We start from the raw sequence: 62166 nt of genomic DNA, 5'->3' as shown, positions 1-62166 counted from the left end.
TCAATGTGTAGAATCTAAGGAGTTTTAGGAGAAAATACAAACTAATATTTTTCTTACCCTGAAGTAAAATATTCAAACCCAGAAGCTATAAAGTAAAATATTGACAATATGACTATATTAAACATTTCAGACTATACAGTAATAGACATGTGAAAAAGTTAAAGGACAAGTAATGGAATAGGGAAGTATTTGCAATACATATAAAAAAGGTTAATAGTTGTTTTTTTAGGGAAAAAATTCTACAAACATTTAATCAAAAAATGGATAAGAATGCCAAAAAGTCATTTAAAGCTTTTTAAAAATAATAGAAATAGGCAGGAAATATACAAAAACAGGTTCAGTTTCAACGAATAATAAAGTAACAATTAAAACAGCACATCCTTGTCACAATCAGATTAATAAGTATTAAAAATATTGGTAATATCAAGTATTGGTGACTGTGAAAGGAACTGGGTATTCATAAACTCTTTTTCTTCATCTTCTTAAAGCAGTCCCTTTAGCATATTTTGCAGTGCTGGTTTGGTGGAGGTGTATTCTTTTAGCCTTCTCTTGTCTGGGAAACTCCTTATTTTGCCTTCCTTTTTAATTGAGAGCCTTGCTGGGTAGAGCAGTCTTGGTTGCAGGCCTTTGCTTTTCATGACTTGGAATATTTCTTGACATTCTCTTCTGGCTTGCAGTGTTTCTATTGAGAGGTCAGCTGCTACCTGTACTGGGGCTCCCTTATATGTTCTTACCTCTTTCTCCCTTGCTGCCTTTATGATTCTCTGTTTGTCTTTGATATTTGCCATTTTAATGATGATGTGTCTTGGAGTGGGCCTCACTGGGTTCCTCTTGAATGGGATACTCCGTGCTTCCTGGACTTGTGTGACTCTTTCTCTCCTCCAATTGAGGAAGTTTTCCATCATTACTTTTTCAAACAGGTTCTCTATCCCTTGCCCCTGTTCTTCTCCTTCTAGTATCCCTATTATGCGGATATTATTATGTTTCAGGTTGTCCTGCATTTCCCTAAATGCCTCTTCATTCTTTTTGAGTCTTTTTCCATTTTCTTGCTCTTTCTGGAAGCTTTTATCTACCATACCCTCCAGCTCGCTGATTTGATCCTCTGCTTCATCTAACTTGCTTTTGATTCCTTCTACTGTGTTCTTCAATTCAGAAATTGTATTCTTTGTTTGCTCTTGTCTCTCATTGATAGTGTCTATGTCCTTCATGTTGTTATAGTTTGCAGTAAGTTTCTCATAGTTTCCCTGTGGTTTTTTGTAATTCTCTCTGAGCTCACTGAGCTCATTGAACTTCCTTAGAACCATTGTTTGGAACACAATATCTGATAGTTTACTTGCCTCTATTTCATTTATTTCTCTTTCTGGGGATTCCTCCTTTCCCTTCAGCTGGGGGGTGTTTTTTGTCTTCCCATTATTTGTGAGACTTTTTTTTTTTTTTTTGCTTCTGCTTCTTAAATTGATCTGTCTTGATTTCATGACTTTGTGATGTGAACTTCCATGGTAGGAGACTGCTGTTTTTTGTTTTTGTTTTTCCTCTCTCTGGATCTGCCTCTGATGATGTCAGCTGTTGACCCTCTCTGACCTTGGGCAATCTGTTTGAGACTTCCAGGAATCTACTGTCTGTGGCTGTCTCCTTCAGCTGTTAATCTAGCCACTCTGCACTCAGCAGGCTGGCTTAGACATCACAGGGTGAGGCAGAGTCCCCTCTGTGGGTGGAGTTATTGGGTCCTCTCACGCTGTTGCCACTCAGGGGACTGGTCTGCCTGAGCAAGATGGCTGCTGCCATATGGGGGGATGAGCCAGCACTGGGATCCCAACAGCTACGCCCTCAGTTCTCTCCCCAAAGCCTCCTTCCCCAGTCTCTCCTCAGGCATCTCTAGCCCACTCTGCCCCCACCTTTGCTGGAGCCCAGGGTAAATGGCTACAAATAAAAATTTGTGCGTTGGCCCTATAAACAGCTCTTTGTGTCCCCAGCTGCCTGTCTCTGTCAGAGAGCAACCCTGTCCCTTTTCTCAGCTGGTTGTTATCTGTGTACTTTTCGGGCTCTCGTGTTGTAGGCTGGAGATCACCACTTATGATTTAAACCCTGCTCTTCTCAGGGGGATCCAACTGGCCATTTCAATATCCTTTTTGTGCTGCTGCCTGTGGGCACACTGCCCACCCTGTCAAGTTTCTACTGCACTCCTTACCAGTTTGGTTGTGCTAAAGCTGATTCTTCTATCTGTCTGAGGTTATAAGGCTCCTCTCTCGCTATTGTTCAGTTGTTTGTTCCAGGTGATTTCTCCACAATTTAGTTATAATTCCAGATTGATCCTGGGAGGAGGTCAGTGTGACTTCCACTCACTCTTCTGCCATCTTGATTCGCTATGTGAGCATCTTTTCATATATATATATAGCCATCTGTATATGTTCCTTGGTGAGCTGTCTGTTATGGTCTTTGGCTCGTTTTTAAATTGGCTTGTTTTTTTAATTGTTGAGTTTTAAGTTTTATTTGTATATTTTAGATAACAATCCTTTATCTGATGTGTCTTTTGAAAATATTTTCTCCCAATCTGTGGCTTGTCTTCTCATTCTTTTGATACTGCCTTTCATGGAGCAGAAGTTTTTAATTTTAATTAAGTCCATCTTATCAAAGATTTTTTTCCCTGGATTATGCCTTTGATGATATATCTAAAAAGTTATCACTCATGGTCATCTAGTTTTACTTTATTTTTTTCAAAGGAAATCAAATTTTTAATAATACTCCCTTATACAATCAGTCCTCAGGTTGTATCCCATTTGGCCAGAGTTTATGTGTACAGAGAGTGGGTATCGTTTACATGTCAGATTGAAATGGACAACTGTGATTGTCACAGAAAGTGATTAAAGATTGCCCAGTTGTCACTCTAGCAGTGGAAACAACTTTGGTCTCCAATAGCTTTTCTGACAGCAAAAAGAGCTTCTATAAAATAGATACCTCAATAAATTATAGCCTTGATAATTTTACCCAAGCTTTTCCTCCTGGTAACACTAATGATTAGAGCCTGAAAGCTTCCAAAGTGTATGCGTGCTTGTTTTAAAGAAAAGCTTTTGATGGGGTTTGTGACTATCTTAAAGAAGTTGAAAGAAGAATTGTGAGATGAAGCAGAATTTGTAGTTTAAGGTAGTATATTATTTTAGGTAAGATTCTAAATGTAATTTGTCCTCTGAATTTCTCTTAGAAGTGAGATTTTAAAAAATATGATACCTATGCAAAATTTTATGTGTTTGTGTATTTTTCTGGGGAGAGGGTCCAGTTTTTTCATGACCCACAATTTAAAAAAACACTGGCTTAGTATACAGAGGTTATGAATAAAAATCTACCAATTATTACTGTTGTTAACAAGGTTAAGGTCAGTGTGGTACAGAACTTTCAAGACAGAAAGGAATAATCTGTTTTAATTTTTACACAATTGCCACCATTTAACATTATAAAAACAGTGACCGTATTGATTAGGGGTTATAAAGCCAAAATTTTTAAGAAAGCCTTTTCATAAGGATAGAGCATACTCAGAGTTATTTTAACTGTGATTCTTGGTCTTTAAGCCAACTGTTATGAAACTAAACTTTGGACAGTTCTACCATGATTGCTTTTAGAATTTATAAGTTGTTCCAAATAGCAGGATGTTAGTTTGACTTATCCATAAAGTCCTCCTCTTACTTTGTATTTAACAGTTCTTTTCAACTTGGATTGCAAAGGACAGGAACTAAGTTTATAAAGCCACTTCCTATTCCAAGCATTTCCTTTATTCCCAGTGACCTGGGAATGCCAAGGTCTGGGTGTGCCTCTTTCTCTGTGACTGACTGCTACAGCCACAGTGAGAGCTTCTGGTGCCGAGCTCATTTTGACAGAAAGCGCTCAGTTTCTCCACCCCACAAATCTCATCCTGAATCTACCCAGCACTCCGTAGTAATCTCCTTTAAGTAATTGCATTTTTCTCTCAAAGAGCATGGTGCTCCTTATCTCATCTTATCTAATCATGAAGAACAGCTTTGTAGTCATTTGTATGAAATCTTTTTTTTTTTTTTTACCAGCCAGAAACGTGGGCTCTCTAAACTGGTAAATGCTACTTATTAGATAGGGAAATTCTGCCAAGAGGAGAACCTAACCCAGAGAGGTCTGATGCTGTTGGCTTTCAGACCTTAACTGAAATGAAAAAAATTATTTCCATATATATATTTTCACATATACATTGCCTCTTAACCATCATAGAGGTGAAACAATAGGATTTACTAATAGGGTAGTTCACTTCAATTGCTTAACTTTTAGCAGAACAAATATAATTTTGAGTTTCACTCTACCTATTGAGAATACCCAAACAGCACTTCAGGTTGGCAAAACTTAAAAAGCAGTTTAAATTCAGAACGTTGAAATTTCAGTGTGTATTAAAATCCATGGCCACTTCTGCTTCTGCTGAAGGTTTTCATTGGTTCAGCTTCAGTTCTCCTCTGTGTGAGCCTCGGGGACACAAAGGGCACGAGGCTAAACATATTCACCTCAATCATCCTGTTGGACCTACTTGCTCCAAAGGATTGAAGATACGGCCATGTATAGAAATAAAGAGTAGAGGAACCATTTCACAGCTTGTAAGTTAGTTGCTAGCCTGTATGTTTAATATAAGAGGAAATGTATAAACTTATTTCCCACAACATTGTATGCTTGTCTTCTCTAGTCTGCAAGGTAAAGTTTGGGCGAAAATCCAGAGTCGAAAGAAACCTTTCTCACCAAACCCATTCCTCCAACGAGGGCAAAGTAATGGTCAGGTTTGATATCAAGGAGGAGCTTTGAGCCCGTAGAGATCAATTCAGAAGCCTGGCCTCTCTGGGACAAAAGAGCTGCTTGTTTCAGTGAACAGTGCAGCAAATGCTGCCGTCACTTGGTGTCAGCCCTCCAGTAATAAGTAATAAAAGGTCAACAATCCACCAAGTCCCAAGTCCTCCAAGTGTCAGTAGCTCCCCTACTGCTGTGCCAGTGTGTCCCGTACAGAAGCGATCCACTCCAAAACATCACAGGAAGAAAGAGTGGAGGCGATTGGTTGTGGCATAGTGTTTGGTATACTTTATGTAAGGTTTATTCTCTCCTGGGAAGGTCCTAGGACTGGCATGATCAATTCCGTCCAGGGCCCGGCTCTGGGCTGACGTGTGTTCCACGTCACTGTGGGCCAGATCATGGAACTTGAGACAACCATAAACAAGTTCCTGGTGGGCAGTTGCGTTTCCAACATGATCCCCTGGGGCTTCACGAATTCATCAGGCTGGACAGCCACCCGGCCCCATCTTCCCACGCTCAGTGGCAGAGACCCAGCCTCCTCGACCACCAACCCCTGGGGTCACCTTAGGTTTTCTCATGTTATCGTCTAGGTGTTTTATAGTTTTGCATTTAATGTTTAGATTTGTAATACATTTTAAATTAATTTTTGTGAAGGATGTAAGGTCTTTGTCTAGATTCTTTTTATTTTTTTTTACATGTGAATATTCGGTTGTTCCAGAACCATTTGTTGAAAAGACTATCTTTGTTTCATTGTATTGCCTTTGCTTCTTTGTTAAAGATCATCGACCATATTTATGTGGGTTCATTTCTGGGCTCTGTGTCCTCTTTCATTAATATTTTTGTCCATTCTTTCTCCAATACAACAGTTTGATCACTAACTTTATAGCAAGTCTATTTTTTTTTAAATCCTTACCCGAGGACATGCTTATTTATTTTAGAGAGAAGGGAAAGGAGGGAGAGGGAGAGAAACATTGATGTGAGAGAGGAACATGTCTCCTAAGCGGGAGATCAACCTGCAACCTAGGCATGTGCCCTGACTAGAACTGAACCCGCAATCTGTTGGTTGACGTGATGATGCTCCAACCAACTGAGCCACACTGGCCAGGACTATAGTAAGTCTTGGAGTGGCATAGTGTCAACTTTTTTTTCTACTTCAACAGTGTGTTGACTCTTTTGAATCTTCTGCCTCATTCTATTTTTTAAATTAAATTTTTTTTAATATTTTATTTTTTAGAGAGAGGGAAAGGGAGGGAGAAAGAGAGGTTGCCCCTCACCTGCCCCCAACTGGGGACCTGGCCCACAGCTCAGGCATGTGCCCTGACCAGGAATCAAACCAGTGACCCTTCAGTTTGCAGGTCAGCACTCAAGCAACGTATACACATTAGAATCTGTTTATTGCTATCCAAAAATAACTTGCTGGGATTTTGATTGGGGTTACATTTAATCTGTAGGTCAAATTGGGAAAAACTGAGATCTTGAGTCTTTCTGTCTATTAACATAGGTGTGATATTGTGATTTTTAATATATTTGTACATGTGCATATATATGTGTATATTATATATATATATATATATAGAGAGAGAGAGAGAGAGAGAGAGAGAGAGAGAGAGAGAGAGTCTTCCTCCATTTCTGGCACAGAGCTCCTAAAACCTTTGGAATTTCCTAAGTGATAAGAGTGTAATGGTGTCTTGCTATTTATTACAAACCCCTTTCAACCAGACCTGAGTTTATGTAAATGAGGTGACCTTTGGAAAGCACCTAAGGTTGGGGCTTGTTGCCAGGGGAACCAACCAACCATCCTTTGGAGGGGGGTGATGAGCTGGATGTTGAATTCATCACTCATGACCAATGATTTAATAATTATGCCTGTGTAATGAAGCCGGCATAAAGACTCCAAAGCCTGGAGGTCAGAGAGCTCCCAGTTGGTGAAACATGGAGACTTGGGGAGAGAGGCACACCCAGGGGAGGCATGGAAGCTCCATGCTCTTTCCCATACACCTTGCTCTATGCATCTTTTCCATCTGGCTGTTCCTGAGTTATATCTTTTTGTAACAAACTGGTAATCTACTAAGTAAAATGTTTCTCTGAGTTCTGTGAGCTGCTCTAGCAAATTAATTGAACCAATGGAGGGGATTGTTGGAAGCTTTGATGCATAGCTAGTCTTTCAAAAGCACAGATGACAACCTAGACTTGATTTGTGTCTGAAGTGAAGTCTTGTAGGACTGAGGCCTTAACCTATGGGATCTGATATTATCTCCAGGTAGATAGTATCAGAATTGAGTTGAATTGTAGGCCACCCAGTTGGTATCAGTGAATTGCTTGGTGGTGTGGAAAAAAACACACACATCAGAATTGGGTCAGAATCATAGACCCTAAGTAGAGATTGAGTTTCACGACCACCTTCTCCCCTCCTATTGCCTCCGCCACCATGCCTATTCATAAGCATCTGTCGATATGCTTGAAAGTTCTTTTTAGAAGAAATTAAGAAGATATGGGAGATGAGGAGCATCCCAAAGGTAAAGGAAAGGATGGGCATCCCAAAGGTAAAGCCTGACTTCAATCAGAGAAAAGGAATTCAGGGAAAAGGCAAGAGAGATAATATTTTGAGGACTAAAGGACAAAGTTCTTCCCAGAGAAAAGAGCAATCTCTTGCCATTCTGCCTGAACATCAGGGCTGTGTCCAGAGGGAATGTGGGTCAGAACTGAAGCAGTAGGAGCAGGGCCCAACAGAGCATTAGGAAAGGGGCAGCTTCACCCAGTGATTCTGCACTGGGATTAATGCAAGGCTTCTTTTATAAATGGCTTGCAGGCAGCAGTCCCCCGAGAAAAGTTCAGAGTTCAGAAAAATATGAGAGGTGTGTGTTAAAGAAAATGAGAGACTCCCTCAGACATAACTAGATACATGTTGGTAAGGCTGGCACTGTGGTCCTGTGTCAGGCTAGTTGAAGGCTTTGATCCTGCAAACCTCTATATTAGTGTTATGTGACCTTTATTATTGTCAGGGATAATGATGTCTGAGGGACATTGAGTTACATATACAAGTGTTTTCTTCATCACAGATACTGAACTCATTCTAAGGTGGAGCTCTGTCCTAATCACTCCTGTTTCCCCCATAGGTAATGCTTTGCACATGGTGGAGGAAATTCTTAGTCCTCACTTTAAGATCCTGTCCAAAATTACCCTCATGTCAACGTCTGGAAGGCTTTCCCTAGGAAGAGTCTTCCCAGAGCCCCATGCATGTCCTTGTTCCTCAGGCTATAAATGAAGGGGTTCATCATGGGGGTGACCACAGCGTACATCACTGTGGCCACTGAGTCCTTCATGGAGTAGGTGTTGAGGGGCTTCAGGTACACCATACACAGTGTCCCATAGAAGAGGGTGACCACAGCCAAATGGGAGGCACAGGTGGAGAAGGCTTTGTACTTGCTAGAGGCTGATGGTATTCGGAGGATAGCACCGATGATCCAGATATAGGACATGATCATGAACCCAAAGGGGGTGAGGAAGATGAGGGATCCCGTGGCAATCAATGCTATATGATTGACTTGGATGTCAGAACATGCAAGCCTTAGCAGGACATACAGCTCACAGAAGATGTAGTGGATCTTCCGGGACCCACAGAAGGTCACCTTGGTCATGAGGAGGGTGTGGATGATGCCATAGAGGACTGAGAGCACCCAACATAAGGTAAGGAACAAAATACAGAGCCCAGGGCTCATGGCTGTGGTATAGTGGAGGGGGCGGCAGATGGCCACATAGCGGTCATATGCCATTGTGGCCAGAATAAGGTTGTCTAGGGCCACCAAGGAGATCAGGAAGTAGAGCTGTGTCAGACACCCTCCATAGGAGATGGCTTTGTTCTGGGACTGAAGATTCACCAGTGTGTTGGGGATTGTGTTGGTGACAAAGAAGACATCAGTGAAGGAGAGATTGGCCAGAAAAAAGTACATGGGAGTGTGCAGGCATGAGTCGGTGCCTATGGCCAGGATGATGAGTGAGTTTCCCACCACTGTGACCAGGTACATGGACAGGAACATCCAGAACAGGACCTGCTGGTCTTCAGGCCTCTCGGAGAGCCCCAGGAGAAGGAACTCAGAGACTCCACTCTGGTTGCCTCTAGCCATACTCCCACCTTTCTGCAATATGAGCACCAACAGACTTTTACTATATGACCTCAATAAAATAAGGACATTTAAATAATTAAAGCCAATTGTTTCTAAGCATTCAAAATATCTTAGGCTAGATTTTACCTTTTTTTGACATAAAAAAATGCGATTATAATAAACATAGAAACAGAACATGGATAATCTTTATGCAGCTTAGTAATTCCAGCCATAACTAATCTGGCATGCTCAATATTATAGAAATAACACCAACTGTATTATTTTAAATAATATCATCTTGCAATTCCCTTAGGAGTGCTTAAAGATTAGTATGTTATATTTTGATATTGTACACACTTACACAAAATTTAAAACAGATATATGCAGTACAAGAAATTGATGTTATACAATTGGACAAAGGGGAAAAGTAAAAACATTGAAAAGGAAATGGAAAAATTATCATCATTTGATGATAGGATGATCTACTGGGAAACATAAAACAATCAGCCGAAATGCCATTAGAAATAAAAAGAAATTTCAGAACACTTGAAAAGAAGTCTGGCACTTTCTAGCTGTGAAAACTTACATGGCAAGTTACATAAGTTCTTTGTCTCCATTTCTTAATGTGAAAAATGGGTTAGAGTGAGAATAAAATTAAGTAATAAAGTTACTCAGAGTAGCAGGAGGAGCTAACCTTCAGAGAGTACTCAAGAAATATTTATTATTATTATTATTATTATTGTAAGTAAACAATAATCAGGAATAATAAGATTAAAATATGATGTCCAACAATTACATCCACATTATCAACAAGCAAAACTATGTATTAAGATGTAACAAGAATCAGGCAGGGTCTTCAAGTTCTTTGGAGAGGCATAAAGTAAAATCTTAATAAATGGATAGACATACCAAGGTTCCAGACAGGAAGATGAACTATTATGCAAATGTACATATTCTACAAAATTAATGTAAAATTTAACCTATCCAAAAGCAAAATTCTAACAGGGTTTGTGAGAAAACAAAGTTCATCTAAATTTAATCTAAAAATAAGCATGAGGACTTCTGGTCAAGATCGCAGAGCAGGTAAACACTGTGTTCCCCTCCTCCTGCAACCACATCAAAATTACAGCTAAATTATAGAACAACTACACTTGAGAACCACCTGAAGACTAGCTGAACAGAACTTATATACTAAAGATATAAAAAGAAGCCACTTTGAGATGGGCAGGAAGGGTAGAGAGGTGAAATGGGCTGGTCCCACCTCCATGTGTAGTGGTTAAGACTTGGAAGAGATATCTTGGCTGCAGAGGTTCCCCCTGAGGAGCAAGGGGTCTCAGTCCCACATTAGTCTACCCAAGTCCAGAGCACCAGTGCTGGGCAGAGAAGTCTCCACAACATCTGGTTGTGAAAATCAGCAGGCACTCAGTCTGGGTGACACAAAGGGCTACTGAAAACCTAGGTACCCTCTTAAAGAACCTGACCACAGCCTCACTTGCCTTAAGTTCCAGAAAAAGGACAACTGCTTGAAAGCACCAGGGTCATATGGGGTGGAGCTGAATTGCCTGGCTTCAGGATGAGGGCTGGAGGGGCAGCTCTCTCTGGGACTAAATTGTCATCAGGTGCCATTGTTCCTTTGTTGAACATCTCCTGGACATAACCCCTAGAGGTAGACAGAAATGCTAGCACACACCACTGTTCCTTTTTTTTGGGTCCTTCCCCAACCCAGCCTGCAGCAGACACAGGCCAGCACCGAATCTGAGTCTCCATTCACTTGGCTAACACTGCTCTCCAGTTACTATGTTTATTCCCTGGGACCTCATCCCAGCCAATTCACCTGCCAGGCCTGACCCTCTTTCAGACAATAATCCACACAGGCAGCCAGCCTGTGCTCAAGCTGTGGACTATCCTAAAATCTCCCAAAGGTCCCCAAACAAGCAGCAGTTGGCCTCTGCATGCCCTGTGCCCAAGCCCAGCACTAGTGGCAGGTGGCCTCTATTCACAGCATAACCACTCCCAGGTGTCTCCAAGACCAGCTAACAACCACAGATCACTTTGTAGCTCCTACCATGACACAGGCAGTGGTAGACTTTGACCTGAACCCAGAGACCCCAGAACCAACACATCTGGGCTTCAGACCACACCAGAGCATAAGGATGGTCAAGAAACTGAGGGGAAGAATATATTGTCTCAATGAAAACTTCAACAAAGAGACAGGAAATATAAAAAAGGAGACAGAAACAAAAAAGAACCAGTCATAAATGAGGAGGAATAATAATTGAAATGAAGAATACAGTATATGGAATCCACAGTAGATAATATGAAGTAGAGGATCAAATCAGTGATTTGGAAGACAAGGTAGCAGAAAACATCCAATCAGAACAGCAAAAAGAATAAAAGAATCCAAAAAAATAAGGCTAGTTTAAGGGACCTCTGGGACAACATCAAGCATATCAACATTCACACCATACGGGTACCAGAAGGAAAAGAGAGAGCAAGGGATTGAAAACCTATATGAAGAAATAATGACTGAAAACTTCTCTAACCTGGTAAAGGAAATAGATATGTAAGTCCATCAAGCAGAGAGAGTTTAAAATAAGATGAACTAAAAGAAGCCCATGCCAACACACATCATAATTAAAATGCCAAAGGTTAAAGACAAAGAGAGAATCTTAATTGCAACAAGAGAAAAGCAGCTAGGTATCTGCAAGGAAGCCCCCATTAGACTGTCAGCTGATTTCTCAACAGAAACTTTGCAGGCCAGAGGGACTGACATGAAATATTCAAAGTAATGAAAAGCAAGGACCTACAACCGAGATCACTCCGCCCAGCAAGGCTATCATTTAGAATCTAAGGCCATCATTTAGAATTGAAGGAAGGGCTCCCCAGACCAGAAAAAGCTGGAGTTTATCATTACCAAGCCAGCATTACAAGAAATGGTAAAGGGATTTATTTAAGAAGAAGGAAAAACAAATAAAAATATAAGTAAAAAAATATTTAAAAAGTTTTCACTGATGAAGGCAAACACATGATAAAAACAGTAAATCACCCAACAGTAAAGTTTGTACCTAAGTTAAAAGACAAAAGTAGGGTCATGTGTAATCACTATAGTAACTTAAGAGGTACACACAAACACACACAGAGAAAAGTATATAATGACAAAAACATAAATGTGGAAGGGGTGAGTAAAAATGCCAGTGATTATATTATGGAATATGTTTGAACTAGAAGCCATTAACTTAAAATAGACAGCTATAAACCTAGCTTGGTATACCTGAAGCGCAACCTGTCTGACAGGGGAGAAGGTAGGGGACAGGTGAGAGGGCTGGGAAAGTCTAGAGGACATCCAGAGGAACCGATACCTCTGCTTTCTAGGCCTCAAGTCAGGCATCTCCCACACATTAGTGCATATTAAAATCACCTGGGATGCTTTAAAACCAAAAGCCTATTTTGTGGTCCCCTTCCTTCCTTTGGTATTGAGAACCAAGTTTTTTGTTTTGTTTTGTTTTGTTTTTTTAAATCACCTGGTGATTCTGACTGTACATTTTGGGAAATACCACTGCTAGCTTGTAAGAGTCAGTGGGTTCCGAACATTTGTGTGGCCAGTTGTCTTTAAAGCTCCCTGCAGTGTGGCCGGGTGGAGAGGAGGAGCGTGGGGCGGCTTGGAAAAGGGCTCTAAGCTCAGCCTTAGACGACCTTCCCTTCGTACCTCCTGTGTTACTCCCTGGCCACGTGACCTCAAGGAGGGCCCACACCCTCCTTGAGCCTCCTTATCCCACCCATAAAGCCTTTCTTGCAAATTTGAGAGTCAACACAACAATGTTTGACAGCAGTTGGAAAATGATAGATGAAAAAAAAAAGATTGGAGGGATTGTTATGTTACCTTTAAAATCTAAGGAGGTAGATTATATGAAGATGTTCAAAGTATATATCTTTGTGAGAGAAAATGGAGAAGAGAGAAGATAAGAAAGGGGGAAGGGGAGAGAGAGAGAGAGGGAGATGGGAGGGGAGAGAACGTCTGAGACGTCCAGACCTTACCCACTCTGTCCGTGCTGGTCTCAAAGTTGCCTAGTTCTGCTGCTTCCACTTTTCTTCCATACAGGGTGAAAATTTGTCAGGACAGAGAGGATTGTAAGGCGATGTTTCTGAATGGGATTTGGAGATTCATCCTATTGGCTGAAGCTAGGAAGGTGGAAGTAGTTCCTGGATCTTCTTTGCCTGCAAAAGAGGAGAAGAATGTAAGGCTGTGGATGCTGTGATGATCCGTGGGAATCTGAGAGCTGATCCTCTGGTATCAGGTTCATGAGGAAAGAGACTGCGCTGGAGCCACTTCAGACCTACTTGTCAGTTTTGGAGAGGCCTTGGGGAGGCAATCCCAAGATGGCTTATTGAGGTGAACCTGGATAATTGGCTCCAGTGTTAGTATCTATAAGCAAAAGCCTTGGGAAATGAGCTGTTTATCTGGAGTGAACCAGTTCCACTTTGGCAGTAGTCCTAAAGGGCACCCTAGGAGTAAGAACAGGCTATAATCAAAGACCTCCTGGCTTGCAGTCTTTGGAGGACTGGAAAAATCTCAAGCACTGTATTTGGATCAGGATGATTCCAGATTGCTAGCAGCCCTGAGTACTAAGAAAAAGCAATTGAAAAAAACATCATATTTGGGGGTATATAATGTCATCTTAGGCCTCCAATTATTCCTCTGAATAGTTTTTTAAACACAATATTCAGCACAAACCCAGAGAAACAGACGCGTAGGCAATAGGGTTCTAAAAGCCAGGACAACAGATGAAAGCACAGCAGGGGCTCCAGAGAATACAATAATCAGACATAGATTGAAGAACAATGATGCTTACAATGCTTTTGGAGACAGAGCCAAGCCAGGAAATTTTGGCCTTTACAAAAAACAAACAAGAGTAACTAGCAGTCAGTCAAACACATCCCCCGCCCTGCAAAGATCCTCTTGTGTTCTCTTCTAGACGCTGTTTTTGAAAGGGCACTCATGCCCCTGACTCCTAACAGCAGCCATTAGTTTTACCCACTTTTATACTTTGTTTAAATGAGAGTGTACCTTTTATACTCTTTTTTGTCTGCTTCTTACTCTTACTGTTATAAATGTGAGGTTTGTCTATATTGTTGTATGTGCTTGTAGATTGCTCATTTTCATTGCTGTATAGTGTTCTATTGTGTGAATATACCATTGAAAATCCATTCTCCTATTGATGGGCATGTCTGGTTTCCATTTTCTGAATGTTAAGAATAGTGCAGCTACACATCACTCTTGTGCATCTATCTGTTGGAGGGGGATTTCTGGATAATAGGGCTGATTTATGTCTAGCTTTAGTACATACTGTAAAATAATTTTTTCATAATACTTTTTAATGTGGCTATATATATATATATATATATATATATATATATATATATATATAATCTTGAGAGAGAGAGAGATATCATTATATCTAATTATTTCCATAAAAGAGGTACTTGTCCAACTTCAAGCATTTTATAAGAATTCCAGTTGCTCTACATTCTTACCATGTTTTGATGTTTTTCCATTCTTATCATTTGAACTTTTTTATTGGGCCTATAGATAGTAATATCTTATTGTGGTTTTACTTTTCATTTCCATGATGACTAATGAACAAAACATCTTTTCATATGGTTATTCTCCATAAGCATGTCCTCTTATGTAATATACCATTAACTCTTTCCCCACTTTTCTGTTGTGTTTTCTGTCTTTCTCATGTTGATTTACAGTAATTCTTTGTATGTCCTGGTTATGAGTGCTTTGTCAGATGCATGTACAAATATTTTCTCCAATTTTTTGGGTTGACCTGCATTCAGTTAACAGTATGTTGAGAAACAGATTTTAATTTTAGTATAGTCCAATATAGTAATTCTCATTTTATAGTTTGTGCTTTTAAAATCTTGTTTAATAATCTTTGCTAAATCTTTGCCAATATTCTCCTATAAAGGATACATTGTTTCACATCTAGATGTCCTATCAATCTAGAATTGATTTTTGTATCAGGTGAGGGAGAGATCAAGATACATCTTTCTCCCGAAAGTATGGATCTCCAACTGACCCAGCCCCACTTACTGAAAAGACTCCCCTTTCCCCACTGCATTGCCATATGAATTTAACCATTAGTCAGGTGACTGATATACATATGAATCTGTTTCTAGACTGTGTTCCATTTGTCAGTTTGTCTGTCTTTGCATCAATACTCCACTCATTAATTACTATATTTTCTAATAGGATTGATATATGGTTAAATCCTTAGTTTTCTTCTTCTTTTTAAAAAAAATTTATTTATTTATTTTTTCAAATACATTTGTCTCTGCTTCCCCCCAACCACTTTCCCTTGCCCCCTCCTTCCTTCCTTCCCTCAGCTCTTCCCCTTTGGTTTTGTCCATGAGTCCTTGCTATATGTTCCTTGACTTTCCCCTTCCCTTCCTTTTCCCCGCCCCCCTCCCTCCTTCCCTCTTGTCTCTGTTGACTTCTTTTCCTTTCAGTGTTGCTGGTCTTATTTTCCTTGCATCTTTGTATTGTTGGTTAGGTTCCGCTTATAGGTGAGATCATATGGTATTTGTCTTTCGCCCCCTGGCTTATTTCGCTTAGCATAATGCTCTCCAGTTCCATCCATGCTGTCGCGAAGTTCAGTAGTTCTTTTTTTCTTTCTGCTGCATAGTATTCCATTGTGTATATGTACCATATTTTTGATCCAGTCCTCTACTGATGGGCATTGAGGTTGCTTCCAACACTTGGCTATTGTCAATTGTGCTGCTATGAACATTGGGGTGCATAGGTTCTTTTGTATTGGCGTTTTGGTGTTCTTAGGGTATAGTCCCAGCAGGGGAATCACTGGATCAAAAGGCAGTTCCATTTTCAGCTTTTTGAGGAAATTCCACACTGCTTTCCACAGTAGCTGTACCAGTCTGCATTCCCACCAACAGTGTACTAAGGTTCCCTTTTCTCCACAGCCTCGCCAGCACCTGTTATTTGTTGATCTGTTTATGATGGCCATTCTGACCGATGTGAGGTGGTACCTCATGGTGGTTTTGATCTGCATATCTCTGATGGCTAGTGATGCTGAGCATCCTTTCAAATGTCTCTGGGCCCTTTGTATCTCCTCCTTGGAAAAGCGTCTGTCCAGGTCCTTTGCTCATTTTTTGATTGGATCGTTTGTCATCTTGGAGTGGAGTTGAGTGAGTTTTTTATATATCTTGGAGATCAAACCTCTATCTGATGTATCGTTAGTGAATATATTTTCTCATAGGGTTGGCTTCCTTTTCATTTTGCTGATGTTTTCTTTTGCCGTGCAGAAGCTTCTTATTTTGATGAGGTCCCACTTGTTTATTCTTTCCTTTATGTCCCTTGCTTAAGGAGACATATCAGTGAAAAAATTACTGTGTGGGATATCTTATTTAGTATTTCTTTGGCTATTGTTGGCTGAATTTTCATATAAATTTTAGAGTACACTTGCCAATTTCCTCAAAAAGAAAGACCTACTGGGGTTTTGATTTTTACTCTTGAAATTAGATTAATTTGAGGGAGAAAGGGAATCTTTGTAATAATGAGACTGCTAAATCATACATTTGGTGTATTTTTCCAGTGTTTCTTTAAGTTATCTCAATAACATTTTGTAGTCTTCAGTAGAGTTCTTCCTCATTTTTGGTGATTCAGCCTTATATATCTGATGCTTTTAAAATGCTATGGTAATTGATGACATTTTAAAGATTTTTGTTTTCTACTTGTTCGCTACTCACATATAGTAACACAATTTATTTTTGCATATTGATCTTGTATCTGGTGATCTTACCAGGGACACCAATAATTCCACTGGTTTGTAGATTCATTTGTATTTTTTATGTTTATACTCAGGTTTTTAAATACTGACTTTTTTTCTTACTTTCTAATCCTTATGTTTGTTTTCTTTTAAAATTTCTTTTTCTTGTCTTAGGGTATAAACTATGTCTTTCAGTAGAATGTTGAAAAAATGTGGTGGTAAACGACTTTTGTTTCCTCACTCTGATCTTCAAGGAAAGCTTTAAATATTTCATCATTGTATACATTTCCTTTGACTTAGGGGGTCAACAAACTACACCTTGTGAGTCAAATCTAATTGCCATTTGTTTTTACAAGAATATTTGGTTGGAACACAGCCTGGTCCATTCATTTACATATGATTGCTTTTATGCTACAAAAACAGAGATGTGCAATTGTTTATTTATTTACTTGCATGTGAACTTTTAATTTTTTTCTTTTGTCCAAATACACATTACATTACCCTCTTAATCATTTTTAAGTGCACGGCTCCGTGGTATTAAATGCATTCACACTGTTGTGCGACCATCATCATCATCACCACCTGTAACTCTCATCCTTTTTTAAATCTGAAACTCTGTGTTAAGCAATAACTCCCCATTCTCCCCTCCCCTAAGCTCCTGGTAACCACGATTATACTTTCTAACTTTATGATTTTTAGTACTCTGAGCACCTCCTATAAGTGGAATCATGCAGTGTTTGTCTTTCTGTGGCTGGCTTATTTTACTTAGCATATAGCATAATGTCCTCAAGGTTAATCCATGTTGTAGAATATTGCAGATTTTACTTCCTTTTAAAGGTGTATAATATTCCATTGTGTGAGTATACCACATTTTGGTAATCCTTTCATTGGTTGATTGACACTTGGATTGCTTCCATGATGTAGCTATTGTGAATGATGCTAGGAACAGGTGTATAAAAATATTTCTTTGAGACCCTGATTTCAATTCTTTTGGGTATATACCCATAAGTGGCATTGCTATGTCATATGGTAGTTCTATTTTTATTTTTTTGAGAAATTTCCACACTGTTTTCCACAGTGGCTGTATCTTTTAAATTCCCAGCAGTACATGGGCTTCCAATTTCTCCATCTCTTTACCAATACTTGTTGCTTTGTGTTTTTTTAATGATAGTCATTCCAATGAGAGTGAGGTGGTATCTCATTATAGTTTTGATTTGCGTTTCCCTAATGATTAGTGATGTTGAACCTCTTTTCATATGCTTATTGGCCATTTGTATATCTTTGAAGAAATGTTTTTTGCCCATTTTTGAATCAGGTTGCTTGTTTTTGTTGTGGAGTTTTAGGAGTTCTCTCTATATTCTGGATATTAACCCCTTACCAAATAAATGATCTAAAAATATTTTCTCCTATTATTTTATCTTTTTGTATTTACTGTAGGTTTTTTCTTTGTTATGACTATGAGGCTTGTATAAAACTTATTATAGGTATAATGTGTCTTTTAAACTGATGAAAATATAACTTCAGCCATATACAAAGACTCTCATTTTCACTCCCTGCCCACACTTTGTTATTGATGTCAGAATTCATTTCTTTTTAAATGATGTAACCACTAACAAATTTTTGTAATTATACTTAATGCTTTTGTCTTTTAATTTTTATACTATGGTTAAATGTGATTTTTGTATCATCATTACAGTATTATATTATTTGGTACTTGTTTAAGTATTTAACAGTGAGATTCATAGTTTATATACTTTGGAGTGCTGTTTAGTATCTTTATTTTTAACTTAAATTTCCTTATATACTTGTTGAAAGGCAGGTCTAGTGGTGATTAACTTCCCCAGCTTTTGTTTGTCTGGGGAAGACTTTATTGATCCTTCCTTTTTTTTTTTTTTTTGAATCCTCACCTGAGAATATGTTTATTGATGAGAGAGAGAGAGAGAGAGAGAGAGAGAGAGAGAGAGAGAGAGACATTGATGTGAGTGAGAAACATTGATTGGTGCTTCTAGTATGTGCCCCAACCAGAGACTGAACCCATAACCGAGGTATGTGCCCTGATTGGTAATCAAACTTTGGGTGTATGGGACAATGCTCCAACCAACTGAGCCACCTGGCCAGGGCAATCCTTCTTTTTTGAAAGAAAGTTTTGCTGGAAATAATGTTCTTGCTTGCTAATTTTTTTTCTTTCAGCACTTTAAACTAAATGTATCATCTTACTTTCTCTGGACTGTATGGTGACTTCTGAGAAAGCAACCGATAGTCCTACATCCTTTGCATGTGATGAATTACTTTTTACTTGCTGCTTTCAAAATGATCTCATTGCCTTTGACTTTGGCAATATTATTATAATGTGTCTTTGTGTAGACCTCTTTAGGTTGAGATTATTTGGAATATTTGGGCTTCATAAATCTGGAAGTCCAGTTCCCTTTCCAGATTTGGGAAGTTTTCAGCTATTATTTCTTTAAATATAGTCAAGCATCATTTAACAATGTAGGTAAGTTCTAAGAAATGTATCATTAGGCAATTTCATTTGAATAAACATCACAGAGTGCACTTACATAAACCTACATGGGTTAGCCTACTACACACCTAGGCTACATGGTACAGCCTGTTGCTACTGAGCTACAAACCTGTACAGCATGTTCACAGCGTGCAGGACTGGAAGTTTCTCTGGATGAGTCAGTGAATGAGTGATAAGAGTATGTGAAGGTCTAGGACATTAGTGTTCACTACTGTAGACTTTATAAATACTGAAAACTGTACATTTAGGCTACACTAAATTTATAAAAAATATTTTTCAGCTCCACATAATCTTATGGGACTACCATCATATACATGGTCTGTTCTTGATACGACTGCAAGCTTTCTCTTCCTTTCTTTTTCTTTGGGACTTCATAATGAGTATAGTAATTCTTCTACTGTTGTCTTATAAGTCTCATATGCTTTCTTCACTATTTTTTTAAAATTTTTAAATCATGTTTATTCTATTACAGTTGTCTCAATTTTTCCCCCTTTGGCCAACCTCCACCCATCCCACCCCCACCCCCGGCTCCCCCAGTCAATTCCCACTCTGTTGTCCATGCCCATGGGTCATTCATACATGTTCTTTATCTAGTCCCTTCCCCTTCTTTCCACCATTGCCCTCTTTCCCCATCCCCTCTGGTCACTTTCAGTCTGCTCTGTGTTTCCATGCCTGTGGTTTATTTTGTTTGTTAGTTTATTTTGTTGAATAGATTCCACTTATAGGTGAGATCATATGGTAATTTGTCTTTCAACGACTGGCTTATTTCACTTAGCATAATATTCTCCAGTTCCGTCCATGTTGTCACAAAATGTAGGATTTCTTTCTTTTCTTTCTTTCTTTCTTAAATGCAGATTGATTTTATTTATTTATTTATTAAATGTCAAGATCCATTATAAAATATTAAAAAAATTTAAATCCATTATAAAGTCTCAGCAATTAAAACAACATGACACCAGCACAGAAGTAATCAAGTAGATCAATGAAATAAAATGAGCATTCTATAAACAAATGTATATATCTGTCTAACAATGTAACATATGATTAAACTGGTATTTCAAATCAATGGGGGAATATAAGGCTTATTCAACAAATAAGGTGCATGGACCACTATTACTTGAAATAAAACAAATATAGAGCCCTGGTTCACACATTATACAAGAAATATTCAGGTGAGTTAAAAATCAATGTGTAGAATCTAAGGAGTTTTAGGAGAAAATACAAACTAATATTTTTCTTACCCTGAAGTAAAATATTCAAACCCAGAAGCTATAAAGTAAAATATTGACAATATGACTATATTAAACATTTCAGACTATATAGTAATATACATATAAAAAAAGTTAAAGGACAAGTAATAGAATAGGAAAGTATTTGCCACACAACTAAAAAACGGTTAATAGGATTTTTTGTTTTTTTTAGGGAAAAAAGTTCTACAATCATTTAATCAAAAAATGGATACAGAATACCAAAAAGTCAATTAAAGCTTTTTTAAAAATAATAGAAATAGGCAAGAAATATACAAAACAGGGTTAGTTTCAACAAATAATAAAGGAACAATTAAAACAGCACATCCTTGTCACAATCAGATTAATAAGTATTAAAAAATATTGGTAATATCAAGTATTGGTGACTGTGAAAGGAACTGGGTATTCATAGACTGTTTTTCTTCATCTTCTTAAAGGAGACCCATTAGTATACTTTGTAGTATTGGTTTGGTGGAGGTGTATTCTTTTAGCCTTCTTTTGTTTGGGAAACTCCTTATTTCATCTTCCATTTGACTTGAGAGCCTCTCTGGGTAGAGCAGTCTTGGTTGCAGGCCTTTGCTTTTCATTACTTGGAATATTTCTTGTCACTCCCTACTGGCTTGTAGTGTTTCTGTTAAGTCAGCTGCTAGCTTTATTGGGGCTCCATTATATGTTCCTACCTCTTTCTCCCTTGCTGCCTTTAGGATTCTCTGTTTGTCTTTGATATTTGCCATTTTAATGATGATGTGTCTTGGAGTGGGCCTCATTGAGTTCCTCTTGAATGGGACCCTCTGTGCTTCCTAGCCTTGTGTGACTTTTCCTCTCCTCCAATTAGGGAAGTTTTCCATCATTACTTTTTCAAGTAGGTTCTCTATCCCTTCCTCCTCTTCTCCTTCTGGGATCACTATTCTATGGATGTTATTATGTTTCAGGTTGTTCTGCATTTCCCTAAATGCCTCTTCATTCTTTTTGAGTCTTTTTTCATTTTCTTGCTCTTTCTGGGAGCTTTTTGCTACCTTATCCTCCAGCTTGCCAATTTGGTCCTCAGTTTCATCTAGGCTGTTTTTGATTCCTTCTACTGTGTTCTTCAATTCAGAAATTGTATTCTTCGTTTGCTCTTGTTTCTTATTGATAGTTTCTATGTCCTTTTCATGCTAATATATTTTGCAGTGTTACTCATAGTTTCCCTGTGGTTTTTTGTAATTCTCTCTGAGCTCACTGAGCCCATTGAGCTTCCTTATAACCATTGTTTAGAACTCAATATCTGATAGTTTACTTGCCTCTATTTCATTTAGTTCTCTTTCTGGGGATTCCTCCTTTCCCTTCAACTGGCGGGTGTTTTTTGTCTTCCCATTATTTGTGAGACTCTTCTTTTTTGCTTCTGCTTCTTAAATTGATCTGTCTTGATTTCCTGACCTTGTGGTGTGAACTTCTATGGTAGGAGACTGCTGGGTTTTTTTTTGTTTGTTTTTTGTTTTTGTCTCTCTGGACCTGCCTCTGATGATGTCAGCTGTTGACCCTGTCTGACCTTAGGCAGTCTGTTTGAGACTTCCAGGAATCTACTGTCTGTGGCTGTCTCCTTCAGCAGTTAATCTAGTCATGCTGCCCTCAGCAGGTGACTTAGGCAGCACCGGGTGGGGCGGAACCCCACCTGGGGGTGGGGCTATTGGGTCTTCTGCCACTGCTGCCGCTCAGGGGGAGTGGTCTCTGCCTGAGCAAGATGGATGCTGCTGTGTGGGGGATGAGTCAGCACCAAGATCCCACCAGCTACTGTCTCAGTTCTCTCCCCAATGTCTCCTTCCCCAGTCTCTCCTCAGGTGTCTGTAGCCCACTCTGCCCCTGCCTTTGCCAGAGACCAGGGTAAGTGGCTGCAAACAAAAATTTATGCATTGGCCCTTTAAACAGCTCTTTGTGTCTCCAGCGCCTGTCTCTGGCAGAGAGCAAAACTGCTGCTTTTCGCAGCTGGCTGTTTTCTGTGTACTTTTTGGGCTCTGGTGCTGTAGGCTGGAGATCCCCACTTTTGGTTTAGACCCCACTCTTCTCAGGGGGATCCAACTGGCCGTTTCAATATCCTTTCGGTGCTGCCGCCTGTGGGAGCCCCGCCCGCCTTCTCGAGTCTCTACTGCACTCCTTACCAGGTAGGTTGTGCTAAAGCTGATTATTCTGTCTGTCCGAGGTTATAAGGATCCTTTCTCGCTATTGTTTAGTTGTTTGTTCCAGGTGATTTCTCCACAGTTTAGTTGTAATTCCAGGTTGGTCCTGAGAGGAGGTCAGTGTGACTTCCACTCACTCCTCCGTCATCTTGATTCTCCTTTCTTCACTATTTTTAATCCTTTTTTTATTTCTCTGCCTTGATAATTTCAAAGACCTGTCTCAGAGTTTTACTGATTCTTTTTTCTGCTTCATCAATTCATCTGTTGAAGCTAACTTTTTTAGTTCATCCCTTGAATTCTTCAGCTCCAGAATTTTTTGGATCTCTTTTTAATGGTTTCTATCTCTTTGTCAAACTTCTCCTATTGTTTATGTATTATTTTTGGATTTTGTTTAGTGTTCTCCTACAGCTCACTGAGCTTATTTATGAATGTTATTTTGAATTTTTTGTCAGGCAGTTTTTGTATCTCCATTTCTTTAGGGTTAGGGTTAGAGTTTTATTTTGTTCCTTTGTTGATGACAAAGTTCTCTGATTCTCTGTGATCCTTGTAGCCTTTCATTGTGTGTGCGCATGTGGGGAATCAGTGACAACTTCTCTTTTCAGACTGACTGTGGCAGGGAAAGCTCTTCAGCAATCTCCCTGGCAAAAGACTCTGATTGGCCAGCTGGCAGGAAAAGGGTCGTTCTGATGCTGGAGTCTGCAAGTGGGCAGGTCTGGTGCTGGTGTCCACCAGCTGGGAGGTGTGGTGCTGGGCCATGTGGGCTGGTGAGCACACTGCTAGAGCTTGCAGGCCAGTGAGTAGGTGGGCCTGTTGCCAGGGTATGCCGATGGGCAAAATTGTTGCCATAGACTATGAGTTTGTAGGCTTGCTGCCAGGGACTGTGGGCGGGCCTCCTACCAGGGGCTATGCAGGCCTTTTGTTGAGTACTTACGCTGCTTGTTGAATACCCCTGCCCGTTTGCTGCTGTTCCAAGCTACCTCTAGGCGATCAGGCCATGCTTATTTTTCAGACTTAAAAAGAGAAGTTCTTCCAGTTGTGAAAACATGGGTGAATCTGGAGGATATGATCCTAAGTAAAATAAGCCAGACTATGTGATCTTATTTATATGTGGGAGCTAAAAAAGTTAAATTCACAGAAGCAGGAAATAGAATGGTGGTTACCAGGGCAGGGAGGCGAGGGAAACAACAGAGATGTTGGTCAAAGGTTTCAAAATTCCAGCTTTGTAGGCTAACTAATCTCTAGAGATCTAAAGTATAGGATGATGACTACAGTTAATAACACCATGTTGAATACTGGTAATTTGCTAAGGGAATAGATTTCACATGCCTGCACCAGAAAAAAAGGTAATTATGTGAGATTGATATGTTAATTAACTTGCCTGTAATAATGATTTTACTTTGCACATATATATCAATTATCATGTTTTACACCTTAAATATATATAATTTTTATGAAAAAGAAAAAAATGGCTTTCAAATTTGAGATGAGGACATCATATACTTCATTTACAAATGTCCCTATTTTTAAATACTCTGGTGGGTAAGTAGTAATAATATAAAAACTTTGTTGTAACCCTAGGTGATAGAAATAACTTTCAGTTTTCAATGCTTATGAAAAAATTATCACTCTTACCAATAATTATATTATTATATATTTATTAAGTAAATCTAATAAAATGTTAGTCAATTAGCTGCTAGCAAAGTGAATAACAAAAATGAAACAGTATTGATACATCCTCAGGGAACCAGGTACATTTTGATAACAACTTGGCAATATAGAACCTGAGCTTCACCAGGCGGTGAAAGACAAGTACCACATGATCTCACTTACAAGCAGAACTTAATCAACAAAACAAACAAGTGAGCAACATATAACCAGCAACACTGACATAAGGAACAAACTGACAGTAACCAGAGAGGGGGTGGGAGGAGGATAATGGGGGAAAGAAGGGGAGGGCTCGTTAAAGAACACATAGAAAGGACCCACGGACAAAGCCAAAAGGGGAAAAGATTGAGGGTGGGGGCTGGGGGTGGGTAGGGCAGGGGAAAGTAGTGGAGGGAAAATGGAGACAACTGTACTTGGAAAAAAAAAGAACCTGAGCTTTAAAACTATCCATAAGTATATATGACCTATTTATTTTTAAGAATGTAGGCTAGGAGAATAAATCATAGGAAAAAGTAATGCTTGTTGGGATTTTTTTTTAATATTAAAAAATTTGAATTAGTCCTCAGGCAGCACAGTGGAGCAATCCTTGACAAAACTATGACGTAAGGGTACATTGGCACACCTGAAAAAGGGTCATTATGATGAATGTATAAATTGTGTTGTCACGGGGACATTTTTACAGAAAATACAAATACCATTTAAGTTAAAATGCATTGTGTAAGTAAAAATATTGGTGGATATTAATTTAAACAGTGAAAGGTGCATATGGGATGGTGCAAACCTGTGTATTTTAAGTGAAGTGGATAATTTTTACTTTAAATTTAAGTATCCAGTAACATCGGTGTCAAAGGTAGACTGAAATTATTCCCAGCATATGGATCCTGGTAAGTGAATGGCCCCTTATGAAACTCCACCATGTTCTCCAAAGAACGGTTTAAGCACAGGGTCCCTTCTAGATCCACAGTGCAGGTTATAGGCGATGCCTTATCAGCAGTTTTGAGAGTGAATTCACATCATCTGTTGCTGTTCAGCTTTAATTTTAACAAGGATGACCACTGCAATAGCTAACATTTATTGAAAATATACTACATACTAGGAATTAACCCTTTACATGCGTACGTGCATATTTAAATCATCACAAAGAATGCTTTACATATTTTACTCACACTCTACTTCCTGATAACAGGATAAGGTAGGTTATACTTGCTTTGAAAGATTAAGTAATTTCCCAGGGTCATGGAGCTTACAAGTGGCAAAGCCAAGATTTGAACTTGCTTCTGTCTAACTCTAGAGACAATGCTGTCTACCGCTTTGCTACGCTACTTTTTATTGTCAGGAGGAGTACGTGAGCTTACTTTAAGGTAAATGGGGAGCAGGTGAGCTGGCTATCAACAGTTGACTTCCACTGGCAAGATGTATTATCTGCAGAAATCACAACCTATGTCACTGCAGTATACAGCCAGATTCTTAAAGGGAGATGGACAAGAAAGGAAAGTAGCACACAGTAGTAGCTTTTTATTTCCTTACAGGATCTAATTGGCCATGGTGTACTTTATTGTATATGTACTTCCCCCAACTTTTACTGACTTATCTTTCCAACAGCTTTTTGCTGACATAGCTTTTTGGTAACCATCCATAATAATCAATGCATTATGAAAATATTGGCCTGAGTTGATCTTGGGAGAAATATAGGACAGAGTGGGTTAACTGTGGTCACGGACATTGTGAACTGGCAGTGGTGGACCTGAAAAATAGGAAGAATAGTTTGAACTTGATTCTACCAGCAGTATAAAGCTACTGGAGACTTCCAGGAGGATGGGAGTCATGCCGACATAACCAATCATATTCTTTAAAGATCAATCTGATTGTGGCATGCAGAATAGATGGAATGGGGAGAACCAGGGGAGTGGAGAACTTCTAGGAGGGGGTGTCAATCATTCAGGTAAGAAATTATGAAGTATCCATAAAACTCATTCTTTTCTGGCCCGTGACTTGATGATCGCAATCATGCCCATGGTGTATAGAACATATTAACGGTGCCAGGCATTATGCCAGTGGTAAGCCTCGGGGCTGCAAAGAGGAAATTGACTTGGAAAAGTTTTCCCAAAAATAAAAATAAAGCTTTTGTCATGACATTTAAGATGTGAAGAGGGATGGGGTTCTCGGGTGCTCGGGAAACTGGCAGTCGCTCTATGTAAATACTCCACCAAATCCTTCCCGGCCTCAGCTTCTGTCCTTTCCACACGGGGGCTGCACTGGCACAGGGAGTCCCCGTGTGAAAGGCACTGTTGGGAGGGGCCCAAGTCCGCAAGGTCACAGTGATGGGGGAGAAGTCATCTTTCCCTGGAGTTTATTCTCAGCCACATACTACAGCACAACCAGATATTCCTTTATTTTGGCCATGAGCTGTTCCACATTGTTTCAAAAGTATTCAAGCACACCTTCTATTATATAACAGGATGACTATGACTTTTAAACATTATGATTTTAAGAACTTTAGATAAAGATATTGGGCTGATAATGAGTTTGTTCTAATGCACTCCTATAGCTTAAGCATGAATATTTCATGTTCGGATCACAGGTGCTAGAAGTAGGTCTCCACTTTCTCTCCCTCTCTTGCTCCTCACTGCTTCCTTGAGGGGAGTACCATTGCGGGGAGACCCCCATATTGGATGTGAAGTCACTGCCACTGAGGGGAATGCATTTTCCTAACCCAAATTAGCTTTCTCAGGGAAGACTTGATGTCTCTGTTCCGCAAGCTGTAGATAAAGGGGTTCAGCATCGGAGTTACCACCGTGTACATCACTGACACAACTGTACCCTTCAGTGCCGAGTGGGTTGAGGGTGGACTGAAGTAAACACAAACGGCAGTCCCAAAGAATAGAGAGACCACAGAGAGATGAGAGCTGCAGGTAGAAAATGCTTTCTGCTTCCCCCGAGCTGAGGGGATCTTCAGGATTGTTGAGAAAACATATGTGTAAGAGATAATCAGGCAAAGCACACAAACCAGGCCCATGAGACCTCCGATGCTGAAGATCACCAGCTCATTGATGAAGGGGTCTGTGCAGGACAGACTGAGGAGGGGGTTGATGTCACAAAAGAAGTGTGGGATCTCGTGGTCTGAACGGAAGGACAGGCTGTTCATCAACATTGTGTGTAAGAGGGAGTAGAGGGCGTTCATGATCCAAGATGCAGACACTAGGAGGACACAGAGCCCAGGCCTCATGACCATGATGTAATGGAGTGGGTGGCATATGGCCACATAGCGGTCATAGGCCATGACTGCTAAGAGGAATGCCTCCAGTGTCCCAAACAGTACCAAAAAATATAGTTGTGATAGACACCCTGCATATGAGATGCCCTGACTCTGGATCCATATGTTTGCCAGCATCTTGGGGACTGTGGTGGACACAAGACCGGTGTCAGTAAGGGAGAGGTTGGCCAGGAAGAAGTACATAGGCATGTGGAGATGAGCGTCAGTGATGATGGCCAGAATGATGAGGAGGTTGCCTGCCACTGTGACCAGGTACATGGACAAGAACAGCCCAAAGAGGATCTCCTGTTGCTCTGGTTGCTCAGAGAGCCCCAGAAGGAAAAATTCTGAGATGCTGGTCAGGTTTTCCCATCCCATTTATCTGTAAGCAGAAAGTGGAGATAATTGAATGAGGTTGACAAGCCCTGGCTAGTGAACTTTGAAACTTAGACAGCATGCCAATGTTGATCTTCTCATATGAGGTGGAATCATATGAATTATCCAATATTTAACTGTTTGGGACCTACAAAAATGGCAGTTTCATGTAGTTCAATAGAATATTTGCAAGTGCCTGTGCTTGGTGCCATGAGAAACCAAAGATTTGTTTGTAATGGGAGAGAGTTAATTTTTTTTTTTTTACTTTATTATATAAGCATCAACCTTAATGTATACATTTTGAGGCTATGCTGGATGTGTTTGTTGGCATAACTCTTGTGGTATTCATGTGGACATTGTGACATTGATCTCTCCTAAGACCCTGGCCATCTTATTTCCTTGGGCTGAAATAGTCTCCCTTCTCTCATTCGTCTATCTAACTAAACTTTAGGTGTCAGCTTAGATGCTACTTCTTCCAGGAAGCCTTCTCTGACTTACCCTCTTACAACAAACTCAGGTTCACACCCCTTGTGCCCCTGTGCCTTCCCCATCAGAGCAGGTGTCCCTCTGGATTGTGACTATCGGCTTACGTGTCCGTGTCCTCCACACTCTCACTGGCATGAGCACCACTGACAGTAGGCAGAGAAAGTGCGTGTGTTGCTCATCTTCGAAATGTAGCATTAGCCAGGAGACTGGTACAAGAGATACTCAGTGAGTGTCCAGCAAGTGAATAAATAAGCCCCAAAGAACATAAAGAAGAGAAAGTAAAGTTGGATAGAGGTAATATCAGACAGAGGAAACATCCTGAAGCTTTTTTGTTAGTAGGTTCGTACGTAGCTTTGAGTTAATGGAGTCCTGGCCATAGGAATATATGGAAAACATGATGACGGAGACATAAAGATGTCAAACAAAGCAAATGCACACTTTCTAGGTGAAATTCTGGGAATGGAACAGGGTTTCAGCCGAGGAATTGGCCCACAGAATCAGTCCCCGACCCTGTGCTAATTTTTTCCCTCCAAAGTAAAACATGCCCTATGAATCTGTCAGCTCTAGTTGCACGCACTGCATTTTGATTACTCTCCAGATGACAGTGGCATCTTGTGCGTCTTATTCACTCACTGGCCACGGATATCTCTCACCAAACTGTCTTCCTCTTGCCTGCAGATACCCCAGGGCATGTTGCGTGCTGCTCCCCTCTCATTAAAAACTTCACCAAAGGCAAAAACAGGAAGCCCAGAAACAGCACAGTACATGTCAGATTCTGGTCTGCTGGAGGCAGCACTGCCAGTTGGTAGGAAAGGGAAGAGGGATTGAGCAAATTGTTCTGGGACATGCTAGGTCACTCTTTGGGGAAAATTAATTTAGATTCATACATCACAGTGTTTACTGAATAAATGTCAGGTAGCTAAAGCATTATATCTACAGATATAACTGTAAAGCAGCCAGAAGAAAATAAAGCACAATAGTTAGTTGATCTCAGGACAAGGGTGGCCTTTCTAACTAAAAAGAATGGAAGCAAAAATAATGGAAAAGAAAATTGGTTTCATCAAATTAAATTAAAATTTTCACATTTTAATGGAAAAGATCATACAAAAGTAAAAAAAGCAAGCAAAAAAGTGGGAAGCCATTTTCAACATACATTGTAGAAAGAATTAAGATTCTTAAAAGAATAATTAATAATTTTAATTAATAAGTAAAGGACATTACCTCCAATAGAAAAATGGATGACCACTAACCCTAAGTCACATCCAGCATGGGCAGAACTGGATCTAGTCTCAGTTATTTAAGTCCAAGATCCATGCTCTATACCTCCACATGGTTTCCATAAATCACCACACCCTGTCTGTTGGCAGCTAAAATCCCCAAGATCCCCTGCTTGTGTGCAACTGGCTGAAATATGATTACAATAGATAGTGTCCCCCCCATATTCTCCCAAGGGTCTCTGCACTACACAGGGCCTGTGTTTATTAGACTCTGAATTCTCCATACCCCATAGACCTAGCTCTAGCTGTAGTGGATGGATCAGTGGTATTCAATACCTGGCTGCAGTGGTTGACTTCTCCCAATGCCCCTTATGAATACAATCACTTCGGTAGTTTCCTGGCCTCAATAGCTGTTGTCTTTTCCACTGCCCAAAGCTGACCCTCATCTCTCCCTCACTCGGGACAGAAGGTCCACTAGCTAAAGCAGATCAAAAGGCTTCAGAATCTCGACTCTCCTCACTTTTGTCTCGTGACCATTTCTGGCTCAGCGGACATGGAAACCTCGACCCTCATTCCCCCACCAGCATTTCTCTTAGCTCCTTGAGTCACAGACCAGAGGCCTTACTTCCTCTTTTCTTCCTCTGATTGCTACTGCTTAGTCCCAACTTTTAGGCTATCTTTTGCATCATGCATACCAAGGACTTTATCAAAACATAATCCATTCAATGCAGTGTCCTTCCTTTTCCTATAGGGTCAGTGGGCATTTTCCAGGCTTGTTACATACTCTAAATCCTACCACTCAGAACAAATTTGTTCTTCCATTTTATCTTAACTGTGTGCTGTTTTATCACATAAACTTTCTGTGGGTGATTGTAATTTTTGATGAATTTAACTTGGATGCTTTCTAGACTCAGGTTCAGTCTGGAAATGGAAATAAAATTTAGAGAACCTATGTTTCCCAGTGATGAGGAAAGAAACATCTGGAGGAAAGAAGTGAAAGTTGCAAGGGTCAAAACAGGGAATAAGGCGTTGGTGGAGGACTGAGGGAGCAGAACATGTCTCAAACCCCTATTCCCATGTTTGTTCAAACATAAACATCTTAACCCCACCTCCAAAAATAATATATTTGTTGACTAGTATGTTTGTTAAAAATCTCTGGAGGAAAGGATTAGTCAAAGAACATACATGCATGACCCATGGACACAGAGAATGGTGTGGTGATGGCGTAAGGGAGGAGACAAGGGGCTGGGTGGAGGTGGACAAATGGGGAAAATGTGGGGATACCTATAATAGCATAAACAATAAAAAATTTCAAAAAATCTCTGGAAGAATAAACAGGAAGCCAGTAACAGTGATTATTTGTTAGCGGTATGGAGATTGGGTGGATGAAACACAGGAGAGGGAGGGAGGTTTTCATGGGTAGTTTTTAGTATATTTCTTTCTCACATTGGTGTTTTCTTTTTAAAGTAGGTTGGTATATACAATCTTATATTGTTTATATTAGTTTTAGGTGTACAATATAGTGAGAAGTTTAAGCCATGTGAATGTACTACTTATTGAAAAACAAATAAAGATGTACAAAATAAAAGACAATGCAGAATAATGCAGCCTGTCTTTTCTGGAGATTCCATAAATAGCAGAGAACTGTGTTTGGTTGGAGCCACATCCTTTTAATCTCTTAATGCAGTGTGAGGCCACGAGTGAGTCCGTGCACGTGTTTGCGCATGTGTGTGAGTGCATGTCTGTCTCCTGCAAAGGCTGGGGGTTGAGTAAAAGGGATCATCATGGAATTATTTGAAGAAAAGTCACTATTGATCCCTCCGCTTCATCCTTCTGATAGCACAGCCCTCTCATTGTCTGTGAGATTTCACGGACATGGGTCAAAGGAGCACAGTATCATCATTGTTGGAACAGGACTATTTGTGAAAGATGGGCTCCCAGCTGATGATAGGGTAGGATGGGCAAAGGAAAAAGAGGGAGAAAAAAGAAGCAAAATGGGGTCATATATCCTGTATCCTAGTCCTTACCTGGTTGTTCTTGCCAGTCACTGAGGGTATAACTGGCGGGCTTCTGTCTACTTCACAGACTCTCTTCCACTATGGATGATCCGAAGAAGGTGGCAGGAACTCTGTGTAAAGGCACCAGAAGGAAATGTGCTTCATGCTCTGAATGTGTTGAATAGTGACTCTTGCCATCGCTGCACCTGTACAAATTTCTCCTTTTGCCTCACAGTATTAGAGGACTTCTTATTTTTGTCCATTCTGAGGAAAAAAGACAAGAGCTCCGAGTTGAGGTTATGATCATGCCAGTATATATCATCCTGGGAAGCTCCCTTCACAGAGCACCACATAGAGCTGAATAGCAGCCACATAGCATCCCTTTTCTATTTATATCAGAATTTGCTGCTGATGTCTGCCTCTTTTGCTTGTTCTTACAACCCATGAGAAATGCATTCTTGTAATTTCACCAATATCCTGGGAACGAAAATTCTGCTATTCTTAGCTGTAGGTTGGGCCAGTCTCAAGACCTGTTAAATCAACGATAATTAATTCTGTGATGTGCCCCAAACCCAAGAGTATTGAGAGCACACCGCGGTGTCTCTGCTGTGAGCTGGTCCAAGGGAGGCTAATGCATCGGGAACCTTTGACACCTCTGTGGTCTCAGCGGGATCCTAGCAATTAATTCACCAAAAAAGCAGTTCAGTTGTTTTGGTTGATTCATTTAGCTTTGTGATATCTTCCAGGGGCTTTTCAGGGAGGCACAGTAGAGGCCTTCAGCACGTGAAAGGGGCCAGATGAGGTGGGCCACCACTGGCTCAGAGAGGACCTTACCATCTTGTCCTCTTCTTGACGTAATAACCCTAGTACGGGTCGAAGCTTTGTTGATGCAACCCCGCTTGTACTACGCATAGCTTTTTTTTGGTCTGGGGAGGTCGGGAAAAGGAAACAAGGCATTCCTCATCGTGGCAGGTGCCAGCAACCCGAATGTCCTTGCAGGTGTTTCGTGAACAGATCTATGGGGCTGGTGAAGCTAAAAGACACCCACCAAAGAAATCTCTTCTTTCTCCTGGACAAATGGTCACATAATTGCCCGTCTTCCCCAAGTTCATCTAATCAAGGACACAGAGAATAAAGAAGCACAGAATGTGGCCAACTTGGGAATGTGGGTTATTTTGGGTCTCCTAGTGTGTTCTAGAAGTGCTGGCATGATATAGCCTTGAATCAGTAATCTAAAGGTTGGAACACCTTTATTCCATTTTATTGAACAAAATAACCACTTAATTCCAGCCAAAATAAATCTCGCTTAATATTTTTTTCTACCATGAGCAAAAGGAAGAGAGAGAACTGGTTCTGTAAGAAGAACATGTAACATGACTTGGAACATTAGTGTTTGATACTCAGAATTCACCCACCAAAATGGAATGGCAACTAGAACAGCTGAGTGGACAGAAACTGGGAAGAGAGTAACGCAGGTGCTGGCACGGGAAGAATTACCTGTGCCGAGTCCTTTCTACGCCACTTCCTCTTTTCTTAGCATCTGGAGAGGTAGAACATAAAGACAGTTCAAATGCAACTCATGTTTCCACAGTTGGACCATACCAGCATCTCCAAAGATGCCTTTATCTTTTATTTTTTTCAGTTCTATATCTGGAGAGGTATAGATGGTGGCAAAAGATTGTAAATTATCTAAAGATTGGAGACAGAGAGCTGGAACTGAATTCTAGCTGTGTGAGCCTGTGCAAGTTTCTGAAATTCTTCCAGCCCAAGTTTCCTCATTTTAGTGATCCCTGAAACGCTCGTGCATGAAACAGGCTTCAGCTAAGGATAAAGAATTAAACTGAGATTTGAGCTGCTGCCCCAAAGAAAGAGCTTTAGTTTGATTTCAGCCAAGTTATGTGCCTGCTGAAACAAACAAGTAAACCAACAGAACCCTAAAGTTTCTTTTGAAAAGTAAAGTGAAATCTGAATTTTCCATAATATAATATTCATAATGTCTAAGGTTCAATAAAAATTACTAGACATACAAAGAAACTGAAATACAAGATCCATTCTCAAGACAGAAGACATTTAATGGAGACCGACCATGAGGTGACTCAGATGTTAGAATTACCAGAGAAGGGGTTTAAAACAGGAAGAACTTGCCTTGTAGGTTTTGAGGTGGAGCTGCTAAAAGAAAACAAGGTTGAGCCTTTAATGAAAATAGTGAACAAGAGAATAATTTAAGAAAAATTAGTTCTTTTTGGTCATGTTTTAAAGGAGATATCCAAATAAGTAGAAGAATGAGAGATAAAACTTCAGAGTAAGGTTAACAGAGCGTGGGTCAGAGTGGAGTTGGTAGGTAGTTATGGAAACAGATGAAATCATCTGGAATTATGAGCCACGAACCTGAGACTCTCGTAGAAGGACTGAATTTTGATTCAGTATGAAGATTCTAGTGGGGGAAATAAGATACTTGCACAATCTAGAACGGATATCAAGCTACATGTTTGTCTCCTTTTTGCATTAGCTGAATAACGCAGCAGAGCGTATTGTTACAGTAATTTGGAGTGGCTATGCAATTGAACTGTAATACTTAAATTACATAATATGAAACATGGATGGTATAATATAATATATACATATGCAATATGAAAATACAAATAAGAAGTTTTATTGTAACTTTTTATTTTTATGTTTGAAATATTATGTTGATATAATAATGTTTTTAAAAATATTAAAATTAAGGGGAAAATGATGGTCTTCCAGAGTAACCAATAAAATTGCCCTGGACTTCAGGTATCACCCTTGACACTCCTAGCTCTTCCTCATTTATAACCATCCAATAATTCACTGATTTTTCCAAAGGGAAGTCCACTCAATATCCTGGAAAAAGGATAATAAATAGTACAGTATAAGATAATAAACACTATATTATAAATAGATTTCAAAATGTGCAATAGTTTAAACAGAATGAAAGTCCGTGTCTCTCCTCTGTAACAGTGCCAGTGGGGACGCTGGGGGTGGGTGGCGCACAGCCCCACCGTCCCGCTCAGCCCCCGGGCCAGTTTCGTCTCGCTCAGAGGAAGCCTGCATTCGGGAGTTTCTCTTTTCACCTTACTTTGGCATCTAGGCCCTTTATCTATATGTTCACTGCTTGTTAGATTGCTGTAAACTCTTTGGAGCTCTTTAGATTCCTTTTTTTTTTTTTTAAGTTTTTATGTATTTATTTTTAGAAAGAAGGGAAGGGAAGGAGAAAGAGAGGGAAAGAAACATCGATGTGTGGTTGCCTCTTGTGTGCCCCTTACTGGGGACCTGGCCTAGAGCCCAGGCATGTGCCTTGGCTGGAAATTGAACCAGCGACCCTTTGGTTTGAAGGCCAGTGCTCGATCCACTGAGCCGCACCAGCGAGGGGCTCTTTAGATTCCTTACAGCTGCCCAATGAAACTCCTGATCTCACCACCCTTTCCTGCTCCCTTATGTCTCTCTCCCTGACCAATCTTACTTCAAGACAAATCTCACCATTGCTTCATGCAGAGAGCTTTTATCAACTGTCATCTATCTGTCTATCTACCTATCATCTATCATCTGTATTCCTGTCTATTTATCTACCTGAATAATATCATAAATACCCTTAGACCAGTGGTCCCCAACTTTTTTGGCATCAGGGACTGTTTTCATGGAAGACGATTTTTCCATGGACCAGGGTGGCGGGTATGGTTTCAGGATGATTCAAGTGCATCACATTCAAGCTCACCTCCTGCTTTGCGACCAGTTCTTCACAGGCCTGGACTGGTACCAGTCTGCAGCCTGGAGGTTGGGAACTCCTGCCCTAGACACACCATGCAACCGAAAGTTAAGTTTTCAGTAATAACTTACTTCTAGCTACATTGTATCCTTAGTTGCATTCTCCTATCTCTCCCTTCTTGAATTTCCTTTTGTTCTGAATCCTATGCTCATCTTGCCCTGATTGTTTTTCATCTATACTTATTCCAAGAAAATTTCTTTTTTTTGGTTACTTAAGCTGTTTTAACTTTATAAAAGGGTATTAGTAATAATCTTTTGGGATTTACATTTTAAAATACTACTATTATGTTGCTAAGATTCAGTCAAATTGTGACACATCTCTGTGCGCTGTTCAGGAAAAAAGGTTTCTCTGCTGGCTGTAGTGCTCACCCAATCAGAAAGGATGTCGTGTTGCTGATACACAGTGAAGGGGACAAGGGGGCCCATGTCTAAAATTATACCTGGGATGACTTTTGTATTCCATTCCCAACAGCAGAGATTAATAGCAACTACAGCACCTGTCCCCCAAAGGAGACGTGCTACTGCGGACTCAGATCCTACCTCGGGAGTCAAAGCTTTGGTCACTTCAGCAGGAGAAGCCCGCGTGGCAGCTGTTCAGCAGCTCCCCTCAGAGCATCAGATATATGGTCATTCCCCTTTTGAGCTCCTAGGTTCTGGTGACACCACCTTTCCCTTTTGTAATTAGGGGAAGTAACTCCTTCCTGCAGTTAGTAATCTCTGGGTTACCTTAGCATCTGTCTTTTCTGTCCTTTAGTCTCTTTCAGGACACACCTATGTATCTACTTACCTGTTTTATATCTTCTTGGTTTAAACATACCAGATGTGCCTTCTGTTTCTTGAATGGACCCTCACTGACCCGGGCAGACCTGCTAGCTATATAGTCTTTACCAGACTTGGTCAATCTCTGGACGTTGGTGCAGGAAGTAATGCCAATGATAGTGTCAAAATTACTCTGAGACGGCATGTTTGACAGAATCAAAGGGACATGGCTGAGACAAAGACTTTCCATAGAGGGGCAATGATTGTTATTTGCCTTTAAAGGTATAAACATACATATCGATTCTTATTAGGAAATACAGTAGGGGAGGTCAACTTCCTTTGTCTAAATTTAAACGGAGAAATAATGTCAGACTGACAGACCAGTTCATTGGTACGAAGTTCTGGGAGTTTACATCCTCAGTTCTTTTATAGCATTCCCTTGGCACTTAATATTTTACTATGGAAAATACTTGAAATATCTCAAACTATTTGGCTTTTTTTGAGTTTAACCACAACAAGAAATTAGCTTTGTTGCATTCATTATTTAAACATAATATTTCAAGATTCATTTATTAATTTAATAGAAATGCATGAAATAGTTACTATATGAGGGGAGACCCCCAAAAATGTGGAATTATCTTCTGGTGGGCGGGCCCCTTGTAGTACAGGTCTCCCCCACTAGGTGAGTGTTCTAGGAACCCATCTGGGTCAGTGTACCAGCTGGCATTGTTGTGAGAGGCGGCATTCTGCCCCAGGGAATTTTTTTTGAAGACCCTTTCAATGTGTTTGTCCATTTTATGATGGGTGATTTAGGAATGCACCTGCCCACACCATGCTGAGGGTTCTGCAGTTTTTGACCAAAAGCCCCAAAACGGCATGACCCCTATGCTCCACCCTCCTTATTTACCTGATCTCTCCCTGAGTGACTTATTTTTTTTGTTTGTTTCCTTAGATGAAAAAAGTCATCAAAGGGAAATGGTTTGCCACTGTGGAAGAGGTGAAACAAAAAACAGAAGCACTAGAAGGCATCAGAATCGACGAGTTCAAAAACTATTTTGAGCAGTGGAGAAAACTGCCTTGATAGGTGTATTACCTCAAATGGAGAGTACTTTGAAGGTGACTGAAGTTTAAACATGCAAGAATAAACATATAATTTTTTTATAAATAAATTCCATTTTTTGGGTCCCTCTTCATATGTCAGCCCCTCAGTGATAAACCTACAGCAGAACAAAACAGACCCCCAGTCTTCATATTCTAGTGGGGAGAGACAGACCATACACTTCTGTAACATTTTCAATGACTAACTTTGATTCCCTTCATGCTCTGGTCATGCATTCACACAGACTCATATGCATTTGTAATCAAATCCTTTTTGGTTAAAAAGAAGATAATTGGGATAGTTCTCATCCTTGAAATTTCAGAGGCTCAGAAAACATTAAAAGGTGAATAATGTCATCTTCTGATGTTCATGGACAATTCTTGGCAATGTGAATTATCTGTAGAAGATGGTAATTTTACATTTTTACTGGTAGTTAAATATAGTAGATAATAAAACAACTTGCACACTGTTCTAAGATACACTCAATCCAGCTCTTCAAAATGTTATTCTGTTTGAGAATATGATGTTTAAGTACAATCATTTACATTTTATGAATATTTAAAATGTTTTTTATAATTTTCTCACGGACAGGATCAAATCATAGGTAGTAGAGTTCCTTAGTGGGTATTTAGTGACCTCTAATTAGGGTTAACTGCCTCTGTTTTGGGGACTATCACCCATGTAAGCAGTGCTGGTCACCCAGAGAAAAGCCTCACCTTGCCAGGCCATTCTGAGGAGGCACAGTCATATCGTTTTTAATACTTTGCCTTTTCTTCATTTATTATTTGACGCATGAACTTTTGTCACTGTAGCTTTGTTTCATTTTATACTTAAGTAAATCAGCATCTTATTATATTATTTAGAATAATTATTGCTTTAAAACATAATAACTAGGGGTGCGTGCCATTTTAGTAAGATATTAGAGAGAGGCTTATGCTCTTGAGAAACAATCTAGTTTAACCCACAATACAGCAAGAACAAAAATATCTCCCCTGGTCAGTTTATTTAAAGATCTTATAGATGAGTAAATAACATCTGGTATGATGACATCTGATCATTATCACATTACATTTCAGAGACTGATATTTTCATTTTTTCATCCCACTTTCCACCAGGAATTATTGGATACACTTTGTATGACCAGAATTATAAAAGGTACAGTGATGTGTTAAGACCTGCCCTCAGAAGACGACAAGCCCAGTGCAGATGATTAAACATCACAGCTTGATAAAAATGGACATTTGATTACTGATTTATATCCTCCGAGTAAAGAGCTCTTTTACTCACATCCTGTGACAGTGGCAGACAGATATTATTTTTTATAAACATAGCTGTAGGAGCAGAGCTCCAGACCTTTTCCACTTCCTATAGTCCAGTAGCTGAATCACGAACCCAATATTCTGTGCTGCCACTCTGCCGAGTGACAACAATGTGTACAAAGTGACAATTTCAATAAGATGTATCACAAATTGTTACAAATATCTGAGAGAGAGAATTTTTAGCTGTAAAGAACAAAGGTAGCTTCTTGGAGCGGGAGGACATTGGGGATGGATTTCCAAGTGCATTTCAATTGGCAACTGCAGTCTCCAACCTATGAACTCCCATTGCTTACATGGAGAGTCTCTTGCAGAAGAGTTTCCCCAGGGCAGCCTTCATGTCCCGATTTCTCAGACTATAGATGAAAGGATTTAATACTGGGGTCACTGCGATGTACATCACAGTTATCACAGCATCTTTCGGGCTGTAACTGGCCAGAGGGCGGAAGTACACGCCCATGACCGTCCCATAATACAAAGAAACAACTGTGAGGTGGGAGCCACAGGTGGAGAAGGCCCTGAGCACGCCCTTGGTGGATGGAACACGTAAGACCGTGGAGAAGACGCAAACATAGGAGGCGATGATGCACAGCAGTGGCACAGAGAAAACAGCGACCCCGAGGTACATCATCTTCACGTTCAAGTGGATGTCAGAACAGGCCAGCTTGAGCAAAGGGGTAATGTCGCAGTAGAAGTTGGCCACTTCCTGCTTGCCGCAGAAGGACAGACTAGCTGTGAGCAGAGTGTGGGGGAGGGCGTTGACGTTGCCAACCACCCAAGACCCAACGACTAGCAGGACACAAGTTCGTGGGCTCATAATCGCCGTGTAATGAAGTGGGCGGCTGATGGCCACCGCGCGGTCATATGCCATCGCAGCCAGGATGTAGCTATCTGTGTTTCCCAAGGCAATCATGAAGTACATCTGTGTTAGGCATCCCCCAAAGGAGATGGCCTTGGTGCCCAAGAGGTGGTTGGCTAGCATCTTAGGGATGGTTACAGAAGAAAAGAAGATGTCAACGAAGGAGAGGTTGGCAAGGAGAAAATACATGGGGTTGTGAAGGCGAACATCGAAGTGAATGGCCAAGATGATGAGCAAGTTTCCAATCAGTGTGATGGGATAAATGAACAGGAAGAGGATGAAGAAGAAACCTTCCTGTTCCTGCTGCCCGCTGACTCCCAGGAGGATAAAATCCAGGGTGGAGGACCTGTTGTCTTCTCTCATAGCTCTTTTATTTAGAAAGAGGAGAGGAATCCAGAATTAGTGAATTTACCGTGTTTAATGGTTTTCTTTATCCACCAGTTTTGACTCAAGTGATAAGTCATCTCTACAAGTGGGTTTACTGAATCTGGAGAAAACCAACATTTTTGACAAATATCCTTGTTGATCAGTGGGACTAACCGACAGTTAGCCCTGGACACTCATGTCTGAGAAGCGAGCCATCTTTGAATCGGAAGTGCCTGTCCTCCCCACTTCCAGCACCATCACCCAAGCACCTAGGATTTAATCAGTTAACAAGTACTTCATTTTCAAACTGCATGTACTAGATACTTTGTTAGGCTTATGGGAAAAAAATGTGAAAAATGCAATTTAGTAATCTATTTATTCAACCTGTAAGACCTAGTCTCTGCTCTCAAGGACCTTACAACTTAATGGAAAAGCCAGAACCATGTGCTAATTTTATTACATAAGATTTGGAAATAACAGCATTTTGGAATCTTGACAAACTACTCCAGTGCAAAAGATGTGTTAGTACAAGGGCCAGCCTGGAAATTAAGAATTTTTCCAATGACCAAAGTCATAGTAATCCCAGAGCCCAGTAAGTAAAAGGTATCTACAATGACATTCAAAGACTATAAATCACAAAGACCATTGGGCTGAGGTCTTAGCAAAAATAAGCCTAGTGAATTTACTCCCCTAGAATCCCATTTTCAAATAAAAACTTTCACCCTCTCCTTGATAGGCTTTACCTCTTTGGAAAACTCTCTAATATAGATCATTGCAAAGCTTTTATCTTTTGTCTCTCTTTTCTTTATTATTTCTTTTGCTGGTGCATCCAACTCTATAGCCACTTCCATGACTGTAGAGAAAGCTCGCAGGCCGGCATCTGGAGCCTCAATGTCTCTTTTCCGTATTTCTCCATTCAGCCATCCTGCCAGCTTGTTTGTCTAAACCCCCTACTTTGCACATCCAACCTAAGTAGTTTGCAAATTCTTTTTTTTTTTTAGGAGTGAAACCATACTTTGTTTATTTTAATCATCCTCAGAGAGTTTATTTTGAAATATTATTCATTTTATGAACAAATAAGTTTGCACTCTATTTCTAGAGTTAAATCAAAATTTATTGCTTTGGTTTCCCACATGTGGGATGCTCACAGCCACACACACCCAGTTTATCTTTCACTTTGACATCTGACCTTGTTGATTCTGCATTTAAAATAATTCTTACATAATTTAACTTTTCTACCTATTGTCTCAGAGCTTTACCTTAGATAACTATCATTTTCTACCTGAAATATTGTAATGTTTCCTAACTTCTTGACTATAGAGTCTTCCCTCTTTGGTCCACTTTTACTCTGAGGCATACTAATAATGGCAGAGACTACTAGCTACTCATCCAAACCCACTTTGTTTTCTTCTTCCTGGACACAAAATTAGACTAGATTTCCCAGGCTCCTTTGCACTGAGGTGTGGTCTTGTGACTGAATTTTAGTCTGCCAGTTCATCCATATGTTCCCTTTCTGGGCTCCCTGTGAGTTAGATAGAACTGGCCCAGAGGCTGAACGGCATAGTGGAATTACACGGTGAAATGAACTTGTGCCTCTAGTTTTCTACATCCAGCAGAGCCACCCATGACCAAGACTGGGACTGTTACATAGGAGAGACATAAACTTTAATTCTGTTTAAACTATTACACATTTTGAGATCTATTTATATTGTAGTATTTACTATCCTTTTTTAGGGCATCCTGAATCATTCACTAATTTTTCTAAAGAGAACTCTATTCAATAATTAGTTCAATATATAATTAATTCAATTACTAATTCTCAATATTTCCTATAGTACATGTGTGAATTATATGCCGGGCACAGGGGATGCAGATCTAAGTATATTTCCCAAAATAAGATGTCCTTTTCTATCTCTGAACCTAAGATTATTTGGACCTCTTTCTTAAAATGCCTTTCCTTATCCTTGCACAGGATCATAATATCTTATGGTTGAGACAGTTCAATGAAGTTGAAGGGCTCAGACAGTATGGTTAGTTCATTTGGTGTGGAAGTATATTTTAGAGGTGTGATTCTTAGCAATATAGCAGACTAAGCTGATGTCGACAGGCCCTGTTCCAATGAAAACACATAGAAATTCTAGATAAGTTTTAAAAATAATTAAAAAAAACTCCAAACCTAAAAGAAAGAAATGGGAATACTTAGGTATGAGAAACAAAAAGAATACTTAGCAAGAATTGTAAGACAGAGATGCCGCCGCTCTGGCCCCTTGAGTTTTCCAATTACGAACAAGGTCCTAAAGGCAGGGGTCTGGTTTGTAATTTCCCTTTAGTTCAAGAGATGCAGCCCCAGACCACGTGAAGTAGAGAGCTAATTTGATCTTCTGTGTAAAACAGGTGAAGCCTTGATCTCTTTGCAAAATAATACTAGAATTTTTTGGTATGTTAGACTTGGAAAGGAAAGAACAAAAGAATAATATGATTGTCTACAAAGAAAACCCCCCAAAATCTCTAAGTCAATCAAGAATTCCCAAGGGAATCTCTAGAGGTATTAGTAAGTATGTTTAATACAGATCAATATTAAAAACAATCAATATTGTTCTTATACTTAAATAATAACAAATTAGAAAATACAATTTTTAGGAAGACTCATTCACAATAGCAATAGAAAATATTAAGGAATCTAGAAATAATTCTAACAAAAGAGGTCCATCTGATTTCAAAAATTATGAAACTTTGCTGAAGGATGAAAAAGAATACCTAAAAAAATGAAGAGGCAAGCGATGTTAATGGCGAGACTCAGCATGGTAAAATTGTCAGTTCTCTTCTAATTAATCTATGAATTTGATGCAATCCTAATTAAAATACCACAGATTTCTTTTAAACATGGAATTTAGCATGCAGAAGAATGAGGAGATATAAAGAGCTAAGATAATTTGAAGACTGAGAATAAGGAGAAAGTAATGGTCTCCTTAAGTATCAATATAATTTACTATGGTGGTTGAAACAGTTGAGTAGTACTGATGCAGGAAATGCAGAACAGACCTATTAACAGAGTAGAGAGTTCAGACACAGATCAAGCCTTTATTAGCAGAGGGTGTATGACGTGTGTTGGTTTAGAAATGGGCAAGGAAAGGATGGGCTGACCAGAGTAAAGTGTGTTAGAACAGTGGGATACCCATATACAAGAAATAATCCCTAAAGGATTAATTGTGAAAAGCAAAGCTTCAAGAAGTTTAGAGGAGCACACGATAAGCATCTCAGACCAATGCCTTCTGCTTCTTAAACTTACACAATGCTATATGTCAATTATATCTCAACAACACTGAAAAAAATTTAGAAGCAAGTATGTTTATGATATCAGGAAAGTAATTAATTTCTTAAACCAGTACAAAACACACAAAACATAAGAAACATGTCTTATATTTTGACTAGTTTAAATTTAAAACATTTATATGAAAGAGACAATGTAATGAGAGGGGAGACAAGTCATGGATGGGAAAGCGGTGTTTGCTACATGCGTGACGGACAAAGCGTTAGTGTTCAGAATACACATGAGCCTCACTAAGAAGAGGACAGAAAATACAGGAGGAAATAATGGGCAAAAGGTTAGAGTAGACGAGTCACAGGAGAGGAAAAGGGTACAGCCAATAAACAAAAGAAGAGATGTTAAATTAAAACAAAATTTAACAAGGACTGATGGGGAAAACACACAAAGTGAGAAATCAGCCTGGAAAAGGAGTTCATGGTTATCCTGTGGAGAATTTTCAGTATGTACTTGATTCGTAACATAGTAAAAATTAGTATAGCGGCTGTAAATTGAACTACCCATTTTTTGGTAATAGAAATAAACAACTTTTTGTTTAATGCAAACATAGGTATTTGGATGTATAAAATGACTGATGACTAAGGCAACATTTGAGTGAAAACCTGGTGCAAGGACAACCGCAAGCTGATTTTAAAAAGAGTTAGTAAATGTAAGAAGCTGCACCAGATGAGAAGTGGTTGGTATAATCGATGTGAGAACTGAAGGCACGGGGAGCTGGAGGAGACACAGGGACCTCACAATCTGCAGTGTTAGGGGTCAAGGTGGCATCATGGGAGAGACGACCCCTGCTGAAACACCGTGGAGAGAGGTAAACGAACCATATGCTACAGGGAGACGGACCAGGAAATGCATCTGCACGAATGCCAGAGACAGGGGGAGCCTTGAGATCACTGGGATTAACCGGAGTTCCAGGCAATGAGAGCCACTAAAATCCTTGTTCCTGGAAAGTGTTTGTGCTCTGAGTGTGACAGGGCTGAGGAGAGTTTTCCAGGGACACAGGAGGCCAAATGCTCCCCTTGGCATCACGGGTAGTAGATGAAGTCAAAGAAATGTCATCCAAGTGCTTTGACAATGAGATAAACATAACTTTCTGAAGGGGCCTGTTGGCGTGCACTGTGGGGTGCGGGAGGGGGTGTGCCCGGTGGGCGTGCAGTTCCACTCTAAGACCAGCAGGCTTACGCTGGTGCACACACACAAGCACACATGACCCCCTGCCCAACCACGCGCGCGCACACACCGTATTTCTTCAGGAGATGGAGAGCTCAGGACTGAGATCACCAAATCAAAACTACCCCTTGCTCAACCTGTTTTTATGCAGAAGGGTCCCTAAATACCCAGTGTCCATTGTCAGGAGGAGAGGGTTCTCTCCCTCCCCCCTGCCCCCTGGTTTTGTCCATTCAATCTGGAGACCTTGGGTCCTGGAACCAAGGTCTGAGTCCTAGTGCCAGTCCTTCCCTGTGTGACCTTAAGCAATTCAATTCATCAATTTTTTCATCTGATAAAATGACAAAATAATTTTACCTACCTCTTCAGGGTTTGTGAGGGTTAAAGGAGATAGTGTATGTAATGCAGTTGCTGGCTAACCTACCCCTTGATGTCCCTGTGGTGGAGGCTTTGTTCTTCAGTGTCCGCAGCCCCTGCCTGGGGAGTCAGCACAGGTGCGGTCAGAAGTGGTGCTGATCCTGCCTTTACTTCTCTCCCACAGATGGGAAATTTACAGCCAGCTGTCTAGCACCTGTTAGCATTCCTCTTGGGCTGCAGGCCTGCTGGAGAAAGTTCCAGTAGTAGGCTTGCAGCCTGGGTCCTTTGTTCCCGTGGCAAAGGAGATAAGGTTAGGATGGTTTGGAAAGGGGAGCCCCGTGTTTCCCGACCCCACGGTTGGGGTGGAGCAGAAGGGGTAGGCAGAGCTGTCCTGGACAGAGCCTGACAGGGCGGACTCCGGTTTCCTCCTGAAGGAACCGAGGTGGCCACAGCATAGAGGAAGTTTGGAATTATCCACCAGGTTATAAAGTCTCCAGGACCGTGACTCCCACATGTCTTTTTCCTGGCCATCGGGTAATTGAAACTCATTACACACACCTAGAGCTGTCCCCTGAGGGCACACAGTGGTTCTCAAGAGTCATAGTTTCCAGAGTTCTTTTCTAGCAGGCAAGATGGGCAAGAGGGTTTCTGAGGTAGTGTGTCGCCAGGGTTTAAGCTCTGGGTGGACCCATTCTAGCCCCTTTGTTGGAATGTGGGCCTTTCTCCGCCGCCGCTCAGTACAAACTGGAACCACCCCATGGGATACAAGGACTGTGGCAGAGCTTTTCCCCTGGCCGTACTTGCAGCCTGCACTGAAGCCTTTCTAGTGCTAAGTGTCAGGATTCTACCTGAGAAGTTTAGCCCTTGAATTGCTTGGGACACCTCATCTATGGATCCCCCCCACTGATCCATAGGCACCCCCAGAACTCATCCATTTTCCAGTGGCCAACTCCCTGCACGCCAGCCTATGGCATGTGAGTCTGAGCCTCTGGAGGTGGCTTGTGAGCATGTGCAGAAAGCTCACCCAACTCTGCAAGACTGGGAGAAAGCACACATTTTAGGGCATCGCCGGGGAAAACAAACTGGAGACTCTCAGCACCTGGTCTGACTTTGCCGGACTGAGAGAAGTCATGCAGTCTTAAGAACTCACTCCGCACAAGGGAACAACAATCATGGAGTGGGCGTATCCACAGAAAAGGTCCGAGAGAGCATTAGAGTTGCTGGTGGACTGAGTGATGGATGTACCGGGTACTTCTCTCCTAAAGCCGGTCAGTAGAAACTGGAGAAGGTGACTGCTTTTTCAGACATGAAGACAACAACTGAAGAATTCAAGAACACAAAAACCAAGGAAGCATGATACCAAAGGAATACAATAATCTTCTAGTGACTGACACCAAAGAAATGGAGATCTAGGCATTGTCTGACAAAGAATTCAAAATAATTATTTTAAGACACTCAGCAAACTACAATAGAAAACAGATAGAAAAAAAAAAAACAAATCAGAACACAATACATGAACAAAGTAAGTTCAACAGAGATATAAATCGTGAAAAAGAATGAAAGAGGAATTCTGGAGCTCATGAATACTCAGGCTGAAATGAAAAACACACTAGGCTTGACTTATAACAACTGCTATAGGAAGTTCTTCAAGTTGAAACAAAAGGATGTTAATTTGTAACATGAAAGTATAAAACTGGTAAAGTATAATGGCAAGCTCAGAATGCTCTAATTCTATAATGGTGTTTAAATCATTTTAATTCTAGTATAATGTTTAAAAGACAAAGATATTAAAAATAACTATAGCCACAATAGCTTGTTACTAAATGAACAATATAAAGAGATGTAAATTGTGCCATAAATTGTAAATTGTTGGGTGGGGACAAAGTGTAGAGTTTTTGCAATCAAAGTTAAGCTGTTAGCTTAAAACAGACTCTAATAACTATAAGGCTTATGTAAGCTTCATGATAACCACAAAGCGAACTCAAAACACAAAAGACAAAGAGAAAGGAATCAAAGCACACCTGCAAAAATAATCATCCAATCACAAAGGAAGACAGTAAAAATGAAAGAACAAAGGAACTACCAAACATCCAAAAAACAATGGAAAAAATGACTATAATCCTTACCTATCAATTACTTTAAATGTAATGAATTAGATTCTCTTATCAAAAAATCATAAGGTAGTCAATATTATTGTACTTAATACCTTTGTATGGTGACAGATGGTTACTAGGCATATCAGGGTGGTCCCATCATAAGGCATATAAATGTAGAATCACTACGTTGTACATCTGAAACTAATATAATACTACATGTCAACTATAATTTAATAATAATTAAAAGGACAGAGTGGCTGGATGGATAAAAACCAAGACCCAACAATATGCTTCCTACGAGAGAATCACTTCAACTTTAAGGACATACATCAGCTGAGTGAAGGGGTGAAAAAAGATATTTCATGGAAATGAAACCCAAAAGAGCAGGAGTTAAACATATATGAATCAATCAATGTGATATACCACATTAATAGAATGAAAGAAAAATCATATGACTATCTCAATATAGGCAGAAAAAGCATTTGGCAAAATGCAACAGTATTTTTCCAAATATGTAACCAGCCGTGCATTCCTGTAATAATCCCCATGTGGGGAAGGTAGAAAGTTCTTTTATTGTTTTGTTGGCTCCTGCTTATATTTTTCTGGGAACTTTTGCATCCATTCTCACAAATGAGATTCTTTTGTGGTTTTAGTTGTGTGAAATATTTATCAGGCTTTAAAATCAATAGTATAATTGCTTTATAAAATTATTTTGGAAGCTTTTCTTTTCTGTCAATAATTTGAGCAACAGTCCTCAGAGGATACCTGGTTTTCATTCTTTCTACAGGATAGGCAAGGCATGGCTTTAGAGAAAAAAAGGTCCCTTCTACTCTGGTTTTTGCCAGAGCCCATGGCCCAGCGACACATCACTTAATGATTTCCATGACTTCCTGGGAATCCAGATACATGAATGGAGTGTGGTAGCTATGATTTATGTTACTGTCATGTCCTCTATGTGAAATTCCTCGGCATCCTCTTCAGTGGGACTGGGAACACTTGGGCGGACCGGATGATGATGAGAAAGGGAACTGAGACCAGGAGTTATCGGGTCATTTTTGTGCTTTACAGTTTGATAACTTCTGTGGGAGCCCACGTTTCCTGCCTCTGTCCTGTAACTCAACTATTATCGTGGCTGGAGTGTCCTCTCTGCCTCTCAAAATTCTAGCTGTGTCTCCCGCTAGTGCGCACATTCTGACTGACTTAGGTATATTTACTCATTCTTTTAATCTCCTCCATGGGCCCACCATCGATTCAGAAAAATGCATTATGTATGAAGAAAACCAGGCTAAAATCCTCACGTACTTTCTAATGAAAAACATCTAATAGGTCACTTCATTTTTTGGCAATGAGATTTGTCACCTCACCTGTAACAGAGGGCTATTGTTATCTGTACTATAAGACTATTTTGAAAATTTAAAAAGCCAATAATATATGTGATAGAATAAAAGTACATATGCACACGAGTATATTTGATATTTAATGAAATACCTACTGTCTCTGAAACTATATGATGCATTTTGAACTATGTGTCACTAAACACTTTTCCTTCGTGTTGACTCTTATTGCAGTTTTTAAAATTAGTTATTTAAATTTTTAAAATTATTTCAATTACCGTTTACATTCAATATTGTTTTGTATGAGTTTCAGGTGTCCAGCACAGTGGTTAGACATTCATATACTTTACCAAGTGTTCCCCCCAGTATTTCCAGTCCCCACCTGGCACCATACAGAGTATTACAATATTACTAACTGTATTCCCTATGCTGTATTTTACATCCCTGTGACTATTCTGCAACTACGAATTTGTACTTCTTAATCACTTCACCTTTTTCATTTAGCCCCTCAAGCTGCCCTCCCCTCTGGCAACCATCAGTCTGATCTCTATGTCTATGAGTCTGTTTATTGTTTCATTAAAAAAACAACCACAAGTATTTGCATGCACAATCAGTAGCATTATGACAATACACTGAAAATACCCTGTGCCATGTGCTTTGACTGATAGAAAACTAGGAGAGGCTCATAACTTGATTTGCCTCAAGTAGAGTTTTTTTGAGTTTGTACAAGTTTCTTTCTTCCCCCCACTGGAATTTTCATTCTCCCTGTATGACTCCCTTTCTTAAAATTTAGTCATTCTGTCAGAGTCTTTTACATGATATCATCTATTTCTGAACTTTACCAACTCCAGTCTGATTTATGCTTTGCTAATCTTTCAAATCCTTACCTGAGGATACATTTATTGATTTTAGAGAGAAAGGAAGAGAAAGAGAAAGAAACATCAATGTGAAAAACTGTGATTGGTTGTCTCCTGTATGTACCCTGACCAAGGATGGAACCCACAACCTTGGTATGTGCCCTGACCAGGAATCAAACCCATAATCTTTTTTTGGTGTACAGGATGGCACTCCAACTAAATTCTAAATTCTAAAGCAACTAAAATTCTCACTTTGCTCTGCGAGTCAGTAACATAGCTGGGACAGATTCCAATATTCCTTGTCTGCCAGTCTGCCAAAAGGAGCAATAAATAACGTGCACAATTTGATAATCTCAATGGAATGTCTCATTGAACTGTTACAAGATCTCAGAGAAGAGAAATTGAGTAGCTGTAAAGACAAAGGTGGTTTCTTGGAGGGGGAGGACATTGGGGATGGATTTCCAAGTGCATTTTAATTGGCAACTGCAGTCTCCAACCTATGAACTCCCATTGCTTACATGGAGATTCTCTTGCAGAAGAGTTTCCCCAGGGCAGCCTTTGTGTCCCGATTTCTCAGACCATAGATGAAAGGATTTAATACTGGGGTCACTGCGATGTACATCACAGTTATCACAGCATCTTTCGGGCTGTAACTGGTCAGAGGGCGGAAGTACACGCCCATGACCGTCCCATAATACAAAGAAACAACTGTGAGGTGGGAGCCACAGGTGGAGAAGGCCCTGAGCACGCCCTTGGTGGATGGAACACGTAAGACGTGGAGAAGACGCAAACATAGGAGGCGATGATGCACAGCAGTGGCACAGAGAAAACAGCGACCCCGAGGTACATCATCTTCACGTTCAAGTGGATGTCAGAACAGGCCAGCTTGAGCAAAGGGGTAATGTCGCAGTAGAAGTTGGCCACTTCCTGCTTGCCGCAGAAGGACAGACTAGCTGTGAGCAGAGTGTGGGGGAGGGCGTTGACGTTGCCAACCACCCAAGACCCAACGACTAGCAGGACACAAGTTCGTGGGCTCATAATCGCCGTGTAATGAAGTGGGCGGCTGATGGCCATCGCACAGTCATATGCCATTGTCTATCTCTCTCTCTCTCTCTCTCTCTCTCTCTCTCTCTCTCTCTATCATCATCTATCTATTTATGTATCATCTATCTATCCCTCTTTCTGGCTAAGTATCTATCATCTTCAGAACCACGAGTTTACGCACATGCTTCCAGTCCTAGTCCGCTGCGCCGGGTGTACTCCAGCCCTTCCCCTTCCCGTGTGTGGAGGTCCCCCTGGCAGCAGGAAGAAACCTGGCTTGCATTACCCACATTATATTCACTTATTACTCAACTATAGAGTGCCGTAAAGTAGTTTCAGAGTCACTAACCAATTCTATTATGAAAAACAAATTAAGAACGAGGATAAAATATGTTTTTACAGTTAAATGTGTCATTAGCCTGAGGGTATATAGTGAAAACATGATGTTCAAGAGCTACTTGGGTTAGCATTTCTCCCCCATTCTAATGTAGTTCTATTATTCGTTTGAAATCCAGTCAGATTTATTTATTTACATCTGCAATCTGTTTGAATTGGTTTTCCCCTATTCATAATTTATGTCTATACGTATCACTACACTATATCTGTATCTATTTCTCTGTAACTTGTGTATCTGCCTATATGGTGTGGTTTATAATCTGGTTAAATTATTTTCACCCTGCTCCCACAGTATTTCAAACAAATAACGTAACCACACTGAAAGGGGAGCAGGAGGAAGTAACCTAATTCTTGCACACAGTGTCTCTGACTAAATTCAAGAAGGGGCCATGAACACATATACTCTAGGTATTTATTTGTTTTTTCTCAACGGTGTGGGTTAGCAGTTCTAAGACAACTTTATGTCTGTTCTGAGGCTGAACCTGTCTTTTCAGTGTTTTTCAGAGGGAAGAGCAAGGAAAGCACAGGCCCCAGAGCGGCTGGTGGCGCGGGGCTGTGCTGGATCTAAGCTCTGGCCACATGCGCAGCAGCTGCACTGGGAAGACCCATGCCGGGCACCCACTCTGCAGGGGGGCAACTGCCGGTTGCCCTGGAGCCCACTCCTGGAGGATCTGCAGGGGGTCCGCCAGTGTGCACGGAGTCAAGTTTTCTGGCGCCCCCTGATTCTGGAGCCCCTTAGTCCACAGTGTCTTCCACCCAGAAGCTCTCACCATTGCTTTCCTCCATGCAAGATATCCTGCTTTTAGCAGAGAACTTTTATGACAATTAAAGTGTGTCATTTCAGATAGCAGCAGCCAAAGGAGATATTTTTGGATGGATCGGGTAGCTCTCTAATTCAATCCAAGAGATGGGCAGTTAATAAATTTTCTTAACGGAAATCCCAGTACTGCTGGACCATATCCTTCCCCCTCCCCAGGAACTATTCCTGGGGGGATGTTAAGGCCATGGGACAATGACTGAGCTTCAGGCTCGCGCAGAACCCCTAAGAGAACTCACACTGAAGCTACCGGGGAAACAAATTACTAGCACCAGTCCCTGTGTGGCCCGGGCCCGAGACCCCAGGGTTATTCCAGAGGTCATGAGGTAACGAAGAGAGGCCTGCCTGCAGCCTTGCCTCAGCTGAAGTACTGGAAAGACCTGCTGTGACCGAGGTAGGCCACCCGGACATGAACTTGACATGATGTTAGCTCCACACCCCGAGCAGCCTCTGAATACACAGGACGGCTTTTCATATCCATCTCCAATGATGTGGAGGATTGAAAAGGAGGCAATGGGTCCTTGGTGGTCGTGACAGAGAGGAGCGCAGGCAGGCAGGTGAGCTCGCAGCTGGGGCGAGACAGCAGCCCCAGCACAGCCCCACGGGCAAGAGCAAACGTGGACCCGCACGTGCCAGGTGCAGTGAAGATATGAAGGCCAATACTGTCCATCTCTGAAGGGTCAGAGTCAAGCAGGGAAGAAAAGGTCTAAGCATTTTGTAAGGAGAGTGTAACAAAATCTTAACACTGTTTGGGAAAAGGGCGATGTAAGTGTAAAAGTCTTTTCCACCAGAAGACAAGCGATTCCTCCAACAGGTGGTGGGAGCCACCAAATGACAGGCGCAGACAGTAGCGGGTGGAGGAGAGCAGACAAAGGAGGGTCCCTACACACTGGTGTGTCTAGGAGAGCTTCGCAGACCAGGACAGCCGGTGTGACAGAGCGCCCGCCCCCACCCCCAGCAGGGTGAAGCGACTGGAGCGTTCCTTCACTCAAAGAACCTCAGCGTGGCATCTTGAGGAACACTCAGGAATTTGGAGTCTGTGTTTTGACTGAGAAATTGCTTCCTACGGGACCGACCCTTGGCATCGGGTGGTCTCAGGGTTGGCTGGGAATACACAGTGTTTACTAGTCTCTGGCTCTGCACGAGGCAAGACTACAGTTGTCATTGCTCCCAGCAGCAGACGGTATGAGGAACAGGGGAGGGAGGTGACGGCGCAAGGAGTGTTTTAGGCAGAGGGAAGGACAACTGAGAGCATTCAGAGATGAGGACTAGGGAGTGGGGTGAGGGCAGCCTGTGTGTTCAAGAGGCTGATCAATACTGTATTTGGTGCTACCGCTGGAGCAGGGGCAGCGTCAGGCTGCCAGCGGTGCTGAATAGACAGGTCACAGGGAGACAGTCAGGCTCAGGCAGGCGCCGATGGGGAGGCCTTCCTTTCCTCCCCTCAGAGGATACCAGTGTCTGGCATTAGGAGTGACAGGAGTAACGTGCAGATCCTAAATGGTGATGGAAAAAAAATACTGTAAAGATTTGAAAAAAAGAGCAGATCCAGATTTTTCTACTGTGTGTCTTCCCTTGACCTTTTTGAGCCACAGTTTCCTCTTCAGCACAAGACAATCGCAATATCTGCTTCCAGGGGCTCTGGAGGGGTTCATGGATTTCCCTCCCTTTAACACTGTTGTCCCCTAACATCACCCCCTGCTCCCCTGGGAGGCTCTGGAGGGAACTTGTTCTGCTCAGTCTGACAGTTCAGGAAATGCCCTTGACTTGGGCGGAGGGCGTTGCTCTGAGCCTGTCCTCTCAGGGGTGGCCGAGCCAGGCTCTCAGCCCAGTGGGCTGTGTCCAGCTCTGTCCAGGTGAGGGATTGGCCCTCAGAGACCCCTCCATCCTGGTGTCTCCGTCCAGGCCTGGTGACCCTCCTCCCCTGCTCTACTCCTGTCAGCGCGTGCAGGGACGAGCCCCTGGCAGCGTGGAGAACACAACCCCTTTCCCTGTAGCTCCGCTCCCCTGTTCTATCCACACAGGCTCTCCCCTAACACTAAGCGCCCCAGGGATCTGCCCCACGGACGGGAGTCTGTCCCTTCACGACAACAGACCTGTGACTCCTCAGAGGTAATGGAATGCACATTGGAAGTAGACGTGTTGGAAGAGCTGCTCAGATCCTCCTCCCTTTCAGCTCAAGAGTCCTTGCACCAATGTCCCCGCAGATGTGTCCTCCCTCAGTTTAGGGACACATATGATGGAGACTCCCTGACAGGAGACCTTCATGCCCCACTATGGATCAGGTTCCCATTCTACCTCATGATATTGCAAGTCTGGGCACCTCTTAACACTGTGCAGATGTATTTTTCAGACACCTTCCAGGTAGGATTATATTGCATGCATTTTTCTGTATTATTAAATGTTCTTCAGACCACATTTTATGTACGCATACATTTCTACTCCTCCTATCAAGACAGACATCCCACTATTCTCCCTCCTCTATTCCATAGCCTCTCTGAACCCCTCAGTGCCCTGAGGGTACCACGCTTGCTTTTGCCTCAGCTCAGATGTTACTTCTTCCAGGAAGCCCTCCATGACCAACAAAGCTGAATTGAATATCCTTTTAGTGTTCTCCTGTGGCATGCTATGTGACTACTGCAACAGGTTATAAGCAAAGGTTGAGTTTCTAGTCTGCTTCCACCACTCTTGGGGGCAATGAAAATAATAATGTGGTGAACAAGTCAGGCAAGGAACTCCCTTTCATGAGGAGAAAAAGACCATGAGCCCATAAACATATAAAGAAGATAATGTTAGCAAGCAGAGAGTGCCGTGGAAAGAATGAGCATGCCAGTGCAATGAAGGGTAACTGCGGTGTGCATGTTGCTCTTAAAATAAAGACGAGAAGAAGGGCCTCTCTGAGGAGGAGAATTCGAGCTGAGACTTCAAAGTCGAGGTTCAGTCACTTAATTGGAATTGCATTATATTTTGGATTGGGGGGATTAGAATTTTTATGTCATTGAATTCTTCCCAGGTAAGAACATGGAATGTCTTTCTATTTTTTCATATCTTGATTAATTTACTTCAATAAAATTTTATAGTTTTATTCATATAGGTCCTATGTTTTACTTTTGCACTTATTCTTAAGTATTTCATAGATTTTATTGTTGTTGCTACTGTGAATATTTTTCTAGTCCCAGCTTTCTTTTGCTAGAATGGAGAAAATTATATATATATATATAATTCTATTAATCTTTCTTTTAAAATTAAATTTATTGGCATAATATCTGTTAAAAACATAACATTCAAGTGTACAATTCTATAATACATTATTTGTATATTGCATTGTATGCTGATTGCCCAAAGTCTAGTCTCCTTCTTATCACTATGTATTTGACTCCCTTTCCCCCCTCATCTTCCACCTAGCTGGCCTCCCCTCTGGTAACCACCACATTGTTGTCTGTGTCTATGAGTTTCTTGTTTGTTTGTTTGTTGCTTTCTATTTTATATCCCACATATAAATCATATACTTCTTGTCCTTTTCCATCTGACATTTCACTCAGGACGATAGTCTCAAGATCCATCCATGTTGTTTCAAATGGCAATATGTTATCCTTTCTTATGATTGAATAGTAGTCCATTGTATATAAGGACCACATCTCCTTCATCCAATCCTCTGTTGAAGGACACAGGGTGTTTCCATGTCTTGGTCACCGTGAATAATGCCACAATGAACACAGAGATACATATATCTTTACGAATAAGTGTTTTCTAATTCATCCTTCCTTATATACACAATCTCTTTGTATCCTCAGATGCTTACACTGTTTCTGACATTTAGTTTACACTCAAGTATTATTGTTGAATGAATAAATGTCATGCTATTAGCACTGGAAATGACATCTCTTCTTGCTTCATGGGGGAGAAAGAAGCTTTGAACCCACCCAGGAAATGAGGGGGAGAATCAACTGTGGTCGAAGATAAAAGCTGAGGTTTCAGATTTCAAGGGAACTGAGCTCGAATCTTGATTCTCCCACTTAAAAGCTGTGTGGACCAGGCGAATTACTTTTACTTAATTTGTCTATCAGCGTCCTCACATAAATGGAGCTAATAGCTTCTATTATTTCTTTTTTTAGAGGTTTTGAAAACTTTATTTTTCACAGTGACTATGAAATAGCTATTAATAGCTCTGTTTTACAGGCATAGAGAAGTGACTTGCTCAAATTTCACTGTAGATTCATGAATGAACTCGGGCCAAACCAAAGCCCATTCTCTTAATCATAGCGCTCTTCTGGAAACAGGGGACGTGAGCAGAACTCGGGGCTATGCGCCTGTGTGAAACTGACTAGTCATTCGCAAATGGTCCTTAGGAGTGTGACCTATTACTAGTACTTTTGAGACAAAAGTCATGTAGACTAAAATTCTTCTTAGATGAATGCTTTTCTACTGATTTTTAAAAAATTTTTATTTTAATTTATTTTTTCAAATACATTTGTCTCTGCCTCCCCCCAACCACTTTCCCTTGCCCCCTCCTTCCTTCCCTCCCTCAGCTCTTCCCCTTTGGTTTTGTCCATGAGTCCTTGCTATATGTTCCTTGACTTTCCCCTTCCCTTCCTTTTCCCCGCCCCCCTCCCTCCTTCCCTCTTGTCTCTGTTGACTTCTTTTCCTTTCAGTGTTGCTGGTCTTATTTTCCTTGCATCTTTGTATTGTTGGTTAGGTTCCGCTTATAGGTGAGATCATATGGTATTTGTCTTTCGCCCCCTGGCTTATTTCGCTTAGCATAATGCTCTCCAGTTCCATCCATGCTGTCGCGAAGTTCAGTAGTTCTTTTTTTCTTTCTGCTGCGTAGTATTCCATTGTGTATATGTACCATATTTTTGATCCAATCCTCTACTGATGGGCATTGAGGTTGCTTCCAACACTTGGCTATTGTCAATTGTGCTGCTATGAACATTGGGGTGCATAGGTTCTTTTGTATTGGCGTTTTGGTGTTCTTAGGGTATAGTCCCAGCAGGGGAATCACTGGATCAAAAGGCAGTTCCATTTTCAGCTTTTTGAGGAAATTCCACACTGCTTTCCACAGTGGCTGCACCAGTCTGCATTCCCACCAACAGTGTACTAGGGTTCCCTTTTCTCCACAGCCTCGCCAGCACCTGTTATTTGTTGATCTGTTTATGATGGCCATTCTGACCGGTGTGAGGTGGTACCTCATGGTGGTTTTGATCTGCATTTCTCTGATTCTACTGATTTTCAAAATTTTCCTTTCCATTCTGTCATACTCCTGATTGGTATACTTGATTTTCATTTCACAGCCAGAAGATATTTATTTTTATTCAAAGTAAAATCTATTTTTTCACTCACCCAACAAGTATTTATTGCCAGGTGCCAGACATAGCTTCTATTTTGTACTGTAATGTGAAGGTTAAATAAACTTTGGAATGTATTCTTGAGAGTAAACTCTCAATATATGTTGATTACTATTTTAAATTGTTTGGTAAATGTTCTTTGAAACTTAAACATTCCAGGATATGACAATTTATGGGCCTTTTATTTTTCAATAATCTTGTGCAGAATTCAGAGAGCCAGTTAGAGTTTCAAATGCAGAACTCTTTCCATTTTAGTACCATTTGCATCAGACTCATATTTTGCTTTGTTCCTTTGGGGTTGCTCATGGCATTGCATCCCTAAATGTTAAGCATACATCTCTAAAACAATCTTTTCCACATTCCCTAAATAGTATTTTCACACTAGCCTCATGAGTAATAATTTATTATTATCCAGCTCTAGTGTGTATTCAGATTTCTCCACTGAAAAATATCATTTTCAGTTGGTTTATCAAAATAGGAATTTCATTCAAGATGTTGCATTGCGTCTGGTTGTTATGAATTCTGCTGTAGATGCTGAATCTCTGGCAACTCAGTTTTACACAACAATGACTGATTGAAGAGATTGCTTCCTTCTCTTCTTTCTCAAAGTTGTGTTCATTCACAGCAGCATCAGCATAACCTGGAGCTTGTTAGAAATGCAGATTCCAGGTCCCGCCCCAGACCCACTGAACGCAAATCTGCACTAACTTGTGTGCCCACGGTGACTTATATGCACGTGAGTTTAGGAAGCAGTGTGGTAAAGTATCCCATCTTTATCTACTTTTTTTTCTTGTTGGAGCTAGTTTGCTCCTTGAGATCCTGTGTTCCTATAACTGGAGTTACTGCCAGCAGTTTGATTACATTTAGGTTAAACATTTTTTTGGCTGAAATACATCACATTATATTCTTTGCCATGATTGATTGATAGTGTGATTCTCCCCTGGATTTGTGAAATAAGAGACTGATCCCTTGATTGTAAACTCACACTTTCCTTCTTGTGAGACTGTGAAGGAATCTGTGTGGTGTTAGTTTGGCATCATATAAATATCTGGTTCTCCATCAGCCATTCACCCAATGACTTTCACATCATTTGATATCTTTTTATCCTTGTCTGAATCAATGATTTAATGGGGCTTCAAAGCGTTCTTCATATAGATCTTAAAATCTTCTTTTTAGGTGTTTTTCCCTTAGGTATTTTGCCTTTTATTTTTGTTGTTGCCATTGGACAGGGTGAGGCAAAAGTAGGTTTACAGTTGTTTGCATGGAAAACAATACAATAATTAATAAATAATAATACATGAATAAACCTGTTTCGCGTACTCACAGCTCCACACAGGCTTTTGCCCCACCCTGTAAATGGGTTCTTCTCTTTCATCACAACTTCCAGCTGAATGTTGTTTGTATATGAGAATAACTAATTTGTGTTGTAGATTCTAAAAAATATGATGAGTCTTACTGTTTTTCAGCTGATTTTCTCCAAAATTATTTTCATCTTTTTTCATACTTATTATGCATTAATATCAATCTTATACCTGCTTTACCAAGCAATTTCGGAAGTTTTCTTTGTCTTTCTGTATTCTGAATAGAAAAAGATATTATCTACTTTTTAAAAAATTATTCTTTGTTGATTTTGCTATTACAATTGTCCCATTTTCCCCCTTTCCCTCCCCCCAGCACCCCCCACTCCTTCAGGCCATCCCCCCACCATTGTTCATATCCATGGTTCATGTGTATAAATTCTTTGGCTACTCCATTTCCTACACAGTACTTTACATTCCCCTTGTTAATCTGTAACTACCTATTTGTACTTCTTAATCCTCTCACCTCTTCACCCTTCCCCCAAACCTTTTAAAGGTTTAGTGCGAGGTCCTGTGAATCTCAATGATATTGGCCCTTCTTCAGGGAGAAGCTGTTTGACAGGGATGCTAGACTGTGCTCTGGTTGTCTGTTATTTTCCACCTTTCCTGAAGGAAGATGATACATTCCCATTCTTTGCCATGTCAGTGCTTCCTGGGGGAAGTGAGAGTTCTGTGTTCCTCTGCTGGATGGCCACAGAACTTGTTTTACTGATGAAGCTGAGTGCGCATGGTATGTGCCAGTTCCAAGCAAAATCTTTAAGAAACATAATTAGCTCTCTATCTCTACACTCCTTTTCTTTAAGAATGGCATGTCTCTGCCCTAGCTGGTGTGGCTCAGTGGATTGAATGCCAGCCTGCAAACCAGTCATGGGTTTGATTTCCAGTGCAGGGCATATGCCTGGGTTGCAGGCCAGGTCCCCAGCAGGGGGCGCATGAGATGCAACCACACATTGATGTTTTTCTCCCTCTCTTTCTTTCTCCCTTCCCCTCTTTAAAAATAAATAAATAAAATCTTGGGGAAAAAATGCTTTAAAAAAAAAAAAGAATGGTATGTCCCAGAGAAGGGCCACTTTAGTCTGTGCTGCATGCAGCTTGCACTTGCTATGTAATATGTGAAGAAATAAATTATTTTTGTAAGCCATTGAGATTTGAGTGCAGTTTCTACCACAGTATAACCAAAAGAAAAATGATTAATGTGATTTTTTTAATGGAATGTTCCATAATGACTTAAACTTTCCATTTCTACCATCAAAATTCTCTCTGTATCCATGAGTTTATCTCCATTCTTCTTGTTTGCTTTGTTTGATTCTTAGATTCAATTATTGATAGATTTATATTTTTTGCCATTTTATTGTTCAGAGTTTAGATCTTCTTCTTTTCCTTAAATAATTCCCTTTAACATTTCATATAATAATGGTTTGGTGATGATGAACTTCTTTAGTTTGTTCTTGTCTGGGAAGTTCTTTATCTGCCCTTCAATTCTAAATGATAGCTTTGCAGGTAGAGCAATGTTGGCTGGAAGTCTCTGCTTTTCATGATTTTGAATATGTTTTGCCAATCCCTTCTAGCCTGCAAAGTTTCTTTTGAGAAATCAGCTGACAGTCTTATGGGAACTCCCCTGCAGGTAACTAACTTCTTTTCTCTCACTGCTTTTAAGATTCTCTCTTATCTTTAACCTTTGGCATTTTAATTATGTTGTGTCTTGGGGTGGGCCTCTTTGCATCCATCTAGTTTGGGACTCTCTGTGCTTCCTAGACTTGTATGTCTATTTCCTTCACCAAATTATAGAAGTATTTTTTCACTATTTTTTCAAAGAAATTTCCAATTTCTTATTCTTTCTCTTCTCCTTCTGCCACCCCATGATGTGAATGTTGCACCTCTTGAAGTTGTCCCAGAGGCTGCTTATACTCTTCTTTTTTTTTGGATTCTTTTTTCTTCTTCTTCTGATTAGTTGTTTTTTTTTTGCATCCTTATGTTCCAAATCATTAATTTGATACTTAGCTTCATCTACTCTACTGTTGTTTCCTGTAAATTGTTCTTTATTTAAGTTAGTGAATTCTTCATCTCTGACTGGATCTTTTTTATGCTGTGGAGGTCCTCCTAAGTTCCTTGAGCATCCTTACAACCAGTGTTTTGAACTCTGCATCTGATAGATTGTTTACCTCCATTTCGTTTAGGCCTTTTTATGGAGTTTTGATCTATCCTTTCATTTGGGCCATGTTTCTTTGCCTCCTTGTCTCAGCAGCCTCCCTGTGTTATTTCTATGTATTAGGTAGAACTGCTTTGACTTTGTGTCTTGTCAGTGTGGTTTCATGTAGTAGGTATCTTGTAAGGTCCAGTGGCACAGCCTCCCCTAATACCCAAGTTGGGTACTCGAGGTGCGCCCTTTGTATGGGCTGAGTACACCCTCTTCTTATAGTTGAGCCTTGGTTGCTATTGGCAGATCAATGGGAGGGGAGTACCCAGGTTAGTCAACTGCAAGGATCGTCTGTGACCACTAACCACCAACTTCTACCCTCCGTGAAGGATCAGTTGTGCAGGGGCAGGGTGGTGGTGCTCTGATGTGGTCTGTAGCTGTCCATTGGATGCCCTGGCCCTGGGATTTCCCAGGTGATGCAGGCCAAGGTCAGCTTCCACCTCGTGTTTGCCCAGGGCCACCTTTCTTGAGCTATAAAGCAATCTGAGATGACTGCTATTTGTGCTGGGCTTGGAGATTCTCAGGCAAAGCCAAGCTGTGAATCTAAGCTGGCTGCTGGTAGTGCTGGGCCTGGTACTCACTGAGGCCCCTGTTGCTTGTTTGATAGGATTTAGGAAGTTGTGAAGCATGAGCCAAGACCAGCCGTTCATATGGAAAAGGAGCTTGGGTGGGCCTATAAGTTTGGTGGGGCAGAGTCTCTGGGGATCTCCAAGGCAGGTCACACAGTGTCAGCGAGGTTGATGGAGACTCAGACATGGCACCAGCTTGCTGGCTCTGAGGAGGGAGGGTTTAGAAAAAGGACAATGGCCTCTATTTTCCTTGATGCCAGATACCTCAGTTTCTCCCTGTATACCACTGGTGCCTTTCAAGCTGCTACCCAGATGCTGGAGCTCAGAGGGAGTGAGTCTGAGTAGGTGAGTTCATATGAGGGTTCTTTAAAAGGAACTGCTTGAGGCTCCAGAAATTTCTTCCACCGACTCAATCCCCACTCGTTTTTGCAGCCTTAAGTTGTGGAAACTTATCTTCCTGGCACTGGAACCCGGGGCTTGGGAGCTTGGTGTGGGGCTGGGACTCCTCACTTCCAAGAAACCCCTCCTGAATTTTTCTCCAGCACACGTGTGTGAGGGACCAGCCCATTCTATGTCTGCCTGCCTCTTACCAGTCTGGATGGATGTGGTTTCTTTAATTCATAGTTGTCAGACTTCCACTCAACTTGATTTCTGGTGGTTCTCAGTGATGGTTGTCTGATATTTTAGTTGTAATTTTTGATGTGGCTGTGTGAAGAGGTGAGCCATGTCCGCCTATGCCACCATCTTGACTGGAAGTCCTATAGGATTTTAATATAGGCAGTTATGTCTATCTCCTTAGATTGAAAATTGTCTGGGATTAAGGGTTACCATTGTCTTACTTACCTAGTATTCTACCAGGTCCAAAGTTGGTACTTAATATCTGTGGAATGGATGAATAAATTAAATCTTTTTGACTCCCCTGAGAATATAGGTGAAGAAAAAGAAACTACAACTAAAGGAATGTAGAACAGAAGAAAAGTGTAGAGAAATAAACCAAGAAATCTAGTTTAATTTTCTTAAATTGTGTATCATGCTTCTTAGTATATTGTATTTAGTAGTTTTCAATAAAAAATATACAGTGCAAGTAGTATATGATCAATACAAATATATGAAATTCTTTTCTCTAGAGTTCAGAGAATGACACATTCATCAATACCACAGAGCGAAATATGTTCAGAGAGTTTTAATGGGTCTCACTCTAGGTCTCTTTCTCTGACTACCAGGCATATGGCAGGAGGTAACCAGACCACTATCTTCGAGTTCTTCCTCTGGGGACTCTCAGAGCAGCTAGAGCAGCCAGCACAGCAGCACATCCTCTTCCAGCTGTTCCTGTGGATGTACCTGGTCACTGTGGCTGGGAACTTACTCGTTGTCTTGGCCATTGGCACCGACAAGCGTCTCCACATGCCCATGTACTTCTTCCTTGCAACCCTTTCCTGTGCAGATATCCTTTTCACTTCCACCACCGTGCCCAAGGCCCTGGTGAACATCCAGTCCCAGAGCAGATCCATTTCCTATGCAGGATGCCTGACTCAG

General features: G+C 40.7%; 5 protein-coding genes across 5 annotated transcripts in view; 1 reads left to right on the top strand and 4 right to left on the bottom strand.

Moving 5' to 3' along the window:
• Positions 1–7970: 7970 nt before the first annotated feature.
• Positions 7971–8960, bottom strand: LOC129072240 (olfactory receptor 1D2-like). The gene has a single exon (XM_054575663.1). The coding sequence runs from the start codon at positions 8910–8912 to the stop codon at positions 7971–7973; it is 942 nt and encodes a 313-aa protein (XP_054431638.1). The 5' UTR covers positions 8913–8960.
• Positions 8961–26944: 17984 nt separating this feature from the next.
• On the bottom strand, positions 26945–27910 carry LOC129072266 (olfactory receptor 1G1-like). The gene has a single exon (XM_054575678.1). The coding sequence runs from the start codon at positions 27893–27895 to the stop codon at positions 26945–26947; it is 951 nt and encodes a 316-aa protein (XP_054431653.1). The 5' UTR covers positions 27896–27910.
• A 10934-nt stretch (positions 27911–38844) lies between these two features.
• LOC129072239 (olfactory receptor 1A1) lies at positions 38845–39774 on the bottom strand. The gene has a single exon (XM_054575661.1). The coding sequence runs from the start codon at positions 39772–39774 to the stop codon at positions 38845–38847; it is 930 nt and encodes a 309-aa protein (XP_054431636.1).
• Positions 39775–49424: 9650 nt separating this feature from the next.
• LOC129072238 (olfactory receptor 1A1-like) lies at positions 49425–50002 on the bottom strand. The gene is given in 2 exon segments (XM_054575660.1): positions 49425–49684; positions 49687–50002. Coding segments are annotated over 2 exon segments (576 nt in total).
• An 11852-nt stretch (positions 50003–61854) lies between these two features.
• The window catches only part of LOC129072237 (olfactory receptor 1P1-like), a 957-nt gene continuing 645 nt past the window's right edge, over positions 61855–62166 (top strand). The window contains exon 1 of the mRNA XM_054575659.1: positions 61855–62166. This exon is cut by the window's right edge and continues 645 nt beyond it. Coding sequence (XP_054431634.1) covers positions 61858–62166 — 309 coding nt within the window. The 5' untranslated portion in view covers positions 61855–61857.

The sequence above is a fragment of the Pteronotus mesoamericanus genome, unplaced genomic scaffold (assembly GCF_021234165.1).
Source record: "Pteronotus mesoamericanus isolate MK-2021 breed Mesoamerican mustached bat unplaced genomic scaffold, CSHL_Meso_final contig_317, whole genome shotgun sequence".
In the NCBI taxonomy this organism is placed as follows: Eukaryota; Metazoa; Chordata; class Mammalia; order Chiroptera; family Mormoopidae; genus Pteronotus; species Pteronotus mesoamericanus.
The sequence above is the reverse complement of the archived record's forward strand: the minus strand, read 5'-3'. Positions and strand labels throughout refer to the sequence as shown.

Bases quoted from the DNA above. Each gene is read 5' to 3' on its own strand.
- LOC129072240 (XM_054575663.1), bottom strand. From the start codon at position 8,912: ATGGCTAGAGGCAACCAGAGTGGAGTCTCTGAGTTCCTTCTCCTGGGG.
- LOC129072266 (XM_054575678.1), bottom strand. From the start codon at position 27,895: ATGGGATGGGAAAACCTGACCAGCATCTCAGAATTTTTCCTTCTGGGG.
- LOC129072239 (XM_054575661.1), bottom strand. From the start codon at position 39,774: ATGAGAGAAGACAACAGGTCCTCCACCCTGGATTTTATCCTCCTGGGA.